General features: G+C 37.5%; 2 protein-coding genes across 5 annotated transcripts; both read right to left on the bottom strand.

Moving 5' to 3' along the window:
- Positions 1-14,906: 14,906 nt before the first annotated feature.
- Positions 14,907-62,004, bottom strand: VTA1 (vesicle trafficking 1). 4 transcript variants are annotated; one of them, XM_080663700.1, is made up of 10 exons: positions 61,836-61,995; positions 60,211-60,321; positions 49,301-49,445; positions 43,184-43,278; positions 41,240-41,367; positions 40,515-40,590; positions 30,766-30,874; positions 28,018-28,191; positions 21,731-21,811; positions 14,907-15,985 (listed from the first exon to the last, which is right to left on the bottom strand). In XM_080663700.1, exons 4-10 carry the CDS (start codon positions 43,262-43,264, stop codon positions 15,840-15,842), a joined length of 795 nt encoding a protein of 264 aa, XP_080519826.1. In that variant the 5' UTR covers positions 43,265-43,278; positions 49,301-49,445; positions 60,211-60,321; positions 61,836-61,995; the 3' UTR covers positions 14,907-15,839. The 4 variants fall into 4 exon arrangements, with proteins under 4 accessions (XP_080519826.1, XP_080519825.1, XP_080519824.1 ...); XM_080663699.1 differs by lacking the exon at positions 49,301-49,445 and having other exon boundaries at positions 61,836-61,987; XM_080663698.1 differs by lacking the exon at positions 60,211-60,321 and having other exon boundaries at positions 61,836-61,987.
- Positions 62,005-69,742: 7,738 nt separating this feature from the next.
- GJE1 (gap junction protein epsilon 1) lies at positions 69,743-71,518 on the bottom strand (the record flags this gene model as incomplete). Its single annotated transcript, XM_080666148.1, has 3 exons — positions 69,743-70,138; positions 70,640-70,822; positions 71,480-71,518. 3 exons carry the CDS (start codon positions 71,516-71,518, stop codon positions 69,743-69,745), a joined length of 618 nt encoding a protein of 205 aa, XP_080522274.1.
- Between the last annotated feature and the right edge of the window lie 571 nt (positions 71,519-72,089).

Below are 72,089 nucleotides of genomic sequence, written 5' to 3'. Positions count from 1 at the left end.
CATAATTGAATAAACTCAGTGGGTGGTGGGGGCATTTCCTGAGACATTGGTGGAGGGTCAGGTAGTGGAGGGTGTGAGAGAATGTTTAATCTTGGACATGTTTAATGTGTGCACCTTTAGAGTCATCCCAGTAGAAATAGCAAGTTAAGTCTGGAGTACAAAGAAAAGAAAGGAGCTTAAGTAATGGAATTAGGAGACATCAGCAAAGAGATGGCTAAGTGAAGCATGGCTGTCAGATGAGATTAGAGTAGGGCGAGAGTTAGAAGAGCCCAGAGCACCGTGGTGAGGGACCCCTGTTTGAATGGCCATAGAGGAGGGCCTTGGGATACAGCAGTGAAGGACAGGAAGTCCTTACCTTCGTGGAGTGAGAAGGCACCTATCTAACAGTAAATGATGAACAAAAGTCTGAACACTCTCTTTGTTCAGCAGGTATTGCTTCTGGAGGCCAACAGAGTGCTAGCCTCCACATCACAGGTCTTCTCCTCATAGGTCCTGTCAGAGATCTCAATGCCCCATATACATTGCAGAAAGTAGCCGCCGGACTGGACTGGATGTTTCATCCTCAAAGGTCCATCGGTGGGCAGGCGAGGAAAGTTCATGGGGACGAGTCAGGTTAGTAGTGCACAGTGAGGTTACAGATTTCCTGATTTTCATCTATTCACAGTGTCAGGGGGCCAGAGAGCGGAGGGACCGGCACAGAGGAAAGGACGTTCACTAAGCAAGGCAGGCTAGTCCAGGTGATTTGACCCCTTGTTTCTACTCAGATATAGCTTTTAAAAGTGCAGCAGACATTAACATCTCTCCTTACACACAAGGATGCTAAAAGAGGTGCATGAGTGGGGTCAGAGAAGAGCTCTCAGAACTTCCTGGGGAGCTGGGCTGTTCTTATTTTTTAAATCCTCACCTGAGGATATTTTCCCATTCATTTTTAGAGAGAGTGGAGGAGAGAGGGAAAGACAGAGAAACATCGATGTGAGAGAGACACATCTATTACCGGTAGTTGCCTCCTGCACGAGCCCTGAGCAGGGCCCAGGCCAGGGAGGAGACTGCAGCCAAGGTACATGCCCTTGACTGGAATCAAACCCAGGACCCTTTGATCCAGAGGCCAACGCTCTATCCACTGAGCCAAACCAGCTAGGACTGGGCTTTTCTTTTCTTTTTTCTTTTTTTAAAATATATTTTATTGATATTTTACAGAGAGGAAGGGAGAGGGATAGAGAGCTAGAAACATCAATCAGCTGCCTCCTGCACACCTCCCACTGGGGATGTGCCTGCAACCAAGGTACATGCCCTTGACTGGAATCGAACCCAGGACCCTTCAGTCCGCAGGCCGACGCTCTATCCACTGAGCCAAACCGGTTTTGGCTGGGCTTTTCTTTTTCAAACCACACAGGCCCCACTGAAGCTGTGAACTATGTCCCCAGGGAGCTCCCCCTACTGTCCCTTGGGCAGCCTGACAGCCTAGCACCGCAATCTGCCCTTCATCTAGGGCTGAGAGGGGTGGGCACTGAATTTCTTTAGATACAACTGAAATTTTAAAAATCCTTTATGTTCGACTCATCTAAATTTAATTTTTTTCTACTGTGTACATACAAAGGCAGAGATAGGTTGCAATACAAACTGGAAACATATTTGAAAATACGTATGAAAAACAAAGAATTAACATCCCTATGCAAAGAGCATGTGCAAATTAATGTAATATAATGTAATAAAACTAAATTTCCACAGAATGATTGACAATGAACAGTAACATGGAATTCATAAGACATGAAAGCAAACAGCCCTCAAGAACTGAAAATAGTTAGCTTCACTAATAATAAAAGAAATGTCAATTAAAGGTAAATATAATTCATTAGTCATATTGCAAATGTAAAATATAAATAATACTGGGAAATGGGCTTTATCACATAACCTTGTGGGGACTATGACTTTTATATATAGTGGGAGCAGAGAGGCAATATATTTAAAAATGTCGTGTCGGGTACAAACAGTTGTGTTAAATGACACCTATTTTGACATGGAATATTTTCAGAATGTCTTGCAGAGTGTTTTCTAAAATATATATATATAAAAAAAAGTAAACTGATGCAATAATTCAGCTGAAAAGCCATAAAAATTAAGATGTGCTTTATAGAGTTTTAAATTATTTTTTCACTAAAGCAAATTCATAATCTCTTACCTAAAAGTCAATCTCATACCTATGCATCTTTAGTAACAAGAAATATTAGCTTTAAATGTCTGAAACTGCATTGAGTTTTATGAAGTATGGAAAGCAGGTGTATCAACAAAATTAGACCTTGTATAGTGGAAATCTGGTAACATTCTAGTTTTGGCATTGCATTTGGCATTGCATATGATAAGGTCTAGATATCATACTTAGTTACATACCATATGTTCTGGACCTAGCATGTCTGTCTTGCATTGCTTAAAGGAGCTACCCTGGGAAAGACTATTAGATTGTTTTATGCATTTTTAAAAAGCACATTGATCTATAATTTATACTTTTATAATGTTTTCCTTGGTAGTTTTAATTTTTTTATTTGCACATATTTTTAAAATATATTTTTATTGATTTCAGGGAGGAAAGGAGAGGGAGAGAGAGATAGAAATATCAATGATGTAAGAACCATTGATTGGCTGCCTCCTGCATCCCCCTACTGGCTCAACCACTGAGCCATTCTGGCTATTTGAACATATTTAACAAGACTGTTTGATACAAGAGGTTGTGGACATGTTGATAAATGCATTGTAAGCTGTGCCTTGCAGCAGACAGGTAATTCTGCTATTGACAAAGGCAGACTCACATTGGTTACTGAACTGTGTCCAGCACGGCCAGTAGTGAACCTGAGTGGGTGAAGGATTAAAGAAAACAGATAAGAGAATATAGCTGGGGCTAGGTAGGACACTGTTCTTGGATGGAGAGACAGTGCCACAGCCTGCAAGCTGTGTCTTTATTTTATAGTCAGATCCCACAAGGCAAAGCAAGAGCGTGGTCAAGCTGTTTAAAATTTTTTTGAGAGTTTCAAATCTACTTGATTACATGCACCTGAGAACTCTATCAAGCTTTGTTTTGGCAGCACTTACTGCACCTCCCACGGCCCACATCACTCAGGCACCTGGGACCACAGGTTCGGACCATAAGATCAAGCATACAACCATAGCCTTTGGCTATAATTGTGCTGGGAGGGCTTTGCCCTCCAAGCTGGGAGCTGCATGTGGCTTTGCCACGAGAGGACCGTGCCCTCTCATTAGTCTGAGACTTGAACCTGTCCAAACGCTGTAGCTGCTCTCCACAGGTTACTCTCTGAGTGCAGTTTCCATAGTGAAGAAACATCTATTTTAGATTACAAAGAAGAATTTTTTTCTGATAGGTTCCAAACGAAGAGAAAAGGAAGCACTGGTAAAGTTCTACAAGACCTTTCCCTAGAACTGTACAGACATGACCAATTTTAATTAACCAGGTACTTCAAAATGTGCTACTTACGTTTAACAGGTAGGAAAATGGAAACTTAAAAAAATCTTTTTTTGCATTAACATGTTTTAACAAATTAGGAATTGATCCCAAGAATTTCAATAAAGAAATCACCAGAGACTCTCACCGTTGGAAATGGGAAACACGTCTCCTTTGGCACAGGTCCTCTTTCCTGGGTTTCCTTATCCTACAGTTCCCTAGCATGGTATTTTAGTAGCTGCTGGTTTCCTTTGGAAGCTAATAAAGTAATACTGTCGATTAAGAGGATTAAAGTCACTCTTCCCTTGGCTCCCATTCCTACATGAATGAGTTGCATATATGAATGTAATCCAGATACGGAAAAGGTGGAAGCCAGAAAAAATAAGAACCACTGAGAAAGAAAGTGAGGAGAAAAAGCCAAGCTTGACTGAGAACTCTATTTGTGATTTTGCTACAAAATTTGTTACTGGAACATTTGGACAATTGTTAAAAAAAATATGTCAGATTAACCTTTGGGGCACCAATAGACATTGACTGGTGTTTATGTGAAACTACCTAAGGTTTTTCCTTTTAACTATAGCAACAGACACTACTAGGCCAGAGTTTTCAACCTATTTTTTGTGCATGAACACTTTTGGTGAAGTTTCCTAAAGTAATATTTTTAAATGCATACAATAAATAGGGTACTAGTTTTCTATTTATTGCTGCATAACAAATTACCACAAACTTAGTGGCTTAAACCACACAAATTATTAGCTTACAGTTTGAAGGTCAGAAGTCTGACAGAGGTCTTACTGGGCTCAGATGAAGGTGTTGACAGGGCTCATTCCTTTCTGGAGGATGTAAGGGAGAATCTGTTTCCTTGTCTTTTCCAGTAGAGGCCACTCTTATATTCCTTGGCTCATGGCTCCCTTTTTCCAGCTTCAAAGTTTGCAAAGGCTGATCAAGTCCTTTGCACATCCCTCTCGCTGCCCACACTGGGAAAGGTTCTGTGCTTTTAAGAATGCATGTGATTAGATTGAACCCATCTGGATATCCAGGGTCATTTCCCACCCCATGGTCCTTAACCTGAATCAAATGTGCCAAGCCCCTTTCGCCATGCAAGATAATATACCCACAGGTTCTGGAAAATAGGGCATGGGCATCTTTGGGGGCTATTATTGTAACTAACTAGGATAATGGTTAAAAATAATTATGTGGAAAAAATATGTGATTAGAATATGTTTGTCTTTATTAACACAGTAATAACATCTAAAGCATATTTAATAATGTCCATACATTCAAAATAGTATTGGGCATAAATGATTTTTTCAATATATCAGCAGTGACTGCAACAACTGTAATGAGGTATGAAAATATCTGTAATTTTTATTGGTGACAGAGTCACAGGACTTGCTATACAAATTGCTTTGTTGTTTACATTCAAAATTGTAGGACATGCTAAATTTTAGCAGTTTAAAAGAGTCAAGATGTGTGTTTCTTTTCTTAGTCAAAAGCACAGATCCTTCTCTGGCTTAAGAACCTCTCTTCGAAGGAGACAGCACCAAATGAAAAACTCCAGCAGTGGCAAGAAGAGTACAGATCCTTTCTTACCAGCAATCGGACAGCAAGCCTGAAGGAAGATAGCAGGTAAGCGGAGTTTCAGCAATACCAGAAAAATCCTATTATCTTCAAGCTCTGCTTTTTCACAAAACCTTCTTGAATATTTCCAGCTCCTCTTGGCCTCTTTCCCAACTCTTTCATTCTTTCCATACCCAACAACAGCCTAAACCAGGGGTCCTCAAACTACGGCCTGCGGGCCACATGCGGCCCGCTGAGGACATTTATCCGGCCCGCAGGGTGCCGCTGCCTGTCCTGCTTAGCAGCCGACTCCTCCCGGGCCCGCAGTGTGCATACGAATTTGTTCATAGTTTTTTTTTTAAAAACTATAGTCCGGCCCTCCAACGGTCTGAGGGACAGTGAACTGGCCCCCTGTTTAAAAAGTTTGAGGACCCCTGGCCCTTGTTCTTTTTAATATATTTTTATTGATTTCAGAGAAGAAGAGACAGGGAGAGCTAGAAACATCAGAAAGAGAATCATTGATCGGCTGCTCCTGCATGCCCCCTACTGGGGACCAAGCCTGAAACCCAGGCATGTGCCCTGACCTGGAATTCAATCAAACTGTGACCTCCTGGTTCATGGGTTGATGTTCAACCACTGAACCATACTGGCTGGACAACCCATGTTCTTTCTCTCTCAATCATTTGACATTTTATCATACATTGTCTTGGGATGCTACAAATCTTTTCATGTGAATTTTTCTTACCACTCTGAAAATTTGGAATCTTTGTAAGTAGAAATGATACACATCTTTGTGTGTTTTTTAGTGAGACTTTAAGGGCTTTTAGGGTAATAATGAGTGAATGTTTATGATGCAATTGACCACTAACCAATCAATGATCCCCCTTGGAATTACATATTTATTTTGGTAAAATGGTAAATTTCAAGAATGTGCTTGTTTAGCTGAGTGTCTTTTTGAACTAGGTCTCACACTAAGGTGTATTCTAAGAAAAGATTCTTGGTCTGAGAGTTGGAACTTTTTTCCTCCTTTTCTCTTCCAACAACCAGCTTTGAGATCCTGAGCAAGTAACTGCATCTCTCCTGGGCTTCATTCTGTCCTTTGTAGAATGGAAGGATCAGATTAGATCATCTCTAAGGGTCCTTCCATCTTTAAGAGTTCATGAACCAAAGAGTTTATGTCACCTTCATCCGCATTAATAAAATTTTTAACACTTCATTAGGACTAAATTCAAGTTTCCAGGATTATTCAGCTTCACCAAATAGTTAAGAAATTTAAATGTTCAAACACTGAGACTTTCCTGAGGAGGTAAATAGTGACCAAATCAAACACACTCCTCATAAAATTCATTCCTTCTTGTCAAAAGACCCATTATATATTTTCCTTTTATGCTTTCTTTTGATCTTACGTACTCACCTCCGTCTACTGGAATAAGGGGCAACTCAAATGCCACCCCCTCAGTGAAATGTCCTGCTCCAGCTTCCCTAATTTGGAGAAATTACATTACTAACTTTCAGCAGCAAGTCATGAATGTTTTCTTTTTTGGCACTTAAAGCTATGCCTCCAATTATGTTTATTTGTGCATGTCTAATCCCTAATTAGATTTGTGCAAATCTAATCCCTAATTAGATTTTAAGCTCCTGAGCCGTAGAGAATTCTAATGAAACTTTGTGCCCTCAGGTTACTAGAATAGAAACTTATCTTCTGATTTTCTTTGCTTTTTGCTCCACATAATTCTAAAATTATTTTCAAGAGGATTACTATCTGACACATATATGGAGTGGGCAAAAGTAGGTTTACAGTTGTATGTGAAAGTCTATTCTGTATTGTTATTAATTATTGTATTATTTATTTGTACTATTTCTCTTGTTATTATTTCATATTCTTAATTATAATTTATCTTTTAGGTAATGGTGTCTGGTAATTTAACCTACTTTTGCCCACCCCTGTATATATAAAAAATCATCAAATTGTGTACTCTAAATATATAAAATTTCTGGCATGTCAATTATACTTCAATAAAATTTTTAAAAGTTTTAACTAAAAAAAAAAAAAAAAAACAAAAAAACGATGAGGGTAGACAGAGGAGTCAGATGGGAAAGTTTCTATCATTCCACCAGCCAAAGTGTGAAAATTTGAGGATAAAAAAAGATAGCCTGGGTGGTGTGGCTCAGTGGTTGAACATTGACCCAGGAAACAAGAGGTCACTGGTTTGATTTCTGGTCAGGGCACATGCCCAGGTTGTGGGCTTGATCCCCAGTGGGGGCCGTGCAGGAGGCAGCCAATCAATGACTTCCTCTCTCATGGATGATTCTATCTCCCTAACTCTCTCCCTTCTCTCTCTAAAAATCAATAAAAAAATATTTTTAAAAAGATGGATAATAGCTGTGATGGACCAAATCAGTGAAAATATACCTCTATATAATGATATTCAAAAAAGAGAAAAAAAATTGTCACCATTTGAGGTGGTGCTAGAACTTCAACTTTGAAAATTGATAACTATAGAGAAAGAATTAAGCATTTATTCTGCCTTGCCAATATTTCAGAGTAACCAAATATTCTCATTTAATTAAAAAACAAAAACTCTTCTTTACAGAATAATGCTACTTAATAAATACAGAAGACAGAACTAAAAATATAATTTCACAAATCCAATTAAGTATTATCTCAGACAGAACATATCAATTGGTGTTTTGTTTTTTTGTTTTTTAAAAATCAAATATTAGTTTAACGGTTGACAGGAAGCTGGATTTTTTAAAATATATTTTATTGATATTTTACAGAGAGGAAAAGAGAGGGATAGAGAGTTAGAAACATCGATGAGAGAGAAACATCGATCAGCTGCCTCCTGCACACCTCCTACTGGGGATGTGCACGCAACCAAGGTACGTCCCCTTGACCGGAATCAAACCTGGGACCTTTCAGTCCGCAGGCTGACGCTCTATCCACTGAGCCAAACCGGTTTCGGCAGGAAGCTGGATTTTTAATAATGCCAAAGTAAAGCTTTAGCAACAGGAAGAAAACATAACTGAACAAAGGAGGAAGTAGAATGTGTTTATGCTGTTTTAGTGGTCACCATTAGCATCATTAAGGGTGGGTCAACCAAATTTTAAATTACTGATGTGACGCAACATAACAGCACATAATGGCAATCAACATGACCTGTGCTATGTAATTCTAACATGTTCAAAACCAGCAAGCCTTTTCATGTAACTTATTCACAAGAAATACTGGGGATAAAAAAAGAGCCCCAAATCCAAAGAAACAACCAGATGTCTAGGTTGCATATCTATACTAATAAAAGGGTAATATGCTAATTAGACCAGGAGACCTTCCGGGACCTTCTGGACATCCTTCCAGACAAAGCCATGGTGGCGGGGCTGAGGCAGAGGCAGTTAGGGGCGATCAGGCCAGGAGGGGAGGGCAGTTGGGGGCAATCAGGTCGGCAGGGAGGGGTAGTTGGGGGTGACCAGGCTGGGGGAGGGGCAGGGAGTGATCAGACTGGAGGGGGGGCAGTTGGGAGCGAGCAGGCTGACAGGCAGAGTGGTTAGGGGTGATCAGGCAGGCAGGTAAGCGGTTAGGAGCCAGCGGTCCCAGGTTGTGACAGGGATGTCCTACTGCCCCAAGGGATAGGGCCTAAGCCAGCAGTCAGACATCCCCCAAGGGGTCCCAGATTGGAGAGGGTGCAGGTCGGGCTGAGGGACACCCCCCCCCCAAGCACGAATTTTGTGCACCGGGCCACTAGTCTAGATATACAAAACTGGTCTAGTCTCTTAAATAGTGGGTGTCAGTTAAAAAAAAAAAAAAAAAAAAGGCTGGTCTTGATTATAAAATAGAGTTAACAGACATAACCAGATGAACAGCAGGCTGCGTGGGGTGACCAGTCCAGCAGGGGGTTAGTGAGGGATGACCAAATGACTGAACAGCAGGCTGTGTGGGGTGACAAGGCTGGCAGGGGGGGACAGTTGGGGGCAACCAGGCCAGCAGGGGGCAGTTGGGGTCAACCAGGCTGGCAGGGGGGCAGTTGGTGTCGACCAGGCCGGCAGAGGGGGCAGTGAGGGGCAACCAGGCTGGAAGGGGGGGCAGTTGGGGGTGACCAGGCTGGCAGGGGGGCTCAGTAAGGGGCGACCAGGCTGGCATGGGGGGGCAGTTGGTAGTGACCAGGCCAACAGAGGGGGCAGTTAGGGGCAATCAGGCAGGCAGGCAAGTGAGCAGTTAGGAGCCAGCAGTCCCAGATTGTGAGAGGGATGTCCAACTGCCAGTTTAGGCCTGATCCCTGGGTAGTCCCGGATTGGAGAGGGTGCAGGCTGGGCTGAGGGTCCCCCTCCTCCTCCCCCACCCCCCCACCCCCCGTGCACAAATTTCGTGCACCAGGCCTCTAGTTTATAAATAACTAAAGGCATGCATGGGCTTTTTTTTAATCCCCAGTATTTATCCCCCTTAAATTCAGCATCACAAAAGGCAGACATGTTTCCAATCCCCACACCTATAGTAATAAAATCTCCATTTATGAGAAAAACAGTCCGTAGATTATTTTCATATCATCCTATATAGAAGGCATTCCAAAAAAGAAAGAAGCAAAGAAAAAGAAAGGTAGGAAGGAAAGAAGGAAGGAAGGAAAAAAGAAAGGGAGGAGGAAAAGGAAACCACTGCACAAAGAAAAAATAGATTGGTTTTATTCAGGGTCCTAAGAATCATTTTTAAGGGTCCAGTACACCAGTTACATTTTAATTGAGGAAATTCATAATATTATATTTATGTTGAAGTCCACATCCTAATCTGTTTCCTGAAAGATGAAGGCTGTCTAATGTTTTAAAAGAAAATGTTTAAAATAAATATTGTATGTTTAAAATAAAAATAGTGATGTTACTTAAAATAAAAAGAAAAAAACCCAGGCTTGTCTGGGAAACTCAGGACTCCCCATTGATGTGTTTCACCCTCTCCAAGACGATATTAAACCATTGCACCAGCTATTCAAGTCCTGCTTTCTCCCTGGACTTGCAGTCCATTTGCTCTCAGGCCATAGGCTCCCGTGTATGTGCTCATGCCCTGTGTTCACTGCCTACCACCCAGTTATTGGAACACAGAGCCCAGATAATAGAAAAATTCAGCTGTTACACCTGTTACTGATAGGAATTGCGAAATTGTGACTAGTGACCTTGATAATGTGAAGTTAACTTAAAACATCTCACTGTACTCATAACAATTTAACTGATGATTTACCTACATAGATGATACTTATTGTATGAAATAGGTAATGTGGGCTTAGAAACTTTCAGTATTATCTGTGCAGCCTCAGGCAAATTTATTACTTAGTGGTTGCCTCATTTGTAAAACAGAAACAATGAGGCAAACGAAACCCACCTCTCAGGAATATTGGCAGGATTTTATGAATGTGCATAAAATACTTAAGACTAGTGCCTGGTATTTAGTAAGCACTCAATGATAGCTATTATATTACGATTAGAGGCCCGATCCATGAAATTCGTGCAAGGGGCTCAGCCCTTGCAACAGTGGTGGCTTGCCTTGGCCCTCACAGGTCGTTCGGCTGTCCGGTTAATTAGCACATTGCACTTTTATTATTATAGATTATTAAAGTATTGCTTACTTGGAATTAGTCCTACTTAAGTATACTCCAATGAATGAGCTTTCCATCTCAAAATTCCATGTAGACATCAGATTACAACCAACCAGATAAGCATATCTCCACAAGTTGTTTCTTTGTATTTTGTGATCTCTTTTAAGAACAGAACTTTTCTACCGGTAGTTTATTTATGGTCCAAACTACATGATATGACCCAGTTGTATTGGTTCATAATATAAGTTTTTTAAAAAGGGGGACATGGGTAGAGAGAGGAAGCTGTGCAGATAAGCAAAATCCTCATTCCTACTGTTATTGTTCATTTAGAGTTCAAGATATTTGTGACAAAGCTGCTGAGTGTTAATTTCTTTAGGAAGAACAGCATATAACCTACCACGTATGTAGTGACATCAAATTTCTAGAAGTACAAGTCATATACTAGATTATTTTCATAGTATAGATCAATTCTATGATCACTTGAGGATGTTAATTTTCAAGAACTGTAACTGGGGTCTTTTTCTTGGTGTAATCTTGAAGGCTGCAAACTTCCTTGGCCATGGGAACTGTGGTTGGCTCTAGGTCCAGTACAGCAGTGATTTAGTGAGATGTCTGTGACAATCATTGTAGATGGAACTTATCTTATTTTTTCTTCCCTCTCTGTGTGCATTGTCAAAACAATGTTATCAAATAGTTTCACTTGGGATGGTCACAAGAACTTGGGAACACTGTACTTCAGCCTAAACATCAGCAGAATTTAGCAACTTTTCCCAGTTCAAACTGACTGCTCATTCCTGCCAGGTGTTCAGGTTAAAACTTGGTCCTCAACCTTCTCTCCTCCTAAGCTCATTTCTCAGATCCAGTTTATCAGAAATACTGTGGTTCTACTTAAAAAAAAAAAAATCCAGAAACCAATTACATCTTATTACCTCCACTGCTACTCGTGACCTAAGCCATCAGAATATCTCAGCTGTAATTATTTTTTTTCTTTTTATTTTATTAAGGTATCACATATTTGTCCTCATCCCCCCATTCCCATCCCAGACCCCTCCCCACACATGCCCCCACCCGCCCTGTTGTCCACGACCACTGGTTAGGCTTATATGCATGCATACAAGACCTTTGGTTGATCTCTCCCCCTTACCCCCACCCTCCCCTACCTTCCCTCTGAGGTTTGACAGTCTGATTGATGCTTCCCTGTCTCCGGGTCTGTTTTTGTTCATCAGTTTATATTGTTCATTATTTCCCATAGATGAGTGAGATCATGTGATACTAGAAATACACTTATAAGAACCGAAAATGAGACAAGCAATAATGGTTATGCTGAGAGGCAAATGAATCAGTCTGTGGTGAGTTTCTTTCTGGGCCAACAGTTCTTTTGAGTCCCAATTTCAATGTCTAACAGATCCTTATGTGTACATGTCAGCAATGATATTTCAGTTCTGGATGGTGGACAAATGGTGGTAATGCAGGTCCAACCATCTCTGGTTTGGTCCTGGGCAACCTGCAGCGATGCACAGCTGCTGACAGCTAGTATGGCAAGGCGTCGTCAGCGTCTTCCATCTCTGGACTGTTTCTCTTCTGTCTTCATGGCTGGAGCAGTCCTGTCAATTCCTCTCTGTTGCAGGAATCCACATGGTCTTGGAGTTGTTTTCTGTAACTATACAAACATATTCTCGACCAAAAGTTAATAAAGGAATCTTTTCTATAAATTTGACTTGGGATCCTTTTTCATTTTTTGCCCAAACGATTTTCCTTTGGCTTGTTTTGACACCATGTGTGTTTTTCATGGGTGTCTTGCTGTTAGCATTTCAAATGAAAGTTAATTTTCTAAAGTAAAAATTTTCTAGATGTAATTTACTTACAGGATATTTTCCCTTACATGATATTCTTCTACTATCCCCCCTTTTTTGATTTAAATATTAGGAGGCTTTTGGAAATTTTATAATGTAGTCTTGATAGCTTTTAAATTTTAATTTTTTGCACTAAAATATGACTTCAGCTGTAATTATTGCAATATTCTTAATTGGGCTCCCACATTAGTCAATACGATCCTTTTAAAAGTTGTCACATCAGATACTCTTCTGTTCAAAATCTCTTATTAGCTCCCCATCTTGCTTAGAGTTAAAGCATATGGTCATAAGCCTTCTAGCAAGTTCACAAGTCTTCCCCACTTATACCCTCTGACCCCTTCTCTTGTCTACCTCTCTCTGCCAAGAACATCTTTGTCCTTCTTTCCTTCAAATGCCCTTCAGAGGGAAGGCTGGAGTGAGAGTGGGGGTGGAGAGATTAACCAAATAATCTATATGCATAACCCATGGACACAGACAATAGTGTGGTGAAGTCCTGGGGAGGGGATAGGGGTGGGGTAGAGGGGGTTAGTGGGATAAAAAAAGGGGACATCTGTAATACTTTTAACAATAAAGATAAATTAAAAAAAAAAAAACACGAAAATGTCCTTCAGTGAGCCTATCCTATGTATATATGTACATCTATACACACCTAAGCATTTCCTATCCTATATTCTAGTTTTCTCCATAGCATTTATCACCAATACAGTTCCTAGGTGATGCTGATGCTGGGGGTCTAGGGACCACACTTGGACAGTTTCAGGGGAATCTCTCTTCTCTCAGACTCCCAATGTTTCTGATTTGGGTAGTGCTCAATTTTAGGGACTGCCAGACTACTTAAAGCATTTATTTAAAAACAAATTTTTTTTTTAATTTTTATTGTTGAAAGTATTACATAGGTCTTCCTTTTTTCCCCATTAATCTCTTTCAGCCTGCTCCCATCCTCCCCAAGCCCCTCTCCACCCCATTGTCCAAGTCCATGCGTTATGCATATATGCATAGTAGTTTATTGGTTGATCTCTTCTGTTTCTTAAAACTCAAAAAGGTAGGCCCCACCCTTAGAGTTTCTGATAGGGTGGGACTGGGGGCAGGTAACAATTACCCTTTGAAAACCACTGGTTGAATACATGATATACTTTTATTTAATTTGTTACCTCTCATTCAAATATAGTCTATGAGGCAGTTTTTTGTTCCTCTTGTTTTCAGCAATTTCTTTACGCAAAAGACAATTATCAGGCACAAAGTAGCTGCTCAATAAATACATGTTGAATGACTAACTGAAAATTGCCATCCTAGTGTTATATCTGTAAATTTCTAACTTTGTCTTAGATTTTATAGGAAGAAGTACAAAGTTAGAAAAACCTTTATAATTTAATCCCCCACACAAGAAAGCATTTTTAGGCAGTAGGCCACAGAGACAACTGGGATCTCCTGAAATTCACGAAATAAATTATTAACAATTTATATTATTAATATAACATTAATGTTAACAACAATGAACATTTGTAGATTGCTATGTGCTGACTACTTGATGTATACTCTCTCATTCAGTTCTCATAACAAACTCTGAGGTGTCTGGTGGTGTTGCTTCCATCTTACAGATAAGGGCTGTCAGACCATGGCCCACTTATCAGGAGGCTCCAGGGTTCCCACACTGTCTTCTTCCCTCCTTCTTCTCCCAACCGGGAACAACAAAATAGAGTGTGAAATAAGAGGTGACAGTTTGTTTTTTTTCTCGTGTCCAGACAGGTTAAGATTTGAATTAAAAATGTTATCTCTTTTATGCACTAATCATCATTGTAGCCACTTTTCTACTGCAATAAAGTTCTAAAGAAGTCTATCAGGGCACTGGATTTCTAGATGTAAATGTTGAATCCTATAAAATGCTGTAGGACTTTATTTGTGAAAGATATGAACATTAATCAGGAGGCATGTTATTTGGGGCTTGTTTTTTCAATAATTTAGAACAGTTTATTCTGTCTGAATCCTCATTCTATCAAACCTATACCACAATATTACACTGATGCAAAGAAAAACTGAAAGACACAAATGATTAGGAGTTAATTCATTTCCTTTCAGATAGACTATGAGATCAGGAGTCAGCAAACTTTATCTTAGGGGCCAAATAGTAAATATTTTAGACTTGTAGGAAATACAATTCTGCAGTCGTGGAAAGCAACCACAGATAAAACAAATGAATGGGTACGGTTTTGATTAAATAAAACTTTATTTGAACAACAGGTGGCCAAGCCATGGACCATAGTTTGCTGACCCATATGTTAAAGTATTTCAATCTTAGTGGAATAAATGACCAGATACGTTACAGATAAATTTACCAAATTTATCTCTCTCTTTTAAAGAAAATTGTGTCTTACTACAGAAATACCATATTCCTGTAACTAAAAATAATGACTTAAAAATGACAATTCTAGCATGCAAATTAAAACAGACATTTGCCTCTGTAGTAAATTGAACTAGTGAAAAGAATCCTTGCATTTATTTTTTTACACAGCACAAATGCAGGTGACATTTAAGTCCAAAATTCCCCATAAAACTTATAAACATAACAACTGAGAATCTAATTTCTTATAGACTTCTGCATCATTCATAGCTATACACTCTAGAGAACCATTCCATAGCAGCAGAGGAGAATCCTAACTTAAAGCACCAGGTTTCCAGGCATTACTAAAACTGTTTTTTCATTCTCTAATACATGCAGTCAAGCTGCCTATGAAGCAAATACCAATTCACCTTAAGCTTCAAAGGATAAGGAAAAGCAGTTGGGAAACCAACATCCTTCTTAAGTCTAAAAGTGATTCTACCTCCTTATCTTCTTTTCCATGAAAATTTAAAATTTTAATGTAGTTATAACATGAATATAAATTGAATTTTGAACATAATCTCTTTCAGATTAATCTAACAGTTTAGGATGTTTATACTTGTTTTATAAGTTTTGAGGAAAACAAAAAGCATGATTTCTAATCTGGAATGTTCTGGCCATCTTTATTAAAATTAAAATTTTATAGCAAAGTACTATTTGCTCTGTTTGTTCAAATTATAAATTAAAATATTCTTTAAATCATGTACATTAAGGTACAAAGCTTATTCCCAATAAATTTTTTAGAACTGTATTTTCATTTTTTGATGCAGAGTTCAATGGGCATTTTTAACATCAGCCCAATAAACCCAGAGATTACTGGATCCACTAAATGGGCAATAAAAACTGGTTGAGGCCGCTGATGAATGCTTCAACAGGAATCTGATACATAGACACAGATTTCATTGTTATAGTCAATGGAACTGAAGTCTTACTTAAAACTGTGCTCCTGATAGGCGGAAGATAGAGACTAATGGACTGTTAGTTCTTTAAGCCAAAATGCATGGATCTGCTGTACAAAGGCTTTATTCTCTGCCTGTAGTCAGTAACTTGAGGGCCTTCTGCAGATTCTGCACAGCAGTGCTGACATCTTCATATTGCAAAGCACTGCCAGCATATTTGCAGTATTTCTGAGCTCTAGCAAAGTCCTCGGGTGTTAGACAGATGTCCCCTAGAAGAAAAGAATAATTAAGATATTTATAAGAATATAAAAAGTGTTCTGTTCAGGCTAAGAAAAAGCTTAAATTCAAGATTATAGAAAATATTAGAGGTTATGGAAAAACATAAAGGATTTTTTCAATCCCAGTTATTTTTAAATAAATTTTTCATGCTATTATTTATTACTAATATAAAGCACATATATACCAATACATAATAACTTACTTGAGTAAGATTTTCCTTTCAGAAGTAATAAACTAGAATTCTTTATATTTTGGAAAATTAATTATAAAAAATTATACTCTGTGAAACAAGGGTAGTAGGTTTGGTGTTTATGCTAGAATCACTCTGCCTCTCTTTTCATGGAACAATACACATAGACTAAACCATTCAACCCTCATTTGAACTGGAAATCTAACCCTCAATTTAAAAAGAAAGGAATAACAAACTTTATGTGAAAATTTTACATAAGTTGTTTAACTCCTTTAAATATAAACAAAAATTTATCTTTTTGTGCCACCCATATAAAAACCTCTAAGGTTTAACTAAGTTTTATATAATTAAACTACACAATTTAGCATGTAAACCACCCTTACAATTTATTTCTCCAAAATATATTTTCTCAGCAAGTGGTTGATATGTGTAGAGCAACCTAATAATTTGGGTAACAAACCATACTAAACACGTCATTCAATCTAGGATTTGAATATACCTGAATATATACTTCTAAAGATAAAATTAAATACTTTGTATTTTGTCTTTTGAAATAAATACCCCTTTCCTTAGAAATTTTATGAGGATTCTAGGAGAACTGATCAGAAGGCTAGGGGTAGACTATAACAAACATAATATATTTTGTTACCCATTAAACCTAAATAATAATTATCCTGCAGTTCCTTAGATATTTTAGTCAGGCATGCCTCACTTTGTATTTTTTGCTTGAAAATACCTACTAGATTCTTTAATGGTTTTTAACATATATTAAGAGACTCTAGTAACTAAGATATACATACTTTCTAGGCAAGTGAGACACCTTTAAAAATTAAGTTTACTATAACTCTGCTCATTTTGTGCTTTAATATCCTACGCTCCTATCTCAGGGCAATCCTTAAAAATATAAAGCATCCGCCCAGAATTTACCGGATTTGCTGGAAGAAAGCCCTAATGCTCAGGACTAATCTTATTTTTACAGCATTAGCTTTAGCACTGTTTTGCTGACATATCACTTATTTATTAATCAGATAAAATGTGTTTAGTGGCAAGAATTCAGTTACTATTTTAGGTTTATAAACTAAACTTATCCACCAATGATAAAACTATTTTAATACACAAAATACTGACTTTTCTTATAAAATAAATATTTCAATATTTATAAAATATGAATGAAAGTATTTTAACAAAAATATAATTATATATGTAATAAATATAATAGATATGTATGACAAATTTGTAACTCAAAAAATAACTAGATAATAATTTATGATTTAGATACAAAATATAAGTTATAGACTTAGATAGACATGTAATTTATTTTCAACAATCAGAAGTATAAATAACTTATTAAGCCATTTCAAATAGTTACTTCTGGTATTTTGTAACAGTTTAGGCTTTCCTATATTAAAAAATAATATGTAAGTCATTAAAATAAAACATTTTAATTAAAATTTTAAATAAAAATAAAGTCTGTTTCTTAATTATGACTCTTCTAAATTAGCATTTAAAACCTAAATAGAGGAAGTGGAAAAGACATAGGAAGGAAAAACAGTTCAATTTCATTTTATTTGATTTTATATGAAAAATAGTAAATACCGCTTAATGTACCAAAATGAAAGTTGTCTTTTTCCTATCATTAAAATTTCCCAGAACCCATAATCAGAACCAGACAGAGAGAATATTGTGGCCCTAAAAGGTGTTTAAAGGATTAGAGAAGTTGTTTAACATAATATCTCTTTTCTGAAATATGTGCTTTTAGGTTCCCGATGGCTTCAGACAAGACTGTCTGAACCACAGACCTGATTCTCCTTCACAGGGCAGGACAAGAAAAGACACAGAAGACAGCTAGAGCTATCCATCAAGTTCTCCATTAGAGTGGAAAGAGAGCCTCGGTCAGCACTGAATCAAAGGCAACATTATTTGGTATAAAGAGAAATCCCTGCATGCTCAGTGGGCATAAGCAACCATTTCCAAGGCTGAATTATCAAGTTTCCAAGGAATAAAACTTAATTGTAAATATTCCCAAAATGAGTCTTTAGAGATTCTTTTCTTTTTTATTTAACCAGGTAGTTCTAGAAATTCATGTCAAGAACCTTGGATAATTTATTTGATCCTAATATACTCTGTTATTCCCTGACTCAATGGATACACAGGCAGAACCGGAGGGGGGCCATCTGATCTGCAATAAATCTTGGAGGTAACTGTAAAGCATAGTACTGTAACCTTACCTTATATCCAGGCACCGCCAAAACATGACACTTATTAATGGCAACAACAGTAGCAATGATTAGAGGTAGAGTTTTATTACATTAGGAACTATGCAAATGCCGTTTAGATATTCTCAAAAATTTTTATAAGTTGTTATTCATATTCTAATACTATATATAGAGAGGTACACAAAGTAAAAAAAGTAAATACTGAGCCTCAAATACCCTTTCCAATTCCATTCTCCTCTCCAGATAGCCAAAAATTCATTACAAAAACATTTAAAATATATTAATACTAATGCGTACATATTATGTGTGTATTAAAAGGCAAGAAGTACTAAACATTAAAGAGAAAAATGTAACAGGAAGGGGTATTAAAAGTACTAGAAGTGATAGTGATGGTAGATATGGTGGATATGAAACCATTATTTATTTTTGTGACTTCTCTAGGTTTTTCCTATGCATTTAAACACATATATACACATAGGAGGATACAGTTTTGTTTTAAACTTTTTTTGTTGTTTCCTAAACAGGGCCATACTATATAATGTTCTGCAACTTGACTTTTTACTTACTGTGTCTAGATCTTTTCACATGCGAGTTATCACGTTCTTATTTATTTTTCCATCACCATTTATCCTCTCTATGCCCTCTTCCACCTCCACCCACCCCCTCCCCACAATCAACCACACTGTTGTTCATGTCCTTGAGTTCTCTCTTTTTTTTCTTTTTTTGCTCAACCCCTCCACACCCCATCCTCCCCTCCTCATTAGAGCTATCTGCCTGCTCTCTCTGAGTCCATCACTATTTTGCTTGGCAGTTCAGTTTTTTTCGTGAAATTCCACATATTTAGTGAAATCATATGTTACTTGTCTTTCTCTGACTGGCTTATTTCACAGCATAATGTTCTCCAGCACCACCCATGCTGTCACAAAGGGTAAAATTTTCTTCCTTTTTACGGCAGAGTAGTATTCCATTGTGTAAATGTATCACAGCTTTTTTATTCACTCATCTACTGATGGACACTTGGGTGTGCACATATTAAAAAAAAGAATATAACTAATGATGTGACCCCAATCACATCCTTTTTTAATATGTGCACAGTATTCGTTAGTATAAATCATAATTGACTACTTTTCCATTAATAAGCACTTAAGATTATTTTCTATTACTATAAATGATGCTGACATAAATATCTCTGTAAATACATTTTATGCCCATGTCTAAGTATATTTTAAAAATAGATTATTAAAAGTATAATAGCTAGGTCAAAAATTGTATTTGCCATTCTGATACTGACATAATGCTAATGAGAAAAGCTTTACCAATTTATAGTCCCACCAACAGCACGTAAAAGTCATTCCCTATTTTCATTAACATTACAGCTTATCAATCTTTAAAATATTTTTGCATCTATTTAAATGTAGTCACCAACAGTCTTTGGTGTTTGGAGACACCATTACCTTCAATAGAGAGTGCACTGTGCTCCAAACTCTCATGTCCCCTAACTTTCATTAAATTCTGAACCAACTATAAATAAATATTTTTGCTGTCATACTAGTAAATCAAATGAATGCAGAATTAGAGGAACACAATGTAACCAATCCATGTTATGTTCATAATGACACCAGCATGGTAGATGTGTCACCCGCTCCCATCGCCCTTCTAAATAAAGCTCTTCTAGTTCCACAACTTAGAGGCAGGTAGCTTAATGGCCAGTTTCCATTCACACTAGGAGAATAAAAAAATCATGTGGGAAACAGACCTGCAGACATAGTATCAGGGGAAACACAAACTCAAACACAGTAACAAAATTAAAAATAGTAGAGCAAGGTTTTCATTCTAAATATAGAGGACTAAATCCCATCAGACATGATGATGATAACTGAATGAGAAAGACCAAAAGAAACATAAATTTCAGAGGGAAGATGCATATATGTATAACCCATGGACAGACAATGATGTGGTGAAGGCCTGGGGAGGGGTGGGAGCTGAGTGGAGGGAGTCAACGGGGGGAAAAAGGGACATCTATAATACTTTCAACAATAATGATAAATTATAAATACATAAATAAATAAAAAGAAACTGTTGTAATAAAACAAAACAAAAACACCACCATGGACTGGGGGGGGGGGGAAATAACAGAAAAGTTGGATAAGTAGCAAAGATTAAAATCAACAAACAATGAAGGCATGTGCCGGGGGGTAGGGGAGGCCGATGGGGGGTGGGGAGATCAATGGGGAAAAAAAGGAGACGTATGTACTACTATTTGTAATACTTGAAACAATAAAATAAAATTTAAAAAAATCAACAAACAAATCACCTAGCCTACGAAAAGAACAATCAAAATAATTATCCTCAGAGATTTTTATTTTCAATTAGTTTTTCATCCTAGATAATCTGATCACTCAGTATAGATGAGAAATATCATAATCATAACACATGGCAATCTTTTTTAAAAAAATTTTAATCTCGCCTGAGGATATGTGTTGTTTTTTTTTTTTTTTAATATATTTTATTGATATTTTACAGAGAGGAAGGGAGAGGGATAGAGAGCTGGAAACATCGATGAGAGAGAAACATCGATCAGCTGCCTCCGCACACCTCCCACTGGGGATGTGCCCGCAACCAAGGTACATGCCCTTGACCGGAATCGAACCTGGGACCCTTCAGTCCGCAGGCCAACGCTCTATCCACTGAGCCAAACCGGTTTCGGCCTGAGGATATGTTTTTATTGACTTTTAGAGAGAGAAGATGGGAGAGGGAGGGAGGGGGGAGAGAGGGAGGGGGTGGGAGGAAGGGAGGGAGAGGGGGAGAGAGGGAGAAGGGGAGGGGGAGGGAGAGAGAGAGAGAGAGAGAGAGAGAGAGAGAGAGAGAGAGAGAGAGAGAGAGAGAGAAACATCGATATGAGAGAAACATTGATCGGTTGCCTTGCATACCTGCCCAGACCTGGGATCAAACCTCTAACCACGTATGTGCCCTGACCAGAAACTGAACCCACAACCTTCTGGTGTACAGGATGATGCTCCAACCAAGCCACCGGTCCAGGGCAACATATGGCAATCTTGAACTAAACTAATCTTAGTTTCCATGATATCTTTGGCTACATGTTTGTGCCACTACATATATACAGTAATAAAACAAAGGAACTATAAAAATAAAAAGGAAAATGCCTTGAGATTTAGGTATTTTTGATAATATGAAACAATCTTGATTCACTGGAGAATCTAGTGAACATGGCACTCAAAGAAATGTGTTTCAAATTACCTGGACACTCCTAAGGTAAAATTACAAAACAACACCCCAAAACAAGATACATTATAACTTATAAGACTTACCCTGGGAACCTGTATTGAAAAGTGCAGGATCAATGGCCGGAATAGTTTGTGGAGTAGGTTGAATAGTATTACTTGTTACACCTGCAACTCAGAAAACCACAAATGGGTATTAAAGTTTCATACCTCTTAATTATCTAGTAGGAAAGCACTTAAAGCATTATGGAGGGATTGCATCACTTTACTTCCTTGAAACCTTAATGAATTCTAAATTGATAAAGTTATTTGATGTTGGAGGCTGGTGTAGAAAATATGCAGGAAAATACATTTTGAGTGTTTACATACACAGCATTGGTTACACATTTCCTATTATGTAGTTTGTCATATCTAATATTTCAATTTGCTTCTCAATTATAGCTTACCCAATATCTGTAGAACTAATAGAACCCTTCCTACCTTTTAATTTCTTAGTCAATTAAATAATTTGGGGACAAGGTGGGATGTAATTATGATTTAATTTACCTTACAGGGTAAGTCCCATTTCACCACTCAGCATGAAATAAAGATTATACGTTCCAAATTTTCCAGTTAACATGTTTTTAAATGATATTTTTGCCCAGCTGGCGTGGCTCAGTGGTTGAGAGTCAACCTATGAACCAGGAGATCACAGTTCGATTCTGATCAGGGCACATGACAGGTTTTCGGGCTTGATCCCCAGTAGGGGGCATGCAGGAGGCAGCCGATCAATGATTCTATATCATCACTGATGTTTCTCTCTCTCTCCCTCTATGAAATCAATAAAAATATGATTAAAAAAAAAAAAGAATGCTAGTTACTCACTGAATTTAACAGTCATAAAAAGTTCTAATAGGAAGCCAAAACTAATTGCTTCTTGGTTATATAAAGAATATCAGCCCTGGCTGGTTTGGTTCAGTGGATAGAGTGTCAGCCTGCGAACTGAAGGGTCCCAGGTTCGATTCCGGTCAAGGGCATGTACCTTGGTTGCAGGCACATCCCCAGTAGGGGGTGTGTAGGAGGCAGCTGATCGATGTTTCTCTCTCATCGATGTTTCTAACTCTCTATACCTCTCCCTTCCTCTCTGTAAGAACCAATAAAATATATTTAAAAAAAAAGAATATCATCTTCTTAAAAATACATATTTTTATTGATTTCACAGTGGAAGGGACAGGGAGATAGAGAGAAACATCAAAGAAGAGAGAGAATCACTGACTGACCTTCTGCACACGCCCTACTGGGGATAGAGCCCGAAACTCGGGTATGTGCCCTTACTGGGAATCGAACTGTGACCTGGTTCATAGGTCAATGCTCAATCAACCACTGAGCCATACGGGCCGGGCACTAGCATTCTTGATTAATGCTAAGTAATATAATAGAGTTGAAGGTTACTAATCACCTAAAATATTTACACAAATTGTTAAAACTTCCCAGAGGGACTTACATGATCCAATTAGCAAGCAAGCAAATGAAGAAAAAAGTTGATTACTCTAAATCAATACACTCAACAGAAAACAGGATTCATTTCCCCAAGCTAATAGATTAAATTTGAATAGGCAATTTGTAGTAAGTATCAAATGGGAAAGACAATGTAATAAAAAGAAGAAAATCGAAGGAAGAAAATAACTAGGAAGTTTCTAGGAAAACAAAAACATAGCCAATGAAAGTTCTAGCGTGGTGGTTTTTAAAAGGTTAACTTAAAATTTAAAATAGTATTCAGATCTAAGTTTTGACTTTGAAGGACCTTCTCATTACCAACCCAAAAGAAAATGGCTTATATACTATGTAATCTCATTTAATTTTGATTTAGGGCAAATTAATTTCATTTTACACCTTTGGAACTATTAAATCATGAAAATATTACCTTGTAGGCAATATTACTTTATAAGAACAAAACAGATGGGGAGAAAATGTAGCTATGTAGTAAAATTTTATTTGAGTGATATTTTAAAAATAGGTAGTTTGCATTTTATTAAGGACTTCTGGTCAGTCATTCAATTAGGACTTGAACTGACAACACAGGCTGCTCAACATGCCTCGTACAGCAGTCAGAAGATGCTGCATCTCGTCTGTCTTGACACACATGAGCCAAGGCCTGTCCTCTTGGCAACCACTGTAGAATGTTGCCATAGAGGCCTAGCGTACTGGCTCAATACAAGTGCATAAATAACAGTCAAATTAGTAAAAAATTGTTTTTTAATTTATGTTTATTTTTTGAGATGCCCAAATCTAGCATTTTTCCCTTTTTTTCTGATTTGGAAAGGTATCATTTGTCAATTCACAAATGGGTTGCAGGCCCCTAGACTGCAATGTGTGTGTGGGAGTGAACATTCCTGGAGGAAGTTGAAAATGGCTTTCTATTATTTAACAAAAAAAGATAATTAAAAAGTAACTTTGGGTTAATTTTTAAGTAGATGGCTGCATATCCTATTAGATGGGATTAATACACATTAAAAAATTAAAGATCACAAGATTTCTAATTAAGTATTAACTTGTTCTATAAATGGTATGAGAAAAATGGATGTTGGTTAGAAAATTAGAAAAGACTGTCCAGAAAGAATAATTAAACAGAATGCTGAAATGTAGTATTTGGAGCAGCAGACAAACAGGCAGAAAGACATGCTATCTATGAGGAACACTCTAAGTAGACAAAAGACAGGAGGACTGGGTTGAATAAAACTTCAGTATAATCATGGAAAATAGCATTGATACAAATGATTAGGCCAGAATATAAACAACTTTGAAAACTGTATAGAAGAACTCAAATGCATTACTGCTGACGTTTAGAAGAACTACAATAAAAGAACTACATTTTTGATCTATAATGAGGTGAGCTGCATTTATAATTTAAAGGCTGGCATTAATTATAAAATTGTGACTTAATCTATTTAGATTTTTCACTGAGATCTTCCTCTGTATTTACCAACTGTAAAAAGTGATGTTTCAAAAGGAAGAAAACAGTACACTGTATTGCCCATATCTGCTATTACAGTGATTAAAGCTCAAGAGCAAACGCATGTCCTCTTTAAACAATCACTATCCCTGCTCTCTTGTACCCATTACTTTCTTGTGGAAGAACTAAAAACTATATTAGCACATACTATTCTTTTCAGCTATCTTAAGAATTTCCCTTTGATAAAAGTGCATCCTGGACCTTTATATGGGAGAAAGTAAATCATTCTTAAAGCGAGTAAGAGGGGAAACATCTGCTATATTTATAAACTAAAAATTTTATTTCAGTTTCTATTAGACAACTATAACGGATTAAAAAAACTGTTTTAAATATAATAGAAAAAAATTCCTCCAGCTAAGAGAAGATTCCAACATCTCAAATCAATCTTAGGAGTAAATATATATCAGAAAAGTAGGTTTTTATTTGATAGAATATTAGCTCCTTGGAGGAAGGGACAAAAAAAGGAAGGCTCCAAAAAACACAAAATCAGAATGACTTGGGTTCAAACACTAGTTCTTTACTTACTAAGTATGTTTGTATTTTAATTTTTGAGATAACTGGTTAATTTGTTTACTGTTAGTAAATTAATGACAACACTATCTAATACAGTTTCTGTAAGAGTAGATTTATAAAACAGTTGTAATTATATAAATGCTAAGCCTATGAGAGTGTATACAGTAAAAAGATAGGACCTTATTCCTAATAGAAGATTACCTCCTAATATCTATCTTTATGTGATGCATATTCTAAGTAGGAGATACTGTCTGTTTGAACATATGAAACTAACAATATTCTATCACTTTTGTGGAACAAAAATAGCAATTTCATATGGTTCAACCTGACAGAGCCCTTCTATTAGAAGTATATGTTCCCTTGCATATGTACATATAGGATGTCTACAAATAAAATATGTATGTATGGCTATACCTCTACTCAGCCCTAAGAAATATTATACTGTCTAAAGCAATACCCCTTAGGCAATCTTTTTAAGGTCATATCCTATCCCCAAGAGTGACATTTCCTTTGATTCACAAAATGATTTTAAGTGTTCATTAACTTGCTATTAAATATCCTGTCTTTCTTTGGCATAGAAATAGGAAGGAAGAGAAAAAAAAAGAAAGGAAGCTAATTTGCTGAATACTGAGTTTGTGCTAGGCACAGTACTAGTCAATTTTTATTCTTTTTCTCCTTTAAAAATTAAAACAACCATAAGAAATATGATTAATTTCATTTTAGAAAGAGAAAAAACCTTCGTCAAAAGAAGGTAAATTAATAGTTGAGTTTGTGGTTTAACAAGGGGAAGAAACTAATAACCAATACTATTTGACTCCAAAATGCATTTATTTTCATTTCTCTCTTCTACAGGGCTGCTTGTGTCTGCAGCTCTTGATTAGTGTTTAAATTTAGTAGTATAATTCAGACAGTATTCATCTAAGACTAATATGCCTAAAGTAGCTGGTTTTGCTTACATTTTCTACAGAAATTTTCAATAATTCTAAAAGATGAAATATTTAAAAGAGTGCTCTATAAAATTTTACTTGCAAACTAATTCAAATTGGCTTGCCTATTAATATTATTGCATAGATAATAAAGCAGTGAAAAGGCAGGACAGGGTAAAATATACAGAATGATGACACAAAAGAGATCATTGTTAAAATTATTCCTTTCATTAATACTGTTAAAAATTATTATCAATACTAGAAGCCCGGTGCACGAATTCGTGCACGGGGCGGGGGGGGGGGGGGGGACCATGGGAGGTTGGCTGGTGGGGGCGGATGGGAGGGACCACAGGAGGTTGGCTGCTATCCCCAAGGAGAGAGCCAGCCCTCGGCTCCCATGGGAAAGGGGTCGTGTTCACCGCCACCTATCCCTGGTTCCCTGTCCCAGCCCAAGCCCCGAAGGCACTGGTGGGGTCAGGAGATGGGGTGACGGTTGCCAGGCTGGGCGTGAAGGAACGGACACTGACGCCACTTGTCAGTGCCCTGCCACCGCACGGTACCCCGCCTCCACCCCCTCCTTCCCTCGTCTCGAGCCGACACCGCAGTGGGTAGGCAGCCCCTAGGGAAGGGAGAGGACAGGAGCGAGAGAAACCCTTGTGTCAAGGGCTGACTCTCAATAGATCGCAGTGAGGGAGCTGCTCTGCTATGTAGGAAACCCCGACCCAGAAGCAGGTCTCTACGAATGGTTTAGCACCAGGGGCCAATGGGGCCAGCCGGCCAGGGAGGAGGGGCCATGGGAGGTTGGCTGTGGGAGCGCACTGACCACCAGGGGACAGCTCCTGCATTGAGTGTCTGCCCCCTGGTGGTCAGTGTGCATCATAGCAACTGGCTGACCAGTCATTCTGGTTTTTCTGGTCCACCGGTTGTAACAGTCACTTAGGCTTTTATATATATATATATATATAGATTTGTAGATAAACTGAGGCTGACAACTGAAAGTCAATGAAGTAGTGGTGTGCTACATAATAGAAATGGTAGAAATCAGGACTCAAAGGATGACTCTCATTTTATCAATTAAATGCTTTGAAATATTTGTATAGTTTACTACCACAGATTATCCTTATGCTGAAGTAAAACTTTAAGAACAATTTTTGTTAAAAAATTAAAATAAGTTAAAGATTTAAACTATGGCTTTTAATACCTTTCTATTTGGAAGTAGGGTTGATGCCATATTAACAACACATATACATAGAAGAGTATCTCTTTGTAACTTATAAAAATATCTTTATGCATATTAATTTATTGGAGGCTAGTTTTGTCAGACTGTTTTCCTATGAAAATAGACATACAGTCCTAAATTATTCCAAGATAGCAGATATCACTTCCCTTCCTTGTTTTTAGTCACAATTTTGTAATCCTAAAAAAAAAAAAAAGTAACCCAAAGCCTCTCTCCTTTTACTAGTCTGTGATTCCACTGCTACTGAGATTCTGTGCCTCTCCTTCATCAATAACCCATGTTGAAGGCAGAGCACGGTCCTAAGGGAAAATGGAATCTTGCTGTCATAGTGGGATGCTGACTGACACATACTATAAAAAACCCCCTCACCTCAGTGCTATTCTTAAACAACATTAAAGGGGAAAAAGTGGGAGGGGAAGAAAAAAAAATCAGCAACAGACATACAAGCATAGAAGCTATTCTTATTAATAAAATATAAAGTCAATGTAATCAATCAATACATTTAAATTTTCTGTCATTCTTATAAAACTAAAAACACAACTGATATTAAAAAACTTCAATAAAAAGAATTTAATGTTTTTTTTTGGTAGGTCAAAGTGGAATTAAAAGATCTTATCATACTTGATGACCACCATTATGTAGCACATATATAAGTACAGCTCTTATTTATGAAAGAGTTCCAAACTTTTTGAGTTTCATTTTCTACCTGTGCTGTGAGGCACTTCTGCTGGTGTATTCGCTGGGGCGTGTGCACCGGGAGGAATCTGTATTCCAGTATAGTTGCTCGAAGGCATGTTGCTGGGGTCATAAGTTGAAGATGATGGCTGAGGTGGCTGAGTGGGCAGGGAGGTGGCTCCAACATCTTCATTTTCGTCAACATCTATTATAGAAAATATGTGCAATGTTAAACTAGATATTTTGAAATAAAAATGCTGAATATTCTTATTTTGCTATACAGGCATGGCAGACCTTCAAATGCAATTTTATTTAATGCTGCTGATAAGCAGGTTCTATCTTTAAAAATAATAGTTTTAAATACTTTCTAAAAGTTATGCCTGGCAATATGATTACCACTTCTTTTAATTCTAATTCCAATTCTATAAAATCTTTGCATATAGTATATTTTTCCTGAAAATAAACTTCCTTTAAACCCACTCTTTAAACTTATAAAAAAGTGACATTTCTGGCAAAACACGTCACATTTATGCTACCCAATAAGAACTCTATTTTCTTTTAGCTGCCCTTTTTACTTAATAGCAATTGTTTTTTATCTATTAATTGACTGTGTGTTTGTCGTCCAAATTATTAAGTTAATCAATAAAAACAACGAAATAAAATTTCACATTCAGCTATCTATAATGAAAGGAGTAATAAGAGACTTTTGTTAAGTTTCAATATGTAGACTTCAAAATATACTACATATCCTTAGCTAAATTTAAAAACTACTTTGAGAGAATTAAATTTTGGTAGTATATTTAAAATAACAATTAGTCACTTTGGAGAATCTTAGTAATTTAAATTTAATTAGTAGAACTACAGATCTCTGAAATAGATTTGTTTCCTATTAATTCTAAAATATTTTTTGTCTCATTATAAACATACTAGAGGCCCGGTGCACAAAATTCGTGCATGGGGGAACAGGGGTCCCTCAGCCCGGCTTGCACCCTCTCCAATCAGGGACCCCTTGGGGGATGTCCAACTGCCGGTTTAAACTGGCAGTCACACATCCCTCTCACAATCTGGGACCGCTGGCTCCTAACTGCTTGCCTGCCTGCCTGCCTGATTGCCCCTAACTGCCTCTGCCTGCTGGCCTGATGCCCCCTAACTGCTCCCCTGCCTGCCTGATCGCCCCCTAACTGCTCTCTCCTGCCGGCCTGATTGCCCCTAACCGCTCTCCCCTGCCAGCTTGATCGTCGCTAACTGCTCTCCCCTGCTGGCCTGATCACCCCTAATTGCTCTTCCCTGCCAGCTTGATCGCCCCTAACCACCTCTGCCTCAGCCCCCCACCGTGGCTTTGTCCAAAAGGACGTCCAGAAGATGTCTGGTCTAATTAGCATATTACCCTTTTATTAGTATAGATTACATGTTTAATGTAAATAATTTTAAATAAGTAAAAACAATCTACCTACTACTCTGAGATATGCATTTTATTAAGTAACCCTGTAGATGTATTTATACCTTATATAGTACAATAGTTTTCTCCTATATTACTGAACTCCAACATTTATATATTCTGGGAAGGAACAAACCCCTGCTGTTTAAAGGTACTGAAGAGTGACCAAAATCTGGCAGAAACTCGTGTGATGATGGACCTTGGAAGAGGAAACCTCACCAGGTGAGAACTACTTTTTTGTGGCTTTTCACCTGAGGGTACTAAACAGTCTGTACAAAAGGAAGTACTACAGAAAAGTGAGCCTTAAATGTGTATATGAATCCCAACTAAATGTCTCTATGGCACTATGCATGTACACTGGGAGAAGACTCTAGTGGGCCTTGAAGAAAGCAACAGCCTTAAAGATGAAAGAATGAGAGGCAGTGTTTGAGTTCAGGCAAGTTAACTGCTTGTTATAAACAAGAATCAAGATTTCACAGAGGAAGATAACAGAATGCAGAGGAACTACAAAATTGTTTATTTATCAACAATGGAAAGTAATACAAATATGGGGTGAGAAAAATGTGACCAGAGTCATGAGAAAGTCTATAGAAAAAGAACCCCAGAACAACCCAGATATTGAAATTAATAGAAAATGACTTAACACCAGGTACTTTATCAGAGAAAAATATAGTCATAATAAATGAAAGAGGAAAAACTCACCAGAGAAAAGAAAACTATAAGAGGGAATAGAAACAGATGGGACTAACAAAAAACAAATGGCAAAAGTACTAGCTTAAAATCTAGCTAAGCAATTATTATATTAAATGTAAATGTACTAAACACTATTTTAAAGATTGATGCTGTCAGACTGAAAAAAAACAAAAAAACACCTATATGCTTTAAGACTCATATATGTTTAAAACAGGAGGATGAAAATAGATATACCATGTAAATACCAAACAGAAGCTGAAGTGCTACTTTCAATAACAGACAACATAAAAATCACGACAAGGAATATTAAAAGAGGTAAATAGGATGTTTCATAAGGATAAAAAGGTTAGGCAGTTAACAAAAAACCAAGACAATTTAAAGGTGTATGTGCTTAATGAAGTTTCAAATAAACAAAAACAGAATTAGTAAGTACTATATTAAATACTATATATTTTACAAAACATTTTAGACATTAGAAGAGTTTGGTTCTAATCTCTCACTGTACCAAATTTGTGATTTTATATCCAATTTTCATGAATTTTGGACCTAATGGAAGAAACAATTATATGGTTCCTTCAGAAAACTTTAGATAATACTGAAAAATTATGATTCTACTAAATCATTTTACATAGAGAAATAAATACATACCATTATCATCTTCAATTCCAACAGGCCCCGCTTGAGGAGTCTCTCCATTCTTTAAACAATTATGGATATATGTTGCCTTCCACCTTGCATACTTTCTGTGTTTCACATTCTAAAAAAAAATATTTTTATATCAATATTAGACTGCAGTAAAAAAGTCAAGCAAAAATACACATTTATGATAAAATAACATATTCTTGAGGTAAAACCCATTTTTGCATTGTACAGCTCTGAAAGACTCCAACACCCTCTCAATCCTACCACTGTGTTCTACTAACTGTCTAGGGCTCAACAGGCTTAATAAAAAGCTATCTTCTTCAAAACACATGTCTAATGGTTCTGAATTTCAGAAAAGGTCTACAATGGAAATATGGGAGTATCTTTCAAGCAAAACTTGCAACTTATATGCACAGGGGAGAAATAGGCTAAATGGAATTATAAAATCCTATATAATAAAAGCCTAATATGCTAAGTGTCCGGTCATCTGTTCAACCAATCAAAGCATAATATGCTAATGATATGCTAAGGCTACTCAACCGCTCGCTATGATGTGCACTGACCACCAGGGGGCAGATGCTCCAACTGGTAAGTTAGCTTGCTGCTGAGGTCCAGCCGATCGGGACTGAGCAAGGCGAGTTGGACATGCCCTGGAGCCTCCCGCAGTCCCTCCCCGGCTGGCCAACTTCCTAAATCTCTCCCTGGTCCCAATTTTGCATCGGTGGGGTCCCCTGGCCCGGCCTGTGCCCTCTCGCAATCTGGGACCCCTCGGGGGATGTTGGAGAACCGGTTTCGGCCCAATCCCACAGGAGAAGCGCTGCTCAGCCAGAAGCCAGGCTCACGGCTGGCAAGTGCCTCTCCTGCCACCGTGGCAGCGCTAAGGATGCCTGACTGCCAGCAGCACTAAGGATGTCTGACTAGACAATTATATATATATTTATATAATAAATCTTTAAAATAGTGTTTAGTACATCAGTTGGACATTCCCCAGACTGCAAGAGGGTGCAGGCCGGCCTGAGGGACCCCCCTGCCCCCGAGTGCACGAATTTCACGTACCGGGCCTCTAGTTAAATATAAAAGATAACAATAAATTGAACTATTTTCACTAGAGGAAAAAATAAATCTGTACAAATCTAAAAAAACTAACATGATGTACTGGTTAAAGCAAGCAAACACTAAGACAGATAGCTAGGCAAACTTCACTTTTAACCTGTGGTGTACTATTTACCAGCTCTGAGTCTCATTTATTTCAATTCCCAAAAGGAGAAAATAATAAGTCATGGGATTATTGTGAGAACTCAAACTATTAGTGAAGAACCTGCTAGTTGCCTCTTCTTCTTTCCTGACTTTAAAAGTTATGCTATATACCATAAAATAAGAAAAGAAATTGTTTTAAAGAATATGAGAGTAAAATCTGTCAGAATTTTGAATGGACTAGTGATTGTTCAGTTCATATAGTTAATGGACCTTTATGATACTCCTGGACCAGTGGTACTAGTATCAATTGGGAGCTTGTTAGAAATTAAGAATCTTCAAGCCTGCATCACAATCTATATTGTACCAAGATCCCCAGAGGATCTGTATGTACATTAGTTTGAGAGAACAGTTTCATTATGTTGAAAACAGCTGTACTTTGCCTTTTGTAAAGATCCACTAAGTCACCAATGAGTACAAATACAGCATACAGTCTAGATATTTAGTTGAGTATTTTATGTGAGATTTTCTAGATGCTACAGATTAGTATACAGAAACCTAAAGAGTAACCCACCAAATTACTGAATTTGTGCCATATTTAATTTCCCTTTCCTCATCAAAATATACTCGTATATACTCCATTATAAAAAAGGTTCTATAGCCCGGCCTGTGTGCTTCAGCTGTTGAACACTGACCCAGGAATCAAGAGGTCCCAGGTTTGATTCCTGGTCCAGGCACATGGTGGGGGTTGTATGCTTGATCCCCAGTAGGCGTGCAGGAGGCAGCCAATCAATGATTCTCTCTCATCATTGATGTTTCTATCTCTCTGTCCCTCTTCCTTCTTCTCTGAAATCAATAAAAATGCATTTAAAAAAAAATTCTACTTCTGTACATTTTTTTTGCTCAGTAAAACAAGAGGTCATAATATTTTTATCATTTCAACTCAACAGTTAATATCACTGCTAGGAATTTGGTTTTCATAATAATTAAGGTCCAACTTCATTTCGTAATTTACCTGACTCAGTCCTTTCTACAAGAATCCTGGTTCCTTCTACAGATGGTATGTAGAACCCAAAATCAGACACTGGGGACACTCATTTCTACTGATGCATCACTGCTTCCAGGTCCTTCCAGTACAGGGACATAGGAACTATGTTTCATGTGTATGTATACACACAGCTATGATATATGCTGTATACACACAAATGCATGCATATATTGTATATACACACATTTGTAGTATACACATCTATCTACATACATATATAGATTTTTCTCTATTTATCTAATATATTTAAAAGCATAACATGGACATTTCCAGTCCCAACACAACACAATACAATGTAGTATTCTCCCATCCCATATTTAAGTTCTTCCTCCAGAAGTGAGAAACCTGGCTCCCTTAATATACTTACTCATTTGTTTAATCCTATACAGAGTAAGCAGTTTTAGAATTGACAACCTAATACCATCAAGAAAAATCAAACCTACAAACAAGAGTTCAACATTTAATTTATTTTTTTGTGGTAAAACTGACATACCTTGAGATAAATAAATCTTAAATGTATATAATTTGTTGGGCTTTGAAAGATAGATATGCCTGTGTAAAACATACTCCTATCAAATTATAACATTTCTAGTTCCTAAGAATGTTCCTTCATATCCCTTTCTAGAACAAATTTCCATTGCCCTGCCCCCTCCAACAAACATCCTAATTTTTTCACTAGAATGAATTTGTCATTATATGAAGGGAATCATCCAATTTGCATTGAGTTTTCTTTTGCTCAGCATAAAATCCACAAGATTCATTCATGTTTAAGGGTAGATCACTAGTCCCTTTTGATATTTTAGTAACAGTACAATTTATCAATTCCTTTGTTGGACAACTGGGTTGTTTCTAGCTTTGGGCTATTATGAATAAAGTTCCTATGAGCACTCTTGAACAAGTCTTTTTCTAGACACATGTTTCCATTTCTCTTAAATAAACACCAAGGAGGAATTACTGGGTAAAAGGTAGATGTGTTTAACTTAATAAAAATCTGCCAAATCTTTTCCCAAAGTGGTTATAATGTCTAACATTTTCACCAAGCAATGTATGAAAGCTCTTGTTTTTCCACATTCTAGCCAATATTTGATGTGGCTAGTCTATTCATTTTAGTTAATTTTACTGTTTTTAAACTATTCTACTGATGACTGAGGGGGGGGGAGTATTAAATCTCTAAGTATGACTATGAATTTATGTATATTTTCATTTCTATCAATTTTTGTGTCATATAGTTTACAACTGTTATTTTGGTACACAGACACTTTTAACTGTAATATCTTCTTCATGAACTGAACCCTTTATTACAAAATATCCATTTTACCTCTAGTAACACATCTTAAAGTTCCTTTAGTCAAATACTAATATAGCCACTTGGGATTTTATTTACTCAGCATTTGCATTAAATATTTTTCCCTTCTTTCACTTATAAAACATCTGTGTCTCAGTATTTAGAGTGTCTCCTGTAAACAACATAAAGTCTGAGCTTGTTGTTTTTTTTTTTAAATCTAGTCTGAAAATCTCTAGTTTAAATTGTAATGTTACTCCATTTACATTTATGGTACTGATACAGCTGTATTTAGGCCTAAAATTTGCTATTTGTTTTATATTAGTTCCATCTGTTTTTGTTTCTCTCTCTACTCCTTCCTTCTTTTGGGTTTTCCATATATATATATGCATAATTATAATAATTTTTATTTAAACAGGTATATGTTTTTATAAAAATAAAAAATATAGTTTTTTATATATTTATGTACATAACATGTTCAATGTACTTCATTTCTCCCTATAAATCCAAATGACCATCTGGTATTATTTTCCTTCAGACTGAAAAACTTCCTTTCTGCTGGTTAGTAACAGCGCTTTAGTGCAAATTTGATAGCAATGGATTAATCTGCCTGAAATGTCTTTTTATTTTACCTTGATTTTTTTGAAGGATACCTTTCCTCTTTATAGAATTCTGAGTTGAAAGGGTTTATTTGCTTGTATGTTTTTTTCTTTCAGTACTTTAATTGTGTTATTTCATTTTCTTCTGCTCAACATTTTTTTTTTTTTAAAAAAGAGAAGTAAACCATCCTTCAAAGCATTTTTACCTTGTGCAGAATACATTCTTTCCCAAGTCTGCTTTTCAAGATCTGCTCTTCTATTACTGAATTTCACTGGTTTGGCAATGATGTTCTCAGATATGGTTTTCTTTACATTTATCTTACTTGGCATTCACTGAGCTTCTTGGATCCATAACTTTTTCACATAATTTAGAAAATCTATGGTCACTATTTCTTCAAAATCTTTTTTTTCTACATTTTATTTCTACTCTCTTTAATGGGACTTCAATCCTATATAATAAAAGCATGGGTGGTGTTGCACGACGTTGTCACAAGATGGCCACCCCCACGTCATCACAAGATGGCCGCCACAAGATGGCCAGCAGGGGAGGGCAGCTGGGGGCGAGATCAGGCTGGCAGGAGAGGGCAGTTAGGGGTGAGATCAGGCCAGCAGGAGAAGGCAGTTGGGGGCAACCAGGCCAGCAGGGGAGGGCAGTTGGGGGTGATAGGGCCAGCAGGGGAGGGCAGTTGGGGGCAATCGTGCTGGCAGGTGAGGGCAGTTGGAAGCGATCGGGCCGGCAGGGGAGCAGTTAAGCGTCAGACCAGCAGGGGATCGGTTAGGGGCGATCAAGCAGGAAGGCAGGCAGTCGAGTGGTTAGGAGCCAGCAGTCCCAGATTGTGAGGGGGATGTCCGACTGCCGGTTTAGGCCCAATCCCACAGGGACATCCCCCAAGGGATCGGGCCTAAACTGGCAGTCAGACATCCCCATGTGGGATCGGGCATAAACCGGCAGTTGGACATCCCCCAAGGGGTCCCAGATTGGAGAGGGTGCAGGCCAGGCTGAGGGACACCCCCGTGCACGAATTTTGTGCACCAGGCCTCTAGTTACACATAATGGAACTCCAAATACAGCTAGTAGCAATACATAATGCCCATCTATTTCTAAATACATTAATCTTAAGCAATATATGATTGAGCAGTTTTGAATAATATCCACTAAAACTTTAATGTATTTGCTGATGTCCTCTCTAAATGTAGTACACTAGACCATTATCCATCAACTAATAAAAGCAAGAACTAATGTTTTCTAAGCATTTACTATTGCTAGGTATTCTGCTAAAGGCTTTATGTGTATTTTCTCATTTTATTCCCAGGACAACGTGATGAAGTAGGTATTACAATTTTCTTCATCTTATAGATGTGGGAACAGACTTAAGTCAAATAACTGAGTGACTCAGTTATGAACTGGCATGTGGAATTTGAAGTCAATGGCTGTAGTATTCTTAACCACATTGTATGAATACTGCATGCAAAAATACTCCATTCACAATTAATTGAATATTAAGTGCAGGTATATGTACAGAACACGCGCTTTTGTAATTAGATAAAACTCTCCCACTCAACTATGGTTTTCTAGGTTAGCAGTAAGATATTGCTTAATTCAGAAACTTCCAATGCAAATGGATACCTGAAACAGACTCCCTCCAGATGGCGACACAAGTACATAATTGCTCCAGTTGTGCCAGAGCCCTGTTTTTCCAGAAGCAAGAGTCCCAGATTGGGATAAATCAGGATTCTCCGGGGTCTTCCATAGAGGGATCTAGATCAGTGCTAAACAAGATGTGGTCCCAGAACCAGTGCTGGTCTGCAAACTGCTTACTAGTTTGGACAAAATAGTACACAAATTGAGAGTATTTAGGAACTTAAAGCAAATTAGGCTTGTATTTTGTATATCTTTTTTTAAGTTCCATTTTTCTAGTGTTTCAATTATTACTTGTATTTTACATAACAATCAGTCTGCAACAGATTGCAAATTAAGAAAAAGAAAAGCTGGACTTTTATCACCAAGTCTGAGATCACTGTTCTGGGCTATAGCATCTGGAGACAAGGTACTCACATTTTTCTGACCCTTACTTCTCTCACTATAATTCAGAGTTGCGAAAGAACAAACAAAATATATCTGAGACATCTAAGTACAGTGCTTGGAAAGTGGTAGAAGTGGATCTCGACCTGTATTTTCTCATTACTAGACCACATATCATTATAGTTAGCTTGTTTCTCTTTCCAAGTTAGAACACAAGGTCTGTGAGGGCAGGAAAACACACCATATTCACTTGATTCCTTAAAATTAGCAGAAACTCAAGGTAAGAGCAGTGTAATTAACTTTTATAAATGATTTTCATATTCTTCCTAAATTAGCAGTAGAAAACCTAAACCAAAGACTATAAAGAAAAAAAGGTAAAATATCTGTTCCTTAGACATTGCTAGAAGTGAAATCTACAATAATAAAAGCATAGCCGAAACCGGTTTGGCTCGGTGGATAGAGCGTCGGCCTGCGGACTGAAGGGTCACGGGTTCGATTCCGGTCGGGGGCATGTGCCTTGGTTGCGGGCACATCCCCAGTGGGAGGTGTGCAGGAGGCAGCTGATCGATGTTTCTCTCTCATCGATGTTTCTAACTCTCTATCCCTCTCCCTTCCTCTCTGTGAAATATCAATAAAATATATTTAAAAAAAATAATAATAATAAAAGCATAATATGCAAATTGACCGAGCAATTGAACAACAGAACGACCGTCCAGACAACTGTCTGGAAAACCTTCCAGAGGACCACGCTATGATAAACACTGGCACCAGGCCAGCCAAGGTGGGTGCGATGCGATTGGTTGGGGGGCCCCGCCATTGCCCACCCATCACCCCACAGAGGGAGGCCCTGGCTACCCTCTGTGGGGCAATTGATGGGGGGGCTCCGCAATTGATCGCCCCAAAGAGGGAGGCCCAGGCCAGCCAAGCAATCGCACCCCACGCCTGTCACCCGCAGGGGGAGGAAACCAGTAGTGGGGAAGGGGGGGCAGCGCCCCACAGATGGCAAGCAGTGGCATCAGCAGGGGCTGGGCCAGCTGCTGGCAGCTGGGGGAAGGAAACCCTGATAGGCCTTGATCACAGCCAGGCCTAGGGACTCTACCCTGAGGGGTCCCAGATTGTGAGAGGGCGCAGGCCGGGCTGAGGGACACCCCCTCCCCCCAATGCACGAATTTCGTGCACCTGACCTCTAGTAAATATATAATAAAAAAGAAAGACTCTCAATAATGTTGACCATAAATAGAGTAATCAAGAGGATATAGCAGGAAAATAATATGTTTTGAACATTTCTTGCTTTAAAATATAAAATTAAAGTATATTCTTGTGACTCTATACTTAAAATTGGGACAGTGAATCCAAGAAAGCTACAGGAATGTGAGAAGTTTGCATTACAAAAGTTTAACTAAATACTAAGATGGAATTATGTTGGGCACAGTTAAAAGAGTTCAATACATAGACCTAAAACAGAGGTAGAGAGTTGAGAATCAGAACAGTAGCAGACAAAATACACATATATAAACAGCTGAAGACTAAAGAAAATACACTTTATTTAGTTTTGTGTAACCATGAGTAATAACATGAAATTAAAAGGGGGAAAAATCAGGAAATAGACCAAAATGCTGTGAGTAATTGAGCATATTACATTTCAGAAGAGTTATGAAAGAAGTTCTATGTAAACAGATCTGAACATTATTTCCAACTACAGGTAAAAAAATAAAAAGCTAACTATAAGAACTTTTGAAATATTAACTAATTTGCCACTATATTTACTGTGTGTGAATTGCACTTAATGCAAAAGAAGTAAGAGTAGAATAGAATAAGACAAAGTTCCCCTTTCAAGGACTTGTAGTAGAACTTACTCCAAAATATAATATATAAAACCCAAGTCAATACATTTATAGTATAATATCCATATGGTTGAGACTCTAAAGGTGGAAGAAGATAAACCTGCACAATGCCTAAAAATGAAAAGTCCCTATGGATTCTTCAGTAAAACAATGACAGTGAAGACTAGATTGCATGGAAAAGGAATGAAAAATAGTATAAACTTTATTTTTTTTAAAGAAAAGTAAAAATAATTTATTTAGAAGACTGAAAATCTTGCTGTACAAATGTCATACGGAAGGCCTCACGTGTTTAGCTTGCTCACTCCAGCACTACTGCTATACTACCTTTCTTCTCCCTTCTTCCTACTAGAATTGGTTCTGACCTGGTTTATGACTTACTTTTCTAATCTGAGGTCCATTATTCTCCTTTGCCTGCCTGGTACTCTCCATAACCGTACTGAATTATCTAAAGCTTTCCATAGTTTCATGGATAAATCAGCCCAGCATCCTTAATTTTCTAATATTGTGCCACATACTATTACAACAGAGGGGGAAAGAAATCCAGATCAGGAATCGGAAACAGGAGTAGAAAGGGAGCTAAACAGAGTGGACCCACCGGGCCTTCAGAATATAAAATGCGCCATGATTGAGAAGCATTTCAGGTTTCTACACTCCAGGTTTCTGTTTCCTCTTATACTACTCTGTCTCAAGAAAACTGGACAGCAGTGGCTCTCAATGGGCACTGTCCCATACATTAGAAGGTGTTTTAGGAATATCTGGGATGGTTTCTGGTTATCTGAATGACTGGGGAATGCTGTGTAGGCAAGGGCCAGGAATGCTTGGTGTTTTGAAATAAAAGGAACAATCACATAATAAATTGTCTTTTGTTCAGCACAACTTTGAAATGTCCTGCACAACGCTGCCAATGCAAAAACCCAGCTTATAATCATCAAGTCTAGAACCTGATTTTATTTTACATACAAACAAAGAATTTTTTGCACAGTTTGGATATATTGTTTTATAAAAATGCAAATATCTCATAGATTATACTTTATTTTGTTTGGAACTTTAATATCTGCTCATCACTTTGAAAAAATCGTATCACAGAAAGCAATGTTCTTCATAGATTTCAAATCACTATATAAGAAGCCTTTATCAGTCTCATTATGGCTCTCCTTTTTTTTTCACCTTATCTCTTTCTAGATTAATATCTCCCCTCACAGAAAACAAATTTTCTTGCGACAGTAAAACAACAATGAATTCACAGCAATGTTTGTCACTTAGCCTCAATTTACTCATGTATTAAATGAATATGCACTCTATTTATCTTAGAGTGATTATGAGAAACAAATTAATAAATATGAAGTACCTTGTAAAATATCATGTTCTATATGTATTTTACAATAGAAACAAATCATAAACAATATTTCTGAGTAGAAATGAAACAGGAAAAGTCCTTAAAAAGTTTCTGCCTCTATGTTTACCAAATAACAGTGAAGAAACTTAACAGCATACAGGATTAGTAGTATTTAAACTCTTAATAAAATCAAACTCAAAACCTGTGCTGCCCAATACAAAATTAAAGAAGTTGCTACAAAAATATATTAAAAATAATTTTATCTTTTGTTTATACTTTTAAAAATGTGTAGTAAATTAAAATTAAAAATTTGCTTACATTACATTTCTTATGAACATGCTGCTCTAAGTAAACATTGTCATAATAAATCTGGTAAACAGCAACAATACTGATCTTTAGCTATTAAGACAATAAAAACTATATACTCACTTCATCAGTAAGTTCTCCAAACACAGTTATGACATCTATTAAAAGACTTGCCGTATAGAAGGACTTGATCATGTTTCTGGAAGAGAAAAGAGAGCTGGTCTAGTTTAAACGAAAAACATAATGATGTAGAATTAGCTATGTAGCTATAAAATATTCCAATTTTTATAAAAGCATTCTGAAATTACTTTAAATAAAATCAGATTTTAGGAACACAATGGAACTCCTCTTACAAAGTTATCAGGAGAAAGTAACAACACTAATACTACATGTAAATATGGTACAGTAAGGTTTTATAGTATACACTTGACCTTGAATAATGCAATTACAGTACTATCTAAAAGTATATAAAGCCATGTGCATTTTTTGCATTTAAATATTATAATAATAATGACAAACCATTTGAATCAGTGGAGTGGGAGTTTTTAAAATCAGCATCATTGAACCAGACTGTTTTTTTGTCTAAAATCAACTCTTACATTTTCAGCAATGATAAAGAACTAGTTAATTTTCTGAGAAAATAAATCTGCCCTGGGTGTTCTTCTTTTAGTAATTTTCTCTAAAGACAGGATTGCATCTGATACTCAAAATCATTCTAGATTCTACAAGTAATTTTTAAATATTTAAATCATTAATCAGGAAGTCAGAAAATGTTCAATGCAAAATTGGATAATTCTGGTTTAGAGTAACTAAACTTACCATTTTTATTTTCCTCTTTCTTTACTTACTTGTGAAATCGTGCAGCCCGATCTTCATTATCTGCATACAAAAACATTTTCAAAGCATAATTCTCCAAATGGGCACAACCAACTATTTCTTGAGTAACAGCTTCATTATCACCCAACTGTTTCTTAAGCTAAAAGAAAATCAAATGCAAAGCTTATGATTTTGGACTTACAGAAATGTATACTTAAGTACAAATTATCCTAACAATCATTTTAAATGAATGATTTATATGCATTTCAGTAAAAGATGTATCAGTGGAACCCTGCAAAGAAAAATCGCTCTGCCTTAGCCAAATGTATTTAAAACAATCCAATGTTCACAAAATTCTGATTATACATATGATAACCTGAAAGTATAATTTATCTCTAAAATCAAAATAACCAAGAATAGAAAGATAACCCATCCAAGTAGCTACTTTAAAGCATCAAATATTTCAAAATAATATATTATCCAATGTACAAACAGGTATCCTAAAATGAAATTAAAAATTACTTCCTAATCATATATAATTTAAAATTTTAATTTATTCCCATTTCAATTTCTTATCAAATAAAAAAATAATACTAAAAGGATCACTATATCCTAAAATAGTATCTTTCAGAGCACATGTGTAAAAAGGGAGGTCTTATTCTAAGTAAGGTATAGATGACAAACTTGGAATTGGATTATAAAAGTTTTTTAAATTTAGAAAAGCATAAACCTGAAATGAACACAATTTAAAACTGTAAATTTCGAGTCAGTATATCCCTTTCCTAAGCATATATTAATTTCAAGTATTTTAAAAACAAACTAAATTCCTACATTATACTCAGACTGTCACACTGAAATAAATGACCTTCTGGAATATTATATCTTAGCACCATACTACTGTTTTAAAACTGTTTTTCTCAAAGACATTATAAGATAAAAATCATATTTAAAAAAAGCTTCAGGATTTTTCATAAAATCAACGAAGTAAATACTCTCGTAATTACAACAAAATAATTTAATGTCCAGAGGGATTTAATGTTGGAAATTAAGGACATTTTTAGCTACAATTATCTTAAACAAAAATAGAAAAAGCCTGCATGTAATACTAATTACTATATCCAAACTGTGAAATCACTTAATTCTATATTAATTCTAGAGGCAGAATTAATTCTAGAAAAAAGTTTAAAATATCTGGCAGCAAAAATAAACTAAAAGTTTTCCAAATGTGATATTAACTTTATATTAGGTAGATGTGCTCTCACTATGGAATAAACTCACTCTACTTGTTATTTAATTTAGATACTAATAAATCCTGATGAGTCACTTTATAAATGTGACTTTACACTTTGCTTATTATAAAGAACTGAGTTTTGTGTTATCCAAAAGCTATTATTTTACCTACTAGAGGCCTGGCACATGAAATCGTGCGCAGGTATGGTCCTTAGGCCAAGCCTGCAATCAGGGCCATCTTCCCTGGCTGCCGGCAGCCAGCCTCGCCCCCTGCCACCACCCACCCGGGTTCCCAGTTTGCCATCGGGCGATGGGAGCCTGACGGCCGGGGGGAGGGACCAAGAGGTGGTCAATGCACCTCACAGTACTGATCAAGCGGTTGTTCTACCGTTATGATCGCTGGGATTTTATTATATAGGATTATTGTTATACTGAGAAATTAATAGGGATGTATTCTACATAAAATGTCTGTTAGAGATGAATTTCACAAATATGACACTATGTGTAAGACACATTCTCCTTCCTGCCATATAACCTCATTCTCCAAAAAAGAGTACTCAGATTTTTCCTGCACTCATGGAAGCAGTGTTAGAAGGCCAACAGGGGCAGTTGAATGTCCCTGTTGCCTATTTTTTCATCAGCTATAAAGACATTGCTGATTGCTGCCAAGGAAAAAAACTACACAAATGAAATAAAATAGCATTTTAAACATTAACCAGAAAAGAAATTCTCTCTGTTTAACTCACAGTTTCTAACTGATCCATTAGCTTTGATAAAAATTTACGACATTCAGGAGTTTTACTATCAATCTTCATTCCAGTTTGCATTGCATATAAACGACCTAAAAAAAGGAAAATAATTTAAATAATTTAATTTTTAACATCTTTTGTTGACTGAATTTTTAAAATGTTTCATCTAATAAATCATTTAACATTTAAGTAAAATTAGAAATAAAACTCTGACTTACTAGGAATCTTAATTACAAATATAAAGAACACAAAATATTATTCTAACACAGGCGTCCTCAAACTACGGCCTGTGGGCCACATGCGGCCCGCCGAGGACATTTATCCAGCCCGCCGGGTGCCTGTCCTGCTTAGCAGCTGACTCGTCCCGGGCCCGCAGTGCGCATAGGAATTTGTTCATAGTTTTTTTTTTAAACTATAGTCCGGCCCTCCAACGGTCTGAGGGACAGTGAACTGGCCCCCTGTTTAAAAAGTTTGAGGACCCCTGTTCTAACAAATTGTTAGCAAGTAAGGCATTCTCTTTTGGCATGTTAAAAAAAAAAAAAAGACTAGATTCTAAGCTGTCTAAGGGGCCTATAATTTAATTGGTTAGTTGGGGTACTCAGAAAAATAACCCATATGTAGAAAACCATGTGCCAACTGTCAGGTAAGTGATGTTGATAAAATATACAATACTAGAGGCCCAGTGCACAAAATCGTGCACGGGGAGTGGGGGCTGTGTCCCTCAGCCCGGCCTGCACCCTCTCCAATCCGGGACCCCTTGGGGGATGTCCGACTGCTGGTTTAGGCCCGATCCCACAGGGCCTAAACCGGCAGTCAGACATCCCTCTCAAAATCTGGGACTGCTGGCTTCTACCGCTCACCTGCCTGCCTGCCTGCCTGATCACTCCTAACTGCCTCTGCCTGCCTGCCTCATCACCCCTAACCGCCTCTGCCTGCTCGCCTGATCATTGCCTAACTGCTCCCCTGCTGGCTTGATCGCCCCCCAACTGCCCTCCCCTGCTAGCCTGATCGCCCCCTAACTGCCCTCCCCTGCTGGCCTGATCACCCCCTAATGGCTTGCTTCCCCACGCCGGCCTGATCGCCCCTAACTGCTTGCTCCCCTACCAGGCTGATCGCCCCTAACTGCCTCTGCCTTGGCCCCTGCCACCATGGCTTTGTCTGGAAGGAAGTCGGACATCTGGAAGATGTCCGGTCGATCCGGTGTAATTAGCATATTACCCTTTTATTATTATAGATGGCTGGAATGATGGGAAATGTGATTTAAGCTGAGGCTAATAAAAAGAACTGTTTTAACTATTTTTATGTACACATATAAAATATTCTCTCTAAAAGAATTAATGAAAACATTAGAGATAAAGCTAAAGCTAACAACCTCTCTGACTATAGCTTTTCCAATGGTAAGAGGTGTGAATAGTTTAGTGGCAATTGTTATCACTGGTGTGTACATATATCATCTGTAATTTACTCTTACATTCAACAATATGTTTTAGAGGTCTCTGTTCATGCTATAGTGCTCCATTGTATGGACACATCATTTTAACTAAAGCACATTTAGGTTGTTCTCAGATTTTAATTATTACAAATCATGTTGCCCTATCATACTTTCTTGTGCATACATTCAAGTTCCCTGAGGTAAATATCAAGAAGTGGGATTCCTGGGTCATAGCAATGAGTACCTTTTTCACTTTGAAAGCTACTCTTGAACTGTCCTCCAAAACAGGTTACTACGCTAACATGCAGTTATACCTGCAATATATAAAAGCACTCATTTCCCTCACACTCATAAAGAACTGTTATTACTAAACTTCCTGTCAATCTGAATTGAAAATGGTATCTCACTTTTTGGTTTTGCATTTTCCTGACTACTAAATACGTTAGATATTTACTGGATAGCCTAAATCCTCCTTTATGAATTAGGACTATCCATATATATAAAAGGCTAATATGCAAAGTGTCCCCTTGGAAGTTCAACTGAGAGTTCGATCGCTCGCTATGACATGGACTGACCACCAGCGGGCGGGCGGCGCGAAACTAAGGAAGGTCCCAGCCGGCAGCTGGAAAGCCCTGGTCGGCCCTGATCACCAGCCAGCCTAGGGACCCTACCCGTGCATGAATTTCATGCACCGGGCCTCTAGTTTATCAAAATAAAAGAAAAAAAACTTCTACTAAATTTTCTATTGGGTTATTTGCTTTTTAACAAATAGTTTCCTGGCTGTTCTTTATAGAGTATGAAATAGGAACATAATGTCTTTTTCCCCCAAATGGAATCTTGTGAACACTATCCTCATTCCCTGTTTTACTTTACTCCTCAGCATGTAATCATCTTCTATTTATTTATCCTGTCTCTACTCCAACTAGAATTTAAACTTCATGATGACCGCAATTTTAATCTATTTGGTTTGCTGGTGTATCCCTGGCATCCAGGCTAGTACTTGGCCTTTAATAAACATTTTCTGAGTAGATAATAGCTCATTCTGCCCCACTGATTTAAATGCCATTTTTATCATTCATTATCATATATTAAATTTCCAATTCTGTATACTGTCCTTCTTGCTTCCCTAACCTACTGGGTCTACTGGGTCTATCACTGCTTTATTTACTAGTTTATAGCATGGCTTGATACTCTCAGGATTTTCAGTTCAATTATGTCTATCTGAGCATATCACCTTTAAAATATGTATTAATATATGCACACTACTGTGTATATTCAGTGTGTTTTTAATTTAAAAACTTTATCGGAAGGAACTACATTTTCAAGCTTAGGTTTAGAGTTTAAGGTTTAATTTATTATTATATTTATTTCCACAAAACAAATTTAAGGGTTTTATCCATCTAGGGATTAACAAGAGAGAAAAAAAAAAATGAGTTCCATAAGTACTATACAGATATACACTGCCACACAGTGAAAAAAGCATGGTGTTTCATTTTCACTGCACAGGATCCAGCACTGGATGTCACTTTGACAAAAAAAAACAGACATATATATGCTACTTTAAAATGCAGAAAAAGCATTTGTTTTAGTTTAAGTATCCATTGCTTTAATCACAAATGTGACCAAGTTTTCTTTCTTTTCTCCTTTTAACTAGTCATGTTTCTTTAGCAAGTTGTCTTGGTCCTTTTTCCCTTATACCTATTAGGTTTTAAACATCAATTCCCCCATTCCACCAGGACTTTTAAAGCATGGTTGAATGCCCTCCCCTTTTTAAACCAGTCATATTTCTTTTAAGTTCTATGCCTGTTTTAGTCAGCCTTTTTTCTTAAAACGGAGTGAACTCCCCAAGACTTCTTTTTGAACTGTTAAGTTTTTCTTCCAGCATTTTTGTTGCATTTATTTATTTATTTTTAAATGCATCGTGACCTCTTTAGATAAACATATAGGCTGCAAATACTATGTGGTCTTTCAATTTTTGCATGTTGTTTTAAAACACAGAGGCTTCAAATACTTATATATTCAAAGCTATTATTGTTTTCCCCTATCAGTTCAAAGCTTGGAAAGTTCTTTTACTTGCAAGGACTTGATATTCAGTTGTAAAATATTTCTAGTTGTTCTTATGGTTTAATATTTCAAATATAACTTTTTAATTTGCATTTTCCCCCAAGTTACTGGCACTTGTCTCAAAAATCACTTAATAACTCTTCCTTTCCTAATGATCTGTGTTCCTTCTTTAATATAGGTAATTAAACTTATTATGTTTCCTGCCTATTTGATTTTGCTGGGATCTCAAATCAAATGTCACCTCCTTATATGATAGATATCTATAATTGATATAAGTTTTCTTCCCCTAATTTAATCTTACTATGTCTTATTGTATTACCAAAATTTTCTAAGAAATTTTAAGTGTTATTACTCTTATTTCTAAGTGGGAGGCTTTTTTTTTTTTAGTTAAGAGTAGAAATTGTTAAAATATAAATTAAGGCATATTAAAAAAAAAAATTAACTCATCTGGATAGGTGACCAAAACGTTAAGAAACACGTTTCACTGCATTCTCACTTCTCTCAAGTATAAATGGTATTTTCTTGCCCCAACCTAACCCAGGCCTCTTCCCCAAAACCCTATTTGTTATACTGTATCCCTTGGAACTGCTTCATAATCATCTCCTCAGATTCCTTCTCTCTCTTTTTAACTAAAACTTGAATGTCACTTGAAGAAATCATCTGCAGTCCTCTCCAGAATTTTTAATTCTCTTACATTCCTCCTATGTCAGGATTGGCAGGTATGACCAGTTTTCTTCTTGTACCCCAATGCTACTTACATTCCAGTATTTTGTCAATGCCTTCTAAACATGCTGGTCTAGGGTTCATGCTACCATCTTCCACTTGATCTTATTATGCTTGTAATCATCTATGGACCTCCTTGTTCTTCCATCATAACCCCTATTCACACAGATAATACTTGTGGTAGAGACTGCTAACTGCCTTTTCACATCCATTCTTCCCATCTTCCTTACTAACAAGACCCCTACATTATTAGGGAGTTGTAATGTTCCCAGCCAAAATAGTACATTTCCCAGGGTTCCTCAAAGTAAACTATGGCCATGTAACTAAGATTAAAATCATTCAACCAGAAATTGTTGGGAGACTTCTGTAAAGTCACCTTAAAATGGAAAATGAGCCCTGACTGGCTTGGGTCAGTGGATAGAGCGTCGGCCTGCGGACTGAAGGGTCCCGGGTTCGATTCTGGTCAAGGGCATGTACCTTGGTTGCGGGCACATACCCAATAGGGAGTGTGCAGGAGGCAGCTGATCGATGTTTCTCTCTCATAGATGTTTCTAACTCTCTATCCCTTTCTCCCTTCCTCTCTGTAAAAAAAATCAATAAAATATATTTTTTTAAAAAAATAGAAAATGATATCAGGGTAAAGATCTGACTGACCCTCTCCCTATTTTCTTCTCTATTGCCTGGAATAAAAATGGGATGACTGAAACTCTAGAGATGTCTTGGACACAAGCAACCTTGGAAATGGTAACGTGCTGGTTTTAGATTTGAAATTGAATGTGATTCCCTAATGACTTCATGGAATTTGCATACTGGCACTGGATACGCCCAATTCCAAACTTTCTTTTAAATGAGGAAGTAAACTGTATTTTACTTATTTTTATTTTGGGTACCCTGTGATTAGAAAGCAAATCTAATTCTAATGCTTACCCAGTACCATGTTCTCAATTCTTACTGACCCTGACCTCCAGTAATTGTATCTACTCTCTCTTACATGCCAGTCATTCCATTAATAATTTACCATCACAAACTTCCAAAATCAGTACATCAATCACTCACTATAAACACAATATCCCTTTTTTCCAACATTCAACTATGCATCTTACAATAGGCTTCCTGTTCACTGGTGTCTCCCTACTTCTTCATGATAGTCTTCTCATCTTCAATGTCCTTCTACAACCAGCTTTGATTTTACATTATATTTTTCTAGAACATTACTATCCTATCTCCTCCTACCCCTGAATCTTTTTTTACATCCCTCTGGTAGAAACATGCTCATACATAAAGCCATCTATTTTTTCCCTCTATATCTACATGCAAACCGCAGAAACCACTGGCATATTAGCATCATTATAAAGATCATAATTATCAAATGAGTTTAGTAACTGCCTTCCCAATCTCCCAAATGACTATCTCAAAGAATTTGAATCTCATTAAAAACAAAATGACCCAAAACGACACACAGAAAATTTGAGAGATTATTTGTTATCTATATACAATATTGACCAACATGGTAGAACATGATAACATTGGTCTTGTACTCACATGAAATACAATACTGACAGTTTCATTTTCCAGGTCTTTCTCCTTATTTTCTAACCACAGTAGGGAATACTATGTGAATCCTACCATACAGAGTGTAGTTAGCTACTTGATAGACCAACTTTGGGGATAAATGGCTATTATACACAGGTAATGGCCCAGATCATATGAAATGAGGTTGATTCCTAGGTTCACCTTGGGTTTAGTGGCAATCATCTCAAAACTTAGCCATTAAGCAGACACGCAGAAAATTAATTCAGCATTTTCTTGCTACCTTGTACAAGAAATTTATTCCTATGTAAAAAGCACAATTTTCAGTTTCAGATTTATTACTCTTCACTTCTACTATTGCTTACAATAAAAATGGTGGAGTCAGTCTATCTGTCTAGCTCCTTTGAGGCAAAAATCAAATTATTCCCACTTCGCTATCACCAAAACCATGATCAACAAATATCAGCTTCTTGTCCTTTAAAGGTTAACCTCCATACAGATGGCTGATTCCTGAAATACAGTGTAATGACAATATAGTTTACTCGTTTTTCCAAATGCATTTTTTTCTTGGTTTACATGCATATTTAGTCTTTGCAATTACAAGAACATTATTATACAGTAACACTTTTAAATGAAGAAATGGATCATCTCAGAATCGGAAAGATTTAGGACAAAAATTGGGCTGCCTTTACATTTTTAAATATCTTATGTGGTTTACAAGTCTTACATACAGAAAATGTATCACAAGATGCATTCTGTAAATGTAATAAAAGTGAAAAGAACTTAAAATCTACTTATGAAAATTAATAAAGATCTTTTTGCCATAGGGATGGAAAAAAGGATCACATTCATATTCAAGACAAGTAGCTCATTGTAGCAGCAGCATGATGAAAAATTAATGTCTAATATGGAAATTACCTACTAAAACAGCATAAATGTGTAGCTAAAATCATGTATAAAGAAATATATTTGATTCATTTCATCAAGGAAATGTGTTTATTTTAATGAATAAATATTATTTGAAGATGAGTAATGAGGCATATTTGCAAGAGGATTAAATACTTTCCAACTCAATTTTAATTTCATGTGAGGCATCTGGCGACAAACATTTACTAATCCTGAAGGTATGTATAATTCAAAGTTCCATAAAATCTAAACATTAACATTCTAACACATCCTTGTTTATACGTGAGGGATATAAAAATATGAAATGCATGATAAAATGCACAAAAATCATACTTTAAAAGCAATTATGAAGAGTGATACTTGAATAGGTTCATAAATGTGGCACTCAAATAGGAATCATTATGGTATAGATTGATGTCTAAAGCAAATTTTATTCCAATAGAACTGAATATATTACACTATTTGTAAGTACATTGTAAATATTTGCTATATGGTCAGTATTACCTTTTGTGTAGGGACTTTTGAACCCATAACGAAAAATAAGTCAACAGCCCAATGAGATCAAACAATGAAAAAATCACAGAAATAGATGACATTAAAATACTAGGAAACAATTATAAAATATTTTAAAGGAAACCATGTATAAACTGAGGAGATAAATAGAACACACAAAGGAATATAAATGAAACTTCTAGAGATGAAAAATATAACATCTGAAGTAAAGTTTATTGGATAAGTTTAAACACCACAGAAGAAAAGATTAGTGAACTTCAGAATACAGCAATAGAAACTACTCAAAAAAAAAAAAAAAAAAAGGCAGGGAGAAAGGGATTGAAAACAAAAGAAAAGGAAAACTAGAGTCTCATTGAGGTGTGAGAAAATTATCAAGTGTTCTAATACATGTGTAATTGGATTCCCCACACCCCCCCAAAAAGGGTGGGAAAAGGTGGCAAAAAAAAAAAAAAAGTGCTGAAAGAAAAAAATAAATTGACAAAATAAAATCTTTATGCACCAAAATATCTTTAAAAAATAAAAATGAAATAAAAGTTTATTTCACACAATAGAACAGAATTCATTGTCAGCAAGCCTCATAAGAGATTATAAAGTTCTTGCCCAGCTGGTGTGGCTCAGTCGTTTACCATTGACCTGTGAACCAGGAGGTCATGGTTTGATTCCTGGTCAGGGCACATGTCCGAGTTGTGGGCTTGGTCCCCAGTGTGGGGTGTGCAGGAGGCAGTTGATCACTGGTTCTCTCTCATCACTGATGTTTCTCTCTCTCTCTCTCCCTTCCTCTCTAAACTATCTATCCTATTTAATAAAAGAGTAATATGCAAATTAACCCTCACTCTACCACACCCACCAGCCACGCCCACCAGCCAATCAGAGAGAATATGCAAATAAACCCAACCAAGATGGCTACGGCCACAGAGAGCAGGAGGGAGGCTTGGGTTTCCCTGGCGATGGAGTAAGCCAAGCTTTCCGCCTGCCCTTGCCAGCCTAGGCCTCCACTCAAGGCTACAAAGTTTCAATGATAGAAGATCAATAAACCCAAACAGAAATGGCGGCAGCCACGGAGCTGGAAAGAGCAGGAGGCTAGTGTTGCCCCCGGTGATGGAGGAAGCCAAGCTTTCCGCACACCCTGGCCGCCCCAGGCCTCCACTTAAGGCTACAAAGTTTCAATTATAGAAGATACATAAATCCCCCCAAAAAAGGCTGCCGCCATGGAGCAAGCAGAAGGCTTGGCTCTGCTCCAGGCCACAAAGTTTCAATTGTAGAAGATAAATATACCCCAGATACCAGAGCCTCTGCTTGGGTCACCAGGGGGCGTGGCCGGCCTGCAAACCACCACAGGCCCCTCGCCCAGGCTGCCCCATGCCCCAAGGGAACCCCCACCCTGATCTGGGACATCCTTCTGGGCAAACCAGCTGGCCCCCACCCATGCACCAGGCCTCTATCCTATCTAATAAAAGAGTAATATGCAGATTGACCATCACTCCAACACACAAGATGGCTGCCCCCATGTGGTCAAAGATCCTGCCCCCATGTGGACATAAGATGGCCACCACAAGATGGCCAGCAGGGAAGGGCAGTTGGGAGGGACCAGGCCTTAAAGGGAGGGCAGTTGTGGACGATCAGGTCAGCAGGGGAGGGCAATTGGGAGGGACCAGGCCTGCAAGGGAGGGCAGTTGGGGGCGATCAAGCCTGCAGGGAAAGGCAGTTAGGAGGGACCCAGGCCTGCAGGGGAGAGAGTTAGGGGTGACCAGGCCTGCAGGGGAGGGCAGTTAGGGGTGACCAGGCTGGCAGGGGAGGGCAGTTAGGGGTGACCAGGCTGGCAGGGGAGCAGTTAGGCATCAATCAGGCTGGCAGGGGAGTGGTTAGGGTGTGATCAGGTTGGCAGGCAGAAACGGTTAGGAGCAATCAGGAAGGTATGCAGGCAAGCAGTTGGGAGCCAGCAGTCCTGGATTGTGAGGCCCAGTGGGATCAGGCCTAAACGGGCAGTCGGACATCCCTCGAGGGGTCCCAGATTGGAGAGGGTGCAGGCTGGGCTGAGGGACACACACACCCTCATGCACGAATTTCGTGCACCGGGCCTCTAGTCTATCTATAAAGAGGTAATATGCAAATTAGCCAGGTACCGTAACAGTCACGACTGGCTCAGGAGGAGGCTGTGCATGCAGATGGGTGGGAGGGGACTGTGTGTACAGTGAGGCAAGCCATGGATGGCTCAGGCCTGGAGCAGACACACACACGGGGGGGCCCGCCCCAGCTGCTGTGGCTGGAGCGGGCCCGGAGCAGACACACCGCGGCACGCCAGCAGTCCCGCCTCTGCGTGTGAGCTGCAGAGGAAACACCTTTTCTGACCGCTCATTGGCTAAGCTCCCTGTACACCACTTGCAGTGTTCTTGGTAACTTGGATAATAAGAATCCAAGAAGGTGATCTAGGGTTTTTCCACCTCACTCCTGGAGGAAAAAAATGAAGCTTCAATGCTGGAGGGGCTAAGAAATGTCACATCCTGCCCTAGCCGGTTTGGCTCAGTGGATAGAGCCTCGGCCTGCGGACTGCAGAGTCTGGGTTTGATTCTGAGCAAGGGCACGTACCTAGGTTGTAGGCTCCTCCCTGGCCAGGGCCCAGGTCAGGGCTCATGCAGGAAGCAACCAATCGAAGTGTCCCTCTCACATTCATGTTTCTTTCTGTCTTTCCCTCTCTCTTCCACATTCTCTAAAAATCAATGGAAGAATATCCTCAGGTGAGCATAAAAAAGGAAGGAAGGAAGGAAGGAAGGAAGGAAGGAAGGAAGGAAGGAAGGAAGGAAGGAAAGAAGGAAGGAAAAGGAAAAGGAAAGAAAAGAAAAGAAAAGAAAAGAAGAGAAAAGAAAGAAATGTCATATCCTATGAAAGAGACATCTTGAAAATGCCTAAAGAAAAGTCATCATTTTTTTTGTGGTGAAGGGACTGGAGTCCACATTGATGAAAACACCTTGGCGGCTGTGGTGGCTGGCAGTGACAGCAGCAGTGGGGTGATGAGGATGGCACCTTCCCCTGATCATCCCGGTCACCTCCTGCAGAGGGAGGCCAGACTGCAGCTTAGGCCCACTCCCCATGATAGGACATCCCCTGAGGACTCCCAGACTGTGAGAGGGGGCAGGCTGGACTGAGGGACCCCCCCACCACAGTGCACGAATTTCGTGCACCAGGCCTCTAGTGTATATATATCCTATATAATAAAACCCTAATATGCAAAAAGACCGAACAGTGGAATGACCGGTTGCTATGGCATGCACTGACCAACAGGGGGCAGACGCTAAATGCAGGAGCTGCCCCCTGGTGGTGGGGAGCGCCACTCAGCCAGAAGCTGGGCTCATGGCTGGTGAGCACAGCAGTGATGCCAGGAGCCTTTCCCGCCTCCACAGCAGCGCTAAGGACCCCTCGGGGGATGTCCGCTTGCCAGAGGGTGCAGGCTGGGCTGAGGGACCCCTTCCACCAGTGTACAAATGTCATGCACTGGGCCTCTAGTATATATATAAAGCTCTTCCAAACAAAAGAAGATGACAACCAGATTTAAAACTTGGGTCTATGCAAAACAATGAAGAGAGCTGAAAATGGTAATTATGGAGAAAATATTTTAAAAAATTATCTCATTTTATACATTTCTTTAAGACAAGTTTAAAAAATAAGCGTCTTTTAGATTTTGTGTCATATGTATAAATAAAAATTATGTCAACCGAAACCAAAGAACAGGAGAGGAGAAAACAAAGTTCTTAACTTTATATGTGAGATGGTATATTACATGACAGTAGGCTGTGATAAGATATTGTAAACATTAGAGCAACTACTAAAAAGAAAATAAAGAATATCTAACAATCCCACAGTGGAAGTACAATGGAATCCAAGTGCTTCCAAAGAGAAATAATAACTAACAGAGGTAAAAAACAAAAGCCATTTTAAAAACAAAAGACCTTGCCAAGTCACAGAAAAACGATACATTGAATGAAAGCAGAAAAATATCAAACATTGAACCTTTTATATATAAACCTGTGCTGCTCAAGAGTATGTAAGCTTTCACTGTGAACAATCAAACACAACTGACATAAAAAAATGAATCTTACCAAAACTGCATGAGTACCAAAAGAAAAGAAAATGATAGGTAAGGTCAAGTTACTTAATTCCACTGACCCTGCCCCTTCAATTTTAGGGACAGGTTCAAAGAACCTAATGATGACATGATTTACTTTACTCAAAAAGGAGTAATTATTAAAATGACTATTTTTACAAAATAAAATTCATGTTTGTATATGTTTGCAAGAACAAACATAAGCTAAAAGAATGAAATGCTAGCGGATAAATCAATGGTCCAGCTTTCTGTGTATTTTTTGTAAATTATTAACCTGTTATTGCTATAGTAAAGAATCCTTAGTTGGCTAATACAAAAAAAAGTACTTAGATAACAGGACTCTGGGTTCTGTTTAATCTTACAGATTTAGAAATTAACAAAAAAAAAAAACAGCTTATTTTTATTGGCTTAGTTAAGCTTGTCTGACTGGCTTTAGAAAACCCAGTTTCTGTGTGATTAACAACAATAAAAATAGGCAACTAATTATTAATCTTAATATCCATGTGGCTTAACACCATCAATACAGAAATCCATTATTAGTTAGCCTTTATTTTAACAAAACTATAATTTTTCACTTGTTGTCCAGAATTGAAATAACCATACATATTTACAACTTCCTGAAAACTGGATTTACTTTTTCTATGATCGTATAAATAAATGGCTCTTAAAGAACATTTATACAAGGTCAGGGAAAGCCTTGTACAACGTCACCCCCTAGAGGAAACTTTTACAAACCAAACTTGAAACTTCATATGTTTAGTTAATTAAGCAAATTTAAAAGAAATATTTTTGGGTTTAGCTTTATCTACAACAGCAAACCTGACAGAATAAAAATATTTATAATATAGTGTCCGCGTTTAATGGGGACTCAAAATTTTTCTGGCTTCATTAAAAAAGAGAGGTATATAGAGCTCAAACCTGTCCTTCATTATTTTTGTTTGCTCTAAGACCATAGAAAAGTATCCTTTCACACATTTTAAAGTTAACATCTACTTTTTATCAGATGTTTAAATAGGTACAAAATGTGTAACTACTATACTACATTGAGTGGCCAGATTATTATGATTTCTGAACGCATAATAATCCGGCCACTCGAGAGAGAGAGAGAGAGAGAGAGAGAGAGAGAGAGAGAGAGAGAGGGAGAGGGAGAGAGAGAGAGTTGTGTGTGTGCATGTGTGTGTATTAAAGGCCCAGTGCATGAATTTGTGCATGGGTGGGGTCCAGCCAGCCTGGCCAGAGGCGGTTGGCCGGCCTGCATGCTGGTCGAACTCCTGGTCAAGGGGACAATTTGCCTATTAGCCTTTTATTATGTAAGATATACACTGGCCAGATTATTATGCGTTCAGAGATCATAATAATCTGGCCACTCAGAGTACATTAAATATTGAAATCTAAAAATTATACTTTTTCATCTGAAAATATAGCAAATTGGTATCTATCACAATCTATTTTAAAACACAAAAAGCTCTTTTTTAAGTCACAAATAATACACTGTTGTATTTCATTTTAACTCATCTTTCCATTTACTTATCCTTATAAAATTTTATTATAAAAAAATATTTATGGCCCTGGCCAACTGAGTGTCTTCCCATGAACCAAAAGGTTGCTGGTTCAATTCCTGATCAGGGCACATGCCCTGGTTTTGGGTTCGATCCCCAGTAAAAGACCTGCAGGAGGCAAAACAGATCCATATTCGGCTTTCACACTGTTTCTGTTTCTCTCTCTCTCCCTTCAAAAATAAATAAATTAATTAAATAAACACAATTAAAAAAATATATGTATATGTTTATATGCTCACAATTCCTAACCTGCTTATCATACTTCTCCGCAAAGTGTATAAAAGCTAAAATTTAAATTAATCAAAATTTCCTGTGAGATAAGGTGCTAGGTGTTAAAATTTTCATTTTGGAATTTAGTTTTTATATTAAAATGCGCAATTGACCAAACATTAATTTTATATATCTTAATAATCATCTATACTAACAAAAGGGTAATATGCTAATTAGACTGAACATCTTCTGGATGTCCTTCCAGACAAAGCCACAGTGGTGGGGGCTGGGGCTGAGGCAGAGGCGGTTAGGAGCAATCAGGCCGGCAGGGGAGGGCAGTTGGGGACGATCAGGCTGGCAGTAGAGGGCAGTTGGGGGTGATCAGGTGGGCGGGGGAGGGCAGTTAGGGGGTGATCAGGCCAGAGGGGGAGGGCAGTTAGGGGGTGATCAGGCCGGCAGGAGGGAGCAGTTTGGGGGCGATCAGGCCGACAGGCAGAGGCAGTTAGGGGCGATCAGGCAGGCAGGCAGGCAGGCAGGCAGGCAGGCAGGCGAGTGGTTAGGAGCCAGCCGTCCTAGATTGTGAGAGGGATGTCCGACTGCCCATTTAGGCCCAATCCCACAGGCAGTTGAACATCCCCCGAGGGGGTCCCAGATTGGAGAGGGTGCAGGCCAGGCTGATGGACCCCCCCCTCCCATGCACAAATTTTGTGCACTGGGCCTCTAGTTATATATAAAAGCTAAATTTTATTAGAAATGCATCTTATGCCCTAGCCAATGTGGTTCAGTGGATAGAGCATCAGCCTGTGGACCAAAGGGTCCCGGGTTCAATTCTAGTCAAGGGCACATACCTTGGTTGCAGGCTCCTCCCCAGCCCAAGCCCTAGTCAGGGCTCATGCAGGAGGCAACCAATTGATGTGTTTCTCTCACAATGATGTTTCTCTCTCTACATCCCTCTCTCTTCTACTCTTCCTAAAAATCAATGGAAAAATATCCTTGGGTGAGGATTAACAAAAAACAAACAAAAGAAATGCATCTTATAATGAGTTAAAATGCATTATCTATGAACCAATATGATTTGTCATAATGAACCATATTAGAGTATTGGTTCTGTTTCCACTTTCATTTTTATGAATGTAACATGCGAGAAAATTCATTCACATAAAGCAGCAGATGAGCGTGAAAGTTTTGTCATAGCAAACCACTGAATTCTTTAAATTCCTTTTGAGTATGGACTAAAAATCTTGTAATCACCTATCACCAAGTATTTTTAATAATCTCTTGGCTGACATTTCAATCAAGTCTCCCTCAAAATTTGTTTTAAAACTAGAAAAGAATTTGTCACCCCATCAGTAAAGTTAATCATTTTCTCAATTCCCAGGAAGCATATAAAAAAGATCTTACAAAGATTCATCTTTTTTTTTTTTTTCTTTCAGTGAGAGGCTTCTTGTTTATCCTAGACAGACACAGGATTGTGAAAACTGAAATACCATTTATTTCAACATCCTCTGGCAAATAAATAAGTTAGCTTATCACTTGTTTTAAATTATTTCTGAAAAAAAAGCAGAACATCCCAGAGTTGAAGATATAGCTATTTAGTTCAAAGAGAATGTCTACCTTATTACATAAAAGGCAAAACCTGATACTAATGCCAAACCAATCAGCCAATGAGGTTTACTTTTTCAGAAAAATATGACTTAATTTTCCAATTTGAATAAATATGTTAACCTATGTCCCCATATGCTTCATGTCATCTGAATTCCAACTCTAAAATTTTGATAAGCCACAAACCCCTAGATGAGCTTGTCACTTGAATGAAAAAGGCAATGGCCCCTTAAACATTTCTCTTTTGCCCCTTTTCTCCCTTATCTTAGGAATGATATTCTTTAATAATGAAGAGACAATGAAAAGGTAAGGTCATTTCATAAAAACTCTTTACCATTTTGGGAATTCAACACACGGCAATACAGGCTAATTTTTTTGTTTGTTTGTTTGTTTGTTTGTTTGTGTGTGTGTATTTATTTATTTATTTATTTGTTTGTTTGTTTGTTTGTTTGCCTGAACAGATTATGTGTATAAGAGAACTTTCCAGTGTGGTCCTTCCATGTCTTTGTCCCCACCCCTGTTGCATAGGACCTTGGTCCCAAACTGTCCCTCCGTACCCCTCTGGATAAAATCCAAAATGATCAAACAAAAGCTGCTAATCTCTAAGAATAATTCCCCCATCTTCTGAGATTCATCTTGGCAAACTTCAGGTGACTTCCCCATTTCCTTTATAAAACATAGCACCCTCTTTCCCCAAATTAGAATGCTCCTTGACATCTTCTCACACCAGCATTTTGAATAAAAGGTTATTCTTTACTCTGACTGATTTTCTTCCACATGACACAGGAAAAGACAGGAAGCTCTACCTAATACCTTAATTAATGGAGGTTTCACTAATACTAGTAATTTAAATTTTTCTTTTTTTCTGGAACCTGGAGGTTAAAAATACTCATGATTCATAATAGTATGTCTTTCTTCTTTAAACTAGGAGAATGGCAATTGTGAACAGGATGTGGAAAAAAGAGAAAGCAGCATACTGCATTGCTACTGTAGCCAAAGGAGTCTTGTAAGGAAAGGAACAGGCAAGTTGAGAATTGGGAAAAGGACTCCTGTAGAATTATTTACACACAGAAGTTTGAAAAGTACTGGTTTAGCATGCCTAGAGCACAAGTTGTTATGTACCCACAATACAGCAGCTACAGGAATTATCAGACAGCATATATGAATATAAATATATTTAAAACATTTAAAGAAATAAGAATGTTTAAGAAATTTAGTAGCAAAAGATTAACAGAAATGGGTAGGTCAATTTGAAAAGAAAAGATAACAGAAGATCTAGAAATAAAAAAGTAAAGTAGAAACACAATACTTGGCTTATACAACAGGATACCTATATGAAGATGACCACAGACCTTAAGAAATTACAAAATTACACCAAATGTAGCTCAGAGAGACAAAGGGATGCAAACTCTGAAAGCATTAAGAAGGAAATAAAGAAGGAAAGTGCAACACATGTCTAATAAAAATTTCAGTACAAAATAGAGAAAATAGATAAAGAATAATATGCCAAAGTCCCAAACAAGGTACTACTTACACAAAAGGAAACCAAGGACTAGAAAATCAGAATACAAATCATAGGGAAGAAGGTGGTAAATTGGCTATTATTTTAAAATTAAGAACTTTTGAACATCAAAGGACTTATAGAATGAAAAATCAACCTATGAACTCAGAGAAGACATTTGCAATGCATACAACAAAGGAAAAGTATCTAGATTATTTAGACATATGGTGAAATAGAATGGTCAAAAGCAATAAATATTTCAATAGGAAATCACAAATGATTAACATATGAAAAGATGCTCAATCTCATTAAGATTCAATGAATTGCAAATTTTGCTCCAATGACACACCATTTCATGTCCACCAGATTGTCAATTTAAAAGTCTAATAACATCAAACATGGTGGGTACATTAATGTTCAGTTTATTATTCCTTAAATTGTACACACCCACTATATATGTTCTTTAATACGCATATATTTCACTAAAAAGTATTTTTAAGTTCGATTTAGCAATAAAAACGTTTGTTCATGACCCTGCTGAGAGCAGTTTCAGTGACATAATGGGCATGAAAACCAGATTTCAATGGGCTGAAAAGATTCTATGGGATAAGGTTGTAAAAACAACTACAGGCAGTTATTTCAAGCTAGGCTTTAAGGTTGGGCACACAGGACAGCAACTTTAGGGGAATGTCATAGTGAGAATTTCTTTTATTTTTTATATGAAGGCAACTGGGTTAGTTTAGAAAGAAATGGCGAGAGGGAGAGGATGACACAGGAAATAAAGGGTCCCTGGGTAGTCACAAAGGCATACAATACAGAGCCCATGAATAGGGATTAGTTTTAGACATGAACAATAGCTCCTATTTCATTGTTGTAAGCGATTACCTTTGTCCACATCACATCATTTTTCTCCTCACTCTAACCACTCCAGTTACAATGGCTTTCTGATCCTCCTTCAACAGCCCTCCCTCAGGACTTTTGTACATGTTATTCCCTCTATGGAGAAAAGAGAATACTGTTTGCCAGATGAAGCAAAGCCTGTTTTTCATTCAAGTCTTTGCTCAGATATGAACTCACTGAAGCAGTTAACAGACCACTTTGAAAGTGAAATTTCTTCCACACTCCCTACCACCTTGCTCCTGGTGCTCGTATTCTCTTCCCCTGCTTTATTTTTCTCCATAACCTTCTAAATGTCTACATAATATACTCTTCATATTGTTTAATCTCTCCACCCCATTGCATGTAAACTCCATGAATGCGGGGAACTGTAGCCACAGTGCCTGGTAATGCTTGACATAGGCACAAGCTCAATAAATACATGCTGGATGAGTGATTAATGGTCCTTGCTTGAGGAACTGAATAACAAGTACAACTGAAATAATACTGTAAGATTTGAACAAAATGAGGCAAAGCCTAGAGAGTATTCAACTTACTGACCACAGAATAGGTGACATTTGGGTTAGATTTTTAATCATTTGAAATTTGCCAAGTGGAGAAAAAAGGCAGATGTTCCCAGGTGAAGAACATGGAGATCTGAAAGGGCCTTGCACATGTGAGAAATGAAAATGGGATCACCTGGAGTACAGCAGGGTGACAGAGGATCAGATTTTAGCTAACTTTAGCAACATTCACAACAGAGGACACCTTATGTGGAGCTTAACTCTAAAAATCCTTTTCAAAAGATTTACGGTTTCCAGGTTACTTATTTGCAATACAGTTGGAATATGGAATATAAAATAAAATTGACATAACACTACTAGAACACTCTCTTCACTGCGAAGGAAAAATGTTTGAACAATTTTAATCCGTGCTTCCTTCGCATCGACTGTAGATTATAAGTATTGACCATCAACCAAAGTGAGAATATTGCTACCAAATGTCTAAATCGCAGTATTAAGACGAAAAATTCTCACTGGTGGGAGAGCAGTTTAGACACAGAAGTGGAAATGGTAAAATCAAAATGCTTGTTTTGTAGCAGATACTCTCCATTTAACCATGTATGACTTTTTGAACTGGTTTGCATTTGTCATAATTAACCTTCACTTATTACTGTTTACAAAATTAGTCTGTATTCCTTTTGTCCACATCACTGTCTTTGGGACACTCGCCACTTCAATACTTCAATTCCATTACTCAGCTACCCAGGTTATATTTCAGGTTTCCCTGGTGGAGATCAGAGGCTTGTGTGTGTGCACACACAAAAAATACAAACAAAAACACCTTAGGTCAGTCTGTTTCAGTGTTCATGAGGCCATGTAGTCAGTTTAGGAATATTTAAGCCTAAAACAGGAGAGACGGTGGATACCACGGTGCTTTTGGAGTTTTGCCTTCCCAGGACCTGCAGGGGGGCAGAGCAAAGGTCGGGACCTTTAGAAGGTGGGGGGGGCGGGGGGGGGGCACAGGTTAGAAATCAAGTCCAAAGCCAGGAGGCGGGGCCTGCCCCTCGAACCAAACAGAGGTGTGTGGGCCCCGGGTGGGAAGGAAGGCCGCGGCGACTCGGAAAAACTCACAGTAATAGGCTACCACGGGATCCCGCTTGTCATGCTCCTGAGCCGTCCTCAGATGATGCTGTATGCTCTTAAACTGTGGGGGCAGCGGAGGCAGCGGGGCCAGCGCAGCCATCTCTACGCCAAGACTTACCACTTCCTACTCGCGCGCCACCGGTACTTCCGCTTCCGCTGGGAGGTCACGCGCAAGACCGCGCACGGCAAATCCCGCCCACTCTCCCGTTGCTAAGCAACAGCAAGTCAACTACGGATTTCCAGCAGGAACAATCTCAGTGTGCTTGGCTCATGATGAAGTCTGAGAGACAGCAGCGCTCTCTCCTGGTAGGAAGGAGGAGAATTTTTGTCATGTTTTAACTTTTGTTGGGGGTGGTGGTGGTCACAGGCCCCATCACCCCTTTTATGGCAGAAGGAAGGATAGAAAGGGAAAAAAACAAAACAAAAAACAAAATAATGTTTGTTGACTGGAAAAAAAGGATAAAGGCGTGAATTGCCCTTGGCATAATTCAGGAATTATCCCTTCCAAGTCCTCAGATCGTATTAGTAGTGTCCATAGAAGCTTTTTTTGATCTTAGAAACTGTACATTCAATTCTTGGTTAAGATGAGAGATGATGTGTTTAAATTTTTAAATTACTTTCTTCCATATTGACACATTGGTAAAGTAACCAACAGTTTTCCCTTCTGAATTGGATAGTGTATACTTCAGTGAATGAATAATCGGTAAATCATTTATTTTTGGAAAATGATGAACAATTTGCAAAGTATTGGGATATTCATTACTTGTCAATGTACAGAGAAGGTGTCCTGGTATACTTCTTCCTCAATGCTACTGACTCATAACCGTGTAGGCATCAACTTTCCCTCCTACCATCAGTGACTTCAGTTCTGTTTTCTTTCCTCTCTGTCCCATATAATCATCTTTCACTTTATTTACCTCCATGAATAACCTTTAATTATTTATTTTATCTTAGTCCACATTTTTGAGAGTTCATCTGAAAACTATTTTCATTGAAATCACACCATTTCCAAGAAACAAGATCTCACGCTCTGAAAATTTCCTCTGTCTACTCTTCTCTAATCAACACTAAACTGACCCCAACCCCTGAAGAAGCTTCTCTATGTCCTTATATTACCCCCACTTCACATCCTTTGTCTGTTCTTCATTGCAGAGTCCACCACCTTATTATGGGTCTGGTTTTTTTTTCACCCAGAAAGAAACTGAGTTCTTTATTCTCCCCCAATCTCAGCAACATGCTTAATGCCACTTGAGGGTGAATTTGCTATGAACTGAATATTTGTGCCCATCACCACCAAATTCATATGTTGAAACTTAATGCCCAATGTGATGGTATTAGGATGTGGGACCTTTGGGAGGTGATACATTTCTGTTGTTTATAAGCTATGCAGACTGTGGTCTTTTGTTATAGCAGCCCAAACAAACAAAGCCATTATGATTTCTTCTCTTACTCCCACTATCCTGACTTTCCAGTTGGAAGTTGCTGGATTGGTAGAGAAATTAATGAAGCAAAGCAGAGTGGGTTAACCATAAATGTCTTTCTCTGTCTTATGACTTCTCATTTATTCTCTTTGTATTACTTCTTGGTTCTCAACTGTGGTTGTCCAAGATCAGCTCAGAAGTTTTCTTAAAGATTCATATCAAGGTCCTACCACCAGGCATTCAGATTTCATTGTTCTGGGTTGGATCCTAAATATCAGTATTTTGAAAAAGTCTTCAAGAAATTTTAATGGAATGTCTAGGGTTGAGGACAAATGCCTTAGTGAGTCACCAGTATACACCTGATTCTGCAAGCCTTCCCTACTCTTTTCAAGCCAGACCTTCTGCCCTGATTGCCGTGGTCAAAGCGTGAACTCACTGCTATTGAGACTAAGGCCACCAAATAGGATTTGTTTCACCTCACCTCTGCCACAACCAAGTAATAATAACTGGTAAGCATTTATTGAAGATCTATGCATCATACATGATTCTAGGAGTTTTATATCAACTCACTTGATTTTTATCACAACCCTATGAGGAAAGTAGTATTATCATTTTCATTGTTTTACAGGTGAGAAAAATAAGGCACAGAATGTATGTAACTTGTACTAGGGCACAGCCAGTAAGTATGAGTGTTCAACATTAAAATCCAGGTACTTTAGTTTCAGAGCCTGTGAACCTAGCAACTACTACTTGACTTGAATGGTTCTCTAGACCAAAAATACATTCTTGTGTTTTGTCTTTTCTTCATTTCATATTATGTCCAAAAACCAAGTGTTGCTCTTCCTTTCTGGTGAAAGCTGCATCTTTGTGTTATTTTCCTAATCACTCCCTTCAGGAATGGAGGTTGCTCAAAGTCCCTTTCTCAATTGCATACATTCTAGGAGAAGAGGAGCAAAATATCCAATTAATTGTAATGGTTAGAATTGGATTTTACTCCATCTGCCAACACATGATCTTTTTTTCCTAAGCACCATACTACCATCAGTAGAGGATAATTTATATGAGTAGGGAAAGTAACATAGATAACTGTTAGCCTAATAATAAATTGAAATTATGCTATGAGTCAAAGTAAATATGAACAACGTTAGGTTGGGTTTTCTTCTTGATATTTTACAGTAAAGAATTCACTATGATATTTTACTATGAAGAAAAACGTCAACTCTCCTTTGCTGAAAAATCTAACATTACCCTTCAGGATGGAGGTAGAATCTTGGCCAGTGAGGAGAGAACAGAGGTGGGGGTTTGTGGCAACCACAGGAAGAAGAAAAGGGAGAGATACTTGAACTGACAGGTGTCTTGATAGAAAAAAGTAAATGTTTTGCACCGCTCCCTAGATGCCAGTGTATGTGTGATCATATCACAGCAAAACTTTATGTTCCAATTGTGGTCACAACTCTTTTGGTGACAAATGACAGGACTCAATCAATGTAATCAGGGAAATATACTAGTATATTCATTGCTGTATCTTTGGGGTACACTGTATATGGTAGAAATTTGGGTTCCAGTACCATGAGACTCACATCCTATTAGTTAGAGATAGTTTTTTCCTTAAAAGTTCCCGCAGAAGACTGAAAGAGAAGACCCTGATGACTTGGCCAAGCCTATTTATACATCCATGGCTGGGACAGGACTGGAGGTAAAAATTACAGTTTATTTTTTCAACATGCATATCTTGTTTTTTCAGCGTAATTGAATCATGTTAGTGAATTAAAAACAAAAACAAAACCACACAACTATATATTTTTAGAACTAATCCTAATCTTTTAGTTTTACTGTAGTCAATATACCTATCCCATACCAACCCCACAGTTTGGCTTATTGTACCTTTATAGTAAGTCTTGAGAGTACGTAGTGTGAGTCATCTACTTTTATTTTGCTTTTTCAACATTGTGTTGGCTATTCCAAGTCCTTTGTATTTTCATATAAATTTTTAAAGCATCTTGTTAATGTCTACAAAGCTGGCTGAGATTTTGACTTGAATTGTATGGGAACTAAGGATCAATTTGGAGTGACTGGAGTTGTAAAAGATTAAATCTTTCAAATCGTGACTGTGGTTTATTGTTCTACTTATTTAAAGCATCTTTAATTTTTTTCAGCATTGTTTTATAGTTTTCATTGTACAAATCTAGAACATCTATTGTGAAATTTATCCCTATATATGGTTTCATATTTTTAAATAATATTTCAAATGACATTTTAAAAAATTTAAATTTCATTTTTTATTACTCTACAGAAATATTAACCTTTATAAATTCAATTATTTATTCTAATAGCTTTTTGTACATCCTCTAGAATTTACTATGTACATGTTCATTTCCGTAAAAATATTATTTTCTAATATGTATATCTTGTATTTTTTGTTACATTTACTAATAAGTATGAATTCAAAATATATATTTATTTTGTTTTTATTTTGTCTTGACCTCTAGTTTTAATGTTAACCAGAAGTGGTAAAAGTACACATCCTTGCCTTTTTCCACAATTATAGGAGAAATTGTTCATTCTTCCACTATTAAGTGAGATGTTGCATATAGAATTTCTCAGATAGTTTTTATTTAATTTACATGGTTACCTTTTTAAAAATATATTTTTTATTGATTTCATAGAGGAAAGGAGAGGGAGAGAGAGATAGAAACATCAATGATGAGAGAGAATCATTGATCGGCTGGCTGTCTCTTGCACGCCCCACACTGGGGATTGAGCCTGAGACCCAGGCATGTGCCCTGACCAGGAATCAAACTGTGAACTCCTGGCTCCTGATTCATAGGACAACGTTCAACCACTGAGCCACGCTGGCTGGGCTATGTAGTTACCTTTTATAGTGATAGCTTTGGTTTTTGTTTGTTTCATAATAAATGGGTATTAAGGTTAATCAAACGCTTTTTCTGCTTCTATTAAGATGACTGTGGGTTTTCTCCTTTACTCCCTTAAACCAGTTAAATTTCATTAATTGGTTCTCAAATGTTAAAAAAAACCTTTTATGCCTGGGATAATCCCCATTTGAACCCCATGATATAGTATGATTATATATATAAACATTGATTTTTTATATTTAATTTCTTTAATAGTTTCAAGAATATTCATATTTCCTAGTTATTGTAGAGTAAGTTTTTAGCAATCTGTGCCTTTCAAGGAATTGCTCCTTTTTATCTAAATATCAAACTTATTGGCATGACATTGTTCATATGGTGTTCTCTTGCAATCATCTTAATGTTCTGTTGTGATAGGCCTTTTTTCATTTATGAAATGTCTAATTTTCATTTTCTCCTTTATTAGCTCAATCAGTCTAGTGAGTTTTCCTGTTTTACTGATCTTTTCAAAGAACCAACTTTTTCTTTGATTTTTCTCTATTGCTTGCAGTGTTCTATTTTGTGCTGTTATTTTTATTTTCCTCCTAGTTAATTTCTAATTTGAAATCCTAACCTGCATTGTGATGATGTTGGGAAGTGAGACCTTTGGGAGGAGATTAGGCATGAAGGTGAAGCCTTAATGAGTGGGATCTGTGTCCTTATAAAGGGGACCCAGAGAGCTCTTTTACCTTCTTTCCACCTGGTGAAGGTACAATGGCAAATATGTAACCAGAAGAAAGCTCTCACCAGAACCTGACCATGCTGCCACCCTGACTTCAGAGATTCAGCCTCCAGAATGATGAGAAATAAATTTATTTTGTTTATAAGCCATCCAGTCTGGGTATTTTGCTATAGTATTACCCAAGTGTAATAAGACTCTATCAGTCTGAGGATGGAATTGAAGATTGTGAGAATGGTAGAAGAATAATATTTCTGAAGCACCAAAGGAGAATCTGATAGAGCTCTCAGAAAGGCTTTATTTTTAGTAATGGGGCAACATTAGCCCTTCAGTGAGGGCTACACTGGTCCCACCTAATAAAGCTTTAAAAAATCACAAACGATAAACTGTTTCCAAGTAACTTAACTGTGCCTCAGAATAAAGTTTAAGTATACTTATGGAAGACAAAAATATCTCCAGCTTTCAATAAAGTCAAACGCCCATTCTGGCATCCAATCAAAACGTACCAGCCTTCCAAAGTTGCAGGAAAGTATTACTCAATATGAAGACATTTGTGTGTGTGCAAGGATTGGTGGTAGCAGACTACCCTGGGGCAGGCAATACAATGTGCATTATCTTTAATGAATTTAAAAATAAGAATGAAATGGACTAAACGTTGTTGCTGTTTATTAGCACTAGGGGCTAGGGATTCTAGACAAAGACAGTAAATATTTCTTCCCTCAGAGTGGGCTATTTCTACCAGCCAGCCCTCTAGTTATGCCACTGAACCTCCCACTAGAATATGATCTCGTAAAGGTACTAAATCTTAGTTATGGTTGTATATGAACTTTCAGTGCAGTAAATGGTAAATGATACTCTGCAGCTATTTGTTGAATGTTGATAAGCAGGATTTTTCTCCTGTGTACTCATGTAGAGAAAGCCTCAAGAATTTAAAAATCCTAAATGTAGAAATTCGTGACATCAAACATAGGTTGAATAATACTGAGGGAAAGATCGAGAACCTCAGTAATTGACTGACTCTACTTATTTCTCTAATAAGGCACCAGTAGAAGGCAGTCATACATAAAGATTTTAAATTACACCAAATGAAGATGATTATTGGTAAGGCAGATAGATAGAAAGAAATGTACTGAATTGATATAAAATTGTCTTTGAAATAATTTCATGGCTATTTAGAAAGTCTAATGTAATATAAATATAATTTTCCATTTCAATAATCTTGAATATAAAAGCGATAGTTATATCTATGAGCACAGAGGTTTTAATTTATTTCAACAAGAAACAAGAAAGCCTTGCACAATATTTTTCATACCATTTTTATTTATTTGGAGGCTATATTACCATATCATTTAATGTTTAAAAATTCAAGAAAACAGTAAAGTATAATATTAAAAATGTAATTGCCACATTTCTTCAAGTTAGTGATCAAATATAGAATGACTCTTTTAATAATTAACTTACAACTTTTGTGCTTAAATAAGTTATACTTTACATGACTGAAAATATAATTATATCCTTAAGTTTAAACTGCATGGCTCAGTGGAAAAGGAGATAGCTTCAGAGTTAGGAGATCTGGATTCCAGTATGATTGTGTGAATTTGGGCCCATGTATTAACCTCCTTGAGCCAAAATTTTTTGCTCTGTGTAAAAGGGATAATAAAAGTTTCTCTATCCACAAAATACTGTGATCTATTAAGATATTGTATGTCAGAGAACTCTATAAAGTACTATTTGTTAAAAGTATCTTCATTGTTGAAAGTATTACAAATGTCTCCCCTTTGTTTCCCCATTGACCCCCTCCACTCTACACCCCCCTCCCCAGGTCTTCACTGCACTATTGTCTGTGTCCATGGGCTATGCATATCCTATATAACAAAAGCCTAATATGTTAAGTGTCTGGTCTTCCGGTTGGCCATTCAACCAATCAAAGCGTAATATGCTAATGATATGCTAAGGCTGCTCAACCGCTCGCTATGATGTGCACTGACCACCAGGGGGCAGAAAGTTGACCATCGTACCTATCACTATGATGTGCACTGATCACCAGGGGGGAGATGCTCTGACCAGTAGGTGAGCTTGCTGCTGGGGTCCAGCCGATTGGGACTGAGCAAGATGGGCTGGACATACCCTGGAGCCCTCCTGCAGACCCTCCCTGGCTGGCCAGCCTCCCGTGTTCCTCCCTGGCCCTGATCGTGCATCGGTGGGGTCCCTCGGCCTGGCCTGCACCCTCTTGCAATCCAGGACCCCTCGGGGGATGTTGGAGAGCAGGTTTGGTCCTGATCCCACAGGCCAGGCCGAGGGATCCCACTGGTGCACGAATTCGTGCACCAGGCCTCTGGTATGCTTATAAGTTCCCTGGTTGATCTCTCTCCACCCCCATCCCCTGCCCCACCTTCCCTCTGAGATTTGACAGACTGTTCCATACTTCTATGTCTCTGGATCTATTTTGTTCATCAGTTTATTTTGATCATTAGATTCCACATATGAGTGATATCACGTGATATTTGTCTTTCTCTGACTGTCTTATTTCGCTTAGCATAATATTCTCCAGATCCCTCCATGCTGTCCTAAAGGGTAAGAGATCCATCTTCTTTACAGCTGCATAGTATTCCATAGTGTAAAAGTACAGGTTAAACAAGTTAACATTAGTTCTATGTATATTTTCTAATGCATGACAAAATTAAAATAGACTGAAATATTTGTTCAAGAATTCCTGCCTTAGAAGTTAGTATTACATTTATATTAAACATAAATTTTGGACACACTGAGGTATATTGAAAGAATAAATATTTATGTTTGATATTGAGGTACTCACTGAATAAAGTAAAAATAATTACAATGATTGATAAATAACTGTGGTATGATAGCAATTAATCAACCTCTGGGTCACTGCTTAATTAGAAAGCATAGTCTTCTAAATATGATCTCAAAAACCTCAGCAACACATAATACCATGGTAATTACAGTAAATGTGTACATTGCAATGAGAAAGATGGTCTTCTCAAAGTGATCTGGCACCATGCATTTTATAATAGTAAACTTTCCCCCCAGAGATCCAGCATCACACAGGTAGAGAGGCTTGACTTGGAAGCCAAAGAGGTGAATCTGAAGCCAAAATGACATCACCTCTAGACTGATTCTTACTAAAACAGAGATGATATAAACCACAGTGTAGATGGGCTTTTGAAGAATGCATTCTTGACTGATGTTTTTAAATGCAGCATAAAGATGGAAAATAGCACCAGGAACCAGGACAATCACTAGTTGTAATGCCCAAAACACCTAAGTATGTCAGAAATATCTTAGTCAAATCAATCAACATATAACCAAAATACACTTTAAAAATTCATTGATTATCAAGAGTGGCTAACTTAAGTCTTATAAGCAATAAAAATAATACAATGAAGGTAGTAATGAAGAACATGTCTCTTTTAATTAATAAGTTAAATTGTGAAAATGTAGTCATATTATACTATCTATCATCACCTACCAGTTATCTAATAATGTTGAAATATTTTATTTTAGTAGCTATGTAATTTCCATTTTCTAATTACAGGCCTGGAGTATAATTTTAACATCAGTAGATAATAAAATGTTGGAAGAAACTGTCAATCAACTCAAATTAATTTACCTGAAATAAACAACTGGTTAATAATAATAATAATTCTAGTAAATTATACCTATTAAGGTATTTTTTATTTCATTATGGCATTAATTTATATTTAAAAGAAAACAATGTTATCTGGTATAGAGTAAGGCTTATGGGCACACAGAAAAACTTACCTGTGGAGTAATTGGCCTGAACTGATTGTAACAGAAGAGGTTTATTTCCCTCCTGTCTGGATCACAGCTGAAGTGCAAAGCCTCATTCCCGTAGACTGCAAAGCCTAACACCCCAAGAAAGAACATTCTGATGGATCCAAAGAAAAGGGTGTGGAATTGACCAATCACAGTTGGAGGCTTCACCTATTATAGTTTTAGGAGAAAAGAATCTTTTGAAAACAAACATTAGAGGAGGACATTTTAAAGTTTTCTTTTTCATTGTCACATTTTTAAAAATTTAAGACTCATAAAGTTTTGAGGCAAGAAAGAACCTTAAAGATCATCAAGCCCAATGCAAATCCTGTATTATGAGATTTCACCCCTTTTCACACTGAAAATATGAAGGGCAACAGTGACATGTTACTAATGAAATGTATAATTTTGGAAATACTTAAAAAGCTTAAAATTCAATTAATATCCCTAATCCTTTTGTAATAAAATCAAGAAAATGTTAGAATATCTAGGAACTCTTTTGGAAAAGTAAATAACAAATTCAATAATAAACTCAGGCACTATCTTAACAATCAAATAATGTTTATGTAGTTCTCATTACAGTCTATTTCCTACTACTTTATTGAATTGCAAGAGAGTGGGCTACTTTAAAACACCAACAGCTAACAGTACTTCCTCAAATATCCTAATTATAGTTTTAAATTCAGAATATTTTGAAGTATATGGTTAACCTTTATATTACTCTCCATATATGTAGAGGAACTTATTATTCATCGACGCTCACAAGAATCATGTTAAAATACACAGACTGGACTCATACATTTTTAAAAAATTTTGTATAATACTTACACATCCTTCATAGAAGTTTTTGATGTAATTTAGAGACATGTCTCAGGAGATGTTATCCTCGCATCCCAGTTGGTTAATTCTTGACCCACATTGCCAGTTTGCTTCTGCCAGAGTCAAACTCATGTTGTGTCACGACTTTTACAGCAGAAATCACTTATCACTGCACATTTCTTTCCCCTCCTCCTTCTTTTCTGTCCCCCGCCCCCCCCCCCCCCATGGATCTCTGGGGCCCCAGTCAAATTTCCTATCTCTGCCCCAAAACAAAGAAACAAAAGCCTAAGGCATGTGGTCAATCTAGTAATGCCTTGATTTACACTGTCAGCACAGCCAGCCAGACAGGAGTGCCAGCAAAGCAGGAAGCCAGACTGACAAAGGCCTCAAGCATTCAATACTTCTCAATTACCTGAGAATTGCCCATATGTAAATCAGTGAACTGTGGCTTATAATTTTCTAAAAAATATATCATAACCTATTATTATCATTATTTTGGCTTCCATTTACATGTGTCTGAACAAATAAGTATAAGGAAATATTCTTGATTCCTTTTTGTTTTTTTCCATGGAATAGACCTGATTTCTGAGAAGCTATGATAGTTATTACTTCATTAACT

The sequence above is a fragment of the Plecotus auritus genome (assembly GCF_963455305.1).
Source record: "Plecotus auritus genome assembly, chromosome: 4".
In the NCBI taxonomy this organism is placed as follows: domain Eukaryota; kingdom Metazoa; phylum Chordata; class Mammalia; order Chiroptera; family Vespertilionidae; genus Plecotus; species Plecotus auritus.
This window is presented reverse-complemented; position numbering and strand designations above follow the sequence as displayed.

What these genes read in the sequence shown, in the direction of transcription:
- VTA1 (XM_080663697.1), bottom strand. Translation starts at nt 61,947, where the DNA reads ATGGCTGCGCTGGCCCCGCTGCCTCCGCTGCCCCCACAGTTTAAGAGC. An exon ending in TCCCGTGGTAGCCTATTACT is followed by an intron (nt 43,279 to 61,835) that starts GTGAGTTTTTCC and finishes TCCTTTTTTTAG; the next exon opens with GTCGTTTATATGCAATGCAA. An exon ending in AGAAGTGCCTCACAGCACAG is followed by an intron (nt 21,812 to 28,017) that starts GTAGAAAATGAA and finishes TCTGAGTTGCAG; the next exon opens with GTGTAACAAGTAATACTATT.